General features: G+C 46.0%; 1 protein-coding gene across 1 annotated transcript; it reads right to left on the bottom strand.

Annotated features, from left to right (window-relative positions):
• Window positions 1-8,891: 8,891 nt before the first annotated feature.
• Window positions 8,892-56,633, bottom strand: LOC128105031 (run domain Beclin-1-interacting and cysteine-rich domain-containing protein-like). Its single transcript, XM_052729842.1, has 14 exons — window positions 56,582-56,633; window positions 51,574-51,870; window positions 32,843-32,958; window positions 30,780-30,990; window positions 30,263-30,364; window positions 17,404-17,461; window positions 16,741-16,873; window positions 15,985-16,130; window positions 15,319-15,383; window positions 14,665-14,903; window positions 14,051-14,112; window positions 13,491-13,644; window positions 12,140-12,233; window positions 8,892-11,460 (listed from the first exon to the last, which is right to left on the bottom strand). Exons 1-14 carry the CDS (start codon window positions 56,631-56,633, stop codon window positions 11,282-11,284), a joined length of 1,908 nt encoding a protein of 635 aa, XP_052585802.1. The 3' UTR covers window positions 8,892-11,281.
• Between the last annotated feature and the right edge of the window lie 4,444 nt (window positions 56,634-61,077).

Below are 61,077 nucleotides of genomic sequence, written 5' to 3'. Positions count from 1 at the left end.
CTGTTGTTTGGGTTTTTTCAAGACAGAGTTTCTCTGTGTAGCCTGGGCTGTCCCTGGAACTCACTCTGCAGACCAGGGTTATCCCCCCGACACCCCCCTTTTTGAGACAGGGTTTCACTATGTAGCTCTGACTGTCCTGGAACTCTATGTACACCAGACACCAGGCTAGTCTTGAACCCACAGAGATCAGCCTGGGTCTACCTCTGGAGGATCTAATGCCCTCTTCTGTACCACCAGGCTCAACTCCCTCCTACTCTAGGGACCTCTGTAGCTTCCACACCTCCCCTCCCCCGTCCTCATGCCCCTCCCCCCACTTCGGTTTCCATCAATTACACCTACTCCACTCCAGCACCCCCTCCCCACCCACACCTCCTGTTGTCCAATCTTTACTGTTTCTGATTGTCCCAAGTCAAGCCTTTTTTCTGGGGCACACCCAGCCCATCCTTTCTCTTTCCTCTCATTTATCTTCTAAAGCCTGAAAAATTTAGCTAAGTGCCTCTTCAGAGGCGCTCTACAAACTCAGGGTGGATCAAAGACCCAATTACTGTAAAATGACCAACCATTCAAAATCCCATTTGGACCAAATAGGGTATGAGTAAATAAAAATGCAGAGCCGACTGTGTTATACCCGTTTCTCAAAACCCCCAGAGACCACCAAGGAGCCGGTTTCCGATGCAAGCACATAAGGGTCCTTTCGTTGTCAGGTTCGAACCTGGGCCACTGCCCGGCAGGTGGAGGGAAATGCAGCAGCAGCAGCTGCGAGCCCAGGGATAGACAGTTTTTATAGGGAAAAAACTGAAAGCCAGGAATTACATGCTTTGGCAATTTGGGATTGGGTAGAAGGGATATGGGGCAAAGTGATTTTTTGAAACTATTGATCTAAACTATTTTGAAACTATTGATCTTTTGGAGTGAAACCACATTTGAAGCTATTGAACTGGACTTTTGGCAGGGAACCACAACTTGCTGAGCAGGATTACCTGGTCTGCTCAGCAGGATTATCTAGATATCTTCAAGGGCCATACACCTCAGATAGGATGTCTGCAGGAGCATACTGCCCTGTGTCTGTTCGAGTTGTCATGGCACATTCCTGAGGTCCTTCCTGGAACTGAGTACAGCAGGTGGTCAGAGATGGTGACTCTTCTCTAAGATGACGTCGGTGTTGCCTTCACAACTGTACAGGTACATGCACACACATTCTACCTCATTCTTTTAAAACATACATTACAAGAAAGAGAGGGCTGACAAGATGGCTCAGTGGGTAAAGGGGACTTGCAGTTCAAGACTGACAGTGACGGAAGTCCCAGGCTCAATGTCGGTGGTGGAGGAAGGAACTGACTCCCAAAAGTGTCCTCTTACCTCCACACACGCAGTGTGTCATGTACACGCCTGTACACCCATGTGCGCACACACAGACACATAGACACAATATTTTTTTAAGCTAAAGAAAGATGACCAGAGACATCAACCAGCCTCAAGAACGAACCTTTATTAATTATTTTATTAGTTGATTAGTAATTCCTCAAGGAGGAGTGAGGCTTCATGAGCCAACCCCTCCTCGCTCCACGGCGGAATGATAGCCTGATTTTGTGCAGGTGATCACATTTGCTGGGAGTTCGAAAGTACAAGGGCTATGCCATGCCAGCCAGCCAGCACTGTAGAACACTCCACCCCCTGCCCCGTGATATCCCCCAAGCTGTGGAGGGGTTGCTATAGACGTGTGCCGATCTTCTTACGTGTGTTATAGGAGCCGTAGGAAGAAGGAATTGGGGGCCAGACATTAGCTTCTGTTTGGACTGGGCCAGGCTGGTCTGTGATGTCAGCCCTCAGATGGCAGAGACCAGAGGATTGTGAGTTCAAGGCACATGATTTCCCCAGATGCTTCAAGCTCCCGCCTGCCTTGATGTCCCTCGCCATGGTTGGCTGTACCTTCAAGTGTGAGGCAGAATAAGCCCCCCCTCCCCCTCGAATTGCTTTTGTGTTTTATAACAGCAACAGGAAAAGGAACAACTATAGAGAATTGGTGCTGAGAAGTGGGGGCCATTGCTGTGACGAGCCTGACCACGTGGTTCTTTGGAACCGATTTTGGGGAGGCTAGATCTCTACAAACGTGGAAAGGACGTGGAGATGCTTGTGTCCCATGTGAATTCTGATTAGAGGGCGATGCAGCAGAGGAAGAGTTCAGTAACCATGTGGACAGGATGAGCCATCCTACTGCTAGTGTCAGCCCCTTTCCCTGGCCATCCCTGTCACTGCCCGCGTGAGCCCAGGGATCATCAAAACGGCCATGGTGGTAGACATGGAGGTTCTGCATGGTCTCTCATAACTTCCTCTCACCAAGGCTGACCTGGCTCCAGCTGAGCCCGGCTAAAGACTGAGCAGCTGATAGGGCATCATTCCCCAGAGTGAGCATCCAGCGATCTGGTAACAGATGGAGTACATTGGGCCACTTTTGTCGTGGAAGGGCAACACTTTCTCCTCACTGGAGTAGATACTTGCTCTGGCTATGGATTGGCCGTTCCTGCTTGTACTACTTCTGTGCTAACTACTGTCCCTGGACTTACAGAACGCCTCGTCCACTCTCATGCATTGCTTTGGACCAAAGAACTCACTTCACAGCCGAAGAGGAGCCCCAGTGGACCCATGCTCATGGAACGCACTGGTCTTGCCATGTACCCCCACCATCTTGAAGCAGCTGGTCTGATAGAACAATGGAATGGTCTTTTTTTTTTTTTTATGGCCCAGGCCCTCTACAAATGAAAGTAGGGGTCACCCACCTCTCCGGATAAAGAACCAAGACCCACTGCGGTGCTTGCTGAGGGTGGAGGAAATACAGAAAGGATAGTAGGAAAAGGTGGTTATAAATACCAGCTAAGGCCACGTGACCAGTTCCAAAAAGGAGGGCTATAATTGACATTATGCTCTCTTAAGGTTATGCTTGTCATATAGTCACACAGAGTAAGCAGGCACTTGAGTTCTCTTTCCTATGTTTATCAAGCAATGTAACAACAATTAAGATAATATCCGGAGTTGAGTGTTGTAAACCTATATTATTATATTTCACTTCTGGGACACTAAAAGACTACACATTTCTTGAGAGACTTTACCACCTATTCTGAAGGGGGAAATCGTGTGTGTGTGGTTGTATGTGGGATAGTTGTATCATGTGGGGGAGGGGTATGAATTGAAATCGTGTGTGTGTGTGTGTGTGTGTGTGTGTGTGTGTGTGTGTGTGTGTGTGTGTGTGGTTGTATGTGGGATGGTTGTATCACATGGGGGAGGCGTATGACTTTGATGCTGTTTTCATGTGGAAATTGATCATGACAGAAGGAGATGTTATGGGGTATCAAGTTGGCAAGGGGTGGACTCATGAGGGTGTTAAAAGCACTGGAAGAAACTGAGAGACAAGCTGATGGGCACACTCATAAGGGGATTTCTTGACCACGTTATTTGAAGTGGGAATACCCATATTAAATGTGGGCGGCATCTCCCAGTGACAGTCCAGAAAAGTGGAGTCCAAGGAGAAAGCTTCACCTCTCTGTCTCTCTGGCACGTCAGTCGCCTCATGGCCACCGTCACTCTACATTCCACTCATTATCAGAACACAGTCTCTTCAGACCTCCACTGTGGTCCAAGGAACCCTCCAGGCTTCAGTACCAGACTGGAAGGCCTCCAGCCCTTTGTACTGATGGATACTGGGTTCTCGCCTCTCCACTATGAAGACAGCCATTGATGTCAGACACCCTAGTGACCCCCCTTTAATATCTACCCATTCTATCAGGTCTGATCTTCTGGAGAATCCTGGCTAATCTGCCATCTAAATCCCACAAAGTCTGAGGAATCAGCCCTGGCACAGGACTTCCCCTGTCTTGCGTGACCGCACTCACTGCCCGTTTCTCTGGCTTTTGGAACTTGGTCTTTTCACTCATCTTGGCATAACACAGTGGTTAAGAGTGGAGTTTTGGAGCCAGGCCATGTGTGTGTGGATCCAGGCTCCACTAACGCTAGCTGGGATGTGGTAAGCACGTCACTTAAACTCTCTGTACCTTGCTTACTTGTGTACAGCAGAAATGATAATTCTGTCTACTTCAAAGGGTATTTGGGAGGGTTAGTAAGTCATCCATATATAAATAATTTAGAGTAGTGCCCAGGACACAGAGATCTCTCCATGTCTAATACTTTTACTTATGTGTTCCTATCTTAATAACTAAATAGTAAATTCCTAAAAGGCAGGAACTTCAGCCAGGCACTCAGTTACGAACACATACATGAAAGGTCATACACAGGTTTGGATCACTTTAAGTTGGATAAGCAAAGTCAATATTTTTGAAATTTGTGGCTGATTTCGGATACTACCTTTACTTTTGCCCTCTCCCGGTGTGTGCCAGGGCTCTCTTGCCTCTCCCGGTGCATGCCAGGGCTCCCTTGGCATGTGCACAAGAATGACTGTGCCCTCTCATTGTATGTACCAGGGCTCTTCATTTCCAGTAATAGAGCAGACTCCACATAACACAACTTGAGTGGAAAAAATCCGAAGGGAAGCCCCTGACATCGTGAATTGGAGGGACAGTCTGGAGACGGAGGCTAGGACATAGCACTCCCAGAGTCTAGCTGGCATGGTGGTCTCATTGCCAAGCTAGAATAACCACCATTTGGGCCATTGCTTTGTTCCAAATTTCATCCTCAGCTGTGGGAGCCCACAGAGGTTTCCTAGTGAGAACTTACTCAGGGTCAGAGAATCTAAGCTTGCTTTACCCAGCAGGGCTGCGTAAGGAGATGATTTGGTCATGGGCGTGTTTACCAGGTGTTTGGAAGGGTCTACACTTGGCTGTGCCGTGTGCTTTGATCTTGCAAGGGGGAGGTCTTTTGTCTCCCTCCTTGGCATGTTATAAGAAGGCTTTTGAATAAATCTTTGAGACCATTGGGTATTGATCCAGGCCCTCCCGAAGCTATCCTGTGTTTCTGTCTTTCTTCTGGATGGCTAGGTCTCTCTTTCTATCTAATATTTTCTTATCCCTCTCTCCTCCTCCTCCTAAGAACACTTCAAAAAGTGGGAGCTGGACTCCCACACTCAGCACCACACAAGCTGGACAGGTGAGGTCCACCTGATACCCCAGTACGTGAAAGGTGTGGAGGCAGGAGGATCAGAAACTCAAGGTCACCTCCAGCTCCACAGTAAAGCAGGCTTAGGGTACATTAGACCTTGCTCACCCACCACTGCCTTACCCTCAAAAACTGTATTTACACGATTATAATCATGTAAAAATAGGCTGAGAATGAAAAGACACATAAAAGAAGGAAAATGCATTAAAAATGAGTGTAGTTTTACTAGTGATAGATTTATTAATTTTAAGGTATACATTCGTAATTAAAAATAATTGCACAGATACACAGCTGGGAGGAAAACTAGCTAATCCCCCTGACTATAGGACCCCAGTAACCACACGGGAGAGGGACAGCCAGCCAAAGGGAGAGTGGGCTCTGTCTGCCTGGGCCTCCTTTCCCTCAAGACATCGGCATGGTTTCTTTTGGCTTAACCGGGCAAGGCAGAACTGCAGTGTTCAGCACACCCGAGTCCTCTGTACCCCTTGCTTGTGTTGGGTAGATTGTTTCCTTCCTAGCCACCCTCATCTTTGCTGCCAAGAACTTCAAACTCATGAGGTGGGCAAGATGTGAGCCACATGGCGGCTTCTATCACCTTAAAAGTGAGCAGTCTGATGTCCTGGGCAGGGGTAGAGCAGGGATCTGCAGTTGATCAGGGCGCAAGAGCAGTAATCATTATTTGTGTATATTCTAAACCAAAAGTTCCAAGGGAAAGGAAGTCGGGTTGGCTCTTACCTCAGCCTGGAGGCTGTACTGATCAGCCGCTCTCTCTGGCCTTAACAGATCCGGCGCACCTACACACAGTGGAGGCCAGAGGGACACACAAGTAGCATGGCCAATGCTGCCGTGGATGGCTGCTCGGGTCAGTTCCCTTTCTTTTGGGGTGTCCCCGTTTCTCGGGGGTGAGTCTTCAGTACAGCTGAAGGCTCAAGTGAAAGTCTGTGAACCACGAGTCTCGGGCTTCCTTGGTCCCCGCCCTTCCCGAGTCGTCCCCGACTCCCCTGAGGTTCTGTCCTTTGCCCTGTCTTTTGAAATATGCTCTTCCCAGCCTTCTGCTCTCTGACTAAACATGCTAAGACACACCTGAGCAGAACAGACCGGCTCTGTCTTCGTATAGGGTCATAGTGATGAGGTGGTAATGGCACTCAATACATTAGTCCAGTTCAACACAACCTCCTCTGAGCTCACTAGAGCCCTCTCCCCAGGAGAACATCCCGCTGTCTGCCTTTTCTCTGCAGAGGATGATGACACTTTGACCAGTCACTCACTTCTTTGAATAAAACTCTTCAGTGGCCTTCCCATTGGCTTAGACTGAGCTGCTATTTAAACAATGCCATAAACTGGGTGGCTAACATGATCAAGATTTCTCTCAATGTTCTGGAGGTTGAAGTCTGAGATCAGGATGCCAACAGGGTTGGGTCTTGGTGACTATGGACACTCTTTTCTGGTTTACAGTTCTTTGTGCTGTGCCCTCACAGGATGGAAAGCATAGGGTAAAAGGTCTGAGCTCACTTCTGGGGTTTGAAATCCCATCAATCCCCACCCTGGAAAACGCTGCGTCCCTCGAGGAACCCTTTATAAACCTTGCCATTCACTCAGTTCTTCGCTGCCTCTCGCCCTCTCGTGTCTTTCCCAATTCATCTCTTGTGTGAGGTTTGTTGTGTGAGGTGACTTTGTAGTATCCCTTGGCTCCCAGCTGCCAGGCCAGCTTTCCCTTCAGAGCTGTAACACTTGCACTGGGGATACCTTTCCCCTCGGGGCTGTAACACCTACAGAAAGAGCTACCCAGCCTCCTGGCATTCTTCCTAAGGCGCATCATGGGGCTTTACTCTAATGATCCCATTTGCCTCCCAAAGGCCCTATAGGAAGATTGCGTTGGGATAAAGCCTTCAATGTGAATTTTAGGGGTAACACAAACATTTTGTCTACTGCACTGATTCTCAATACAAATCCTAAAATTGCTGGGAAGAGAGGCATATCCCAGTGAGTCCAGCACTTGGAAGATGGAGATACAAACGGATCAGGAGTTAGTCATTCTCCGCTATCCAGCAAGTTTGAAAGCAGCCTGGGTGATGTGAGACCTTATCTTTAAAAAACGGAGGGGTGGGGGTGATAGGGAAATTACTCAGCAAGTAATAGCAATAGCTTCCAAAGCCTGACGGCCCAAGCTCAGTCCTTGGAAACCATGCTTCAAACTCAAGTTTGATCCCCAGAACCCATGGAAAGAGCTGGACGTGGCGGCGTGCATTATCTGTAGCCAGCACTCCTACACCAAGATGGGAGGCAGAGACAGGAAATTTACCCAGAGCCTGAGGGCCTTCTAGCCTGGGGTCTGCAGCACGACAAACTACAGGGACCCCAGCTCAACAAAGGAGGATGACTCACCCCCCGAGGTTGTCATCTGACCTATACAGGTGCCGTGAGTGCACACGCCTGCGTCCACAATCACGCTTACACACGACTCCCTTTTAAATCTAAAACTGTAATTGATTGTGACGGTGCACATTCGTAAACCCAGCACTCTGGAGGCTGTGGCAGGAGAACTCCCAAGTTGGAGGCCAGTGTGAGCTACAAAAAAAAAAATAAAAATACGAACCAACAAGTCCTTTCCGGTTCTAGCCCCCCGTTCCTCTCTGAGGCTAACCACACATGCCAGCTCCTGCCTAGAGATGTCCTCGTCCTCTGAGCCGCATTCTTGGGGAAAAAGAGCTGCAGAATCACTCTTGGGGGCTTCCCCTTTCTCTGGCCTCAATTTGGTGTCCTGGTTTTGTTTTAAAGAGCATTTGCTCTTTTCCTTTGCAGCCATCCCCAGAGCTTTGGGGGACTGGGTGTAGGGCTCCCAAGATCCACCAATGCTCAAGTCTTTCATATAAAATGGCCTAGTATTTGCATGTAATCTATTCATATCACTTGTATATTTTAAACAATCTATATAGCTCATGATATCTAATATAATGGAAATAATTACTACAGTGTGTTCTTAAATTTGTGATAGCTTTTACTGTATTTTTTTTCTCAATACTTTGGCTTTTTAAGCCCTCAAGTGCTAGGACTACAGGTATACGTCACCATATCCAGCATTTTAATCGACTGCTCTCAAGACCTGCAGGCACACATGGCTGACTATACACACACTGGTGATTTTATGCAATTTATACCACACAAGTGTTTCATTTCCTTATGGGCAGGGGTCTGTCTCCACTCTGCTCTCTGCTATAGCCCCACAGGCTACCACAGAAATTGGTATATAGTGGGTACCTGATACTTGATGAAAGTGAACGAACAAGAAACCGACGTGACCCCAGACCACTGAGAGAAGCTGCACTTGTGTGGGAGGGGGGAGACGGAATGAGATCCATTTAAAGAAAAGGACAGGTGGTGGGGAGGGGGTAATGCCTGACTAGCCAGACACGGGACCCGATTCAGAGGAAGTCAAAGCCAACTAGTTTTCCAATCTGAGTCACTAATGGTTAGGTTTGCAGAGATAAATGTTGGTTTTAGACAGTGGTGGGAGATCGGAATGAGACATCTAAAGAGCCAGTGTACTGCAGTGTGTACCCATCATCCCTGCACTAGGAAGGCAGAGGCAGGGGGATTCCAAGTTTGAGACCAGTCTGGGCTACATGGTGAGACCCTGTCTTTAAAAACCAACCGTAACAACAATAATGAAACAACTAACACACACAGTCACGTGGAGGAGACGCCACAGAACCACGCGGGTAATTTTCAGACACGGTTGCTTTTCAGTAGAGACATAATGGCATTCCACAGTCATCAAGGCAGGTAAATACAGGGCAAGACTTAATTTCCTTAGTTTATTAAAGATGGCCATGTTAGGATGCGCACGAATTACAGCAGGTGAAAATCCAGTTCAAAACACAAGTTGTACACAAACAGAGGTTTTTATTTAGACCTTGCTCCTTTTCTGTTAGTTCAGCAAAAGCTCTCAACCCTCGGCAGAGGGAGCTGGTAAGAGCCTCCTAAGGGCAGAGTGTGGGGCTTCCACCTCAGGAGTAAATGCTTCCCTTTGTACAGAGAGGATGCTCCCTCCGCCTCACCTCACCTCCGAGCAAGCCCTCTTCAGTGCATTCCGAATCCCCACCGCAGGGGACTCTCAGATACTGTTAAGTGACAAAGTGCTTGTACAACACCCCTCTGCCCCTCTCCTCGACTCCCGAATAAATAAAGACGCACTTGGACGGTGATGACAGCAGCCTCGGGGTCACTAGAAGATATGTGATCTACAGGGGTGGGGGTGGGGAAACTGAAGAGTCAGTGAGATTGCTGAGGTCAGCTGCAGCCTGTGCTGACAGGGAGTGCGGGCAGCAGTCTCCTCCAGTGTGGTGACTTGGAGTGAGCAGCTGGACGGGAAGTCAGCCACAGACTGGAACTGGAGTCAGAGTCTGAATCCGAGGTCTGACTCAGTGACACTTGAGTTTGAAGGGATCATTCCTAAATCTCCTTGAAGGAAGGGGAGTTTCTAGCCAGCCCTTCAAAACTGCCCCTGGCCTCAGCTTTTGGTGTGACCGCCAACTGAGAGAACAGTCCTGGTCATCTGGCCCAGTGTCAGCTCCCAAATGTGAGGCGGAGGAACCGCACCACGGGCCAGTTCTGACATGTTCCTCTTGCTCTGCTGGAGCTCAGTGTGGCTGCTACACCAACGTCCCTTCTGTCTCTCTGGGACACCCCTGTTCCCTCCAGCTCAGAACCTGTCAGCGTCCACCAACCCACGTGCAATTGTGTTTGGCTTCTGGGGGCAGTGCCAGGGCCAATTACTTTACTAGCAACCAAGTACAAGGAGACAGGGAGACAGGCGGGCGGAAGAAGTCAGTTCCGGAACAAAAGCACTGTGGACATCAGTTCACACAACTGCCAGGCTCTGAGATGCAACCCTGACCAGTGTTCACACGGAGGTTAGGCGCTGCAGCAATTCCAACGCTGCCACAGCAAACGTGTGTCTGGCTTAGTCTAGGAAACGCCATAGAATGCACATTGAGTGATGATGGAGGAGTCTGTTAAAATTAGTAATAGGAAACAGATGAGCCAACACACATCCCCGGGGCTGAGGAGTTAGGTGCATAAACAGCAGAAAGGCAAACAGAAACATTCACAAACTGTTGAGGTCGCTAATGCTCCTAAGTGGGCAGGCGGCTTCTCCCAACTCTGAGAAAAGAAACTAAGGCAAGAGATCAGCCAACGGGAGGGCCCCAGCTCTGGGGGGAGGGACGGAGAGGGGAGTTGGGTCATACCTTTACTCAGAACCAGAGTGGTCACACAGTCATACAGCGCAGTCAGGGGCCCACCATTAAGGTGGTGGGTGGAGTTTCTACCCTTGCCTCAGCTTGGCATGAGGGACTTGCCTGAGCTTGGAGTGCACCTGCACTCAAGCTAGTCAGCTGAGAGTCTCAACACCCAAGAGGCGGCCATCATCCTGTATCTGAACAACATCTCCTCAGGCACCAGCTGCAGCCCCACTGTTGTGTGGTGCTGGCTACAAATGGGCCTGGCCTAGGACCCAGTTCTGTTCTTTGCTTCAGGCCCCTCAGAGGACACAAGCCAGCTCGTGTCCACCTATGCCTGGAATACCTGAAACAGGGAAGTCATGCTCGCCTCCCGAGGTCTCTGAGGAGTCTAGAACAATAATGATTCCGTTCTTACCTGCCCCCAAATGCCTAATAAGTCGGACAGAATGACCACCGTGCAGCCCCATTCTCTTCCCTGCCTCAGGGCGCAGTCTTACTCTTTCAGGACTGGGACAGGGAAAGTTCCATTCTCCTGTTTCAGCAGCAAAGGTGAAGATCTTTGACTGAGAAAGGCCTGGCTCAGAAGCTGTGGAACTAAGTCAAGAGTGGAATGATCCTTGAGCCGAGGCTGTCACCAGATCTGAGCCTTGTGGAACAGGCCAAGCATGTCAGAAGAGCTGGGTCTCGCTGTCCGTTCCCCTGACGAGAGGCAGTCCAAGTGGCAGTCCTGACGGAAACACCCAATGCTCACAGCTATCTGTCACAACAGACTGGACCCATCAACCAAGAAAGGTTGTCTACACCTGGACAGCAGACAAGTCATAAACAATGACGATATATTTTAAAAAGGCCCCACACCTTCCTCGAAGGTGTGGCTCAGTTCTCTATCGTTTGCCTCTAGCCAGCCCCTCAGACAAAGGGCTGAGGTGCATTCCTCAGGTGGTCTCCAGGATGGTGGCCTCTACAGCCAAGGCTTCCGTGGGCTCCTCTTCATAGTCAGACAGGTAGGACTCCAGGCTCTGCTTGGCCAGTAACTCCCGCCGGGCCTGCAGCCGCTCACACCGGGGGCAGCTTCCAGACTTGAAACAAGCTTTATGGTAACACGCTTTACACTCTATTCAGGTGGAAAAAGAGAGAGAAGAAAATGACTTGTCTTATCCCAGGCTGGAAGCAAGTTACCACCTCAGCCACCTCTCCCCATAGCTCCTGCTCAGGTGGTGGTGGAGTCACTCACCCCATAGTCTTGCTAACAGAGGACTGTCAGGTAATACATTCACTTTGTGTGCAGCCTTGCTTGTCTCAATGCTAGCATCCATCCTCACCTGTAGCTGTAATTCTAAACGGTCTTATTAACTAGGAAATGCAGAGCCAAATAACGAGTTAAAAGCCCAGAGATCGAGCAGTAGCCAAAAGCTAAGACCACCTCATCTTACCACTCACTGCTGTCCTTCCCCTCAGAGAGAGACCTTCTTCCTGTGTCCTGTCTTTTTATTGCCTTTCTGTTCTGCCTTCTCACTAGTTCTAAACCCAACCACATGACTTCCTCGTCACTGCCTGTCTATACAGACCTCCAGGTCTCTATGGTTCGTACTGAGATTAAAAGTTCAGGTCACTGCTTGGCTGTGTCCTTGACCACACAGAGATTCTGCCTGCCATGTGATTGGATTAAGGGCGTGTGCCACCACCGCCGGACTTCTGCTAAATGGCTTGCTCTTAGCTCTGATCCCCAGGCAACTTTATTAACATACAAATAAAATCACATTTCAGCACAAATAAAATATCACCATCCTCACCTTCACAGGTCCGGCACTTATGTAGCTCGAAAGGAAAGATGACGTCATCCTCATTCTGGCAGAACTCACAGATGAAGCCCTTGGCTTGGCACAGCTATGGAGGGAAGTGATGGTAGCAGAGTGAGGGCCTGGCCCAGAAGGGTGGACTCGGTGAGGGAGAAGCAAACCACAGTTAAAACTGAGCAGGATGAAGGGGTCTACTGTCTGTGGGGTACAGCCTAGGGCTGGACCTGTGAGCATGACAGCCGAATGAGGGCTGGGCACCATCACACAAAACTCAAGGACAAGTGAGACACAGGCTCGGGAAGCCCTTGCCACTGGAGCAGCTCTTGGCGAACAGGCAAGGAGGAAGGGGCGGTTCTGAGAAGAGGGGCCTAAAATCTGTCACCCAGCCTGGGCAGTGGTGTTATCTTGAAGCATGTACCACTAGTAATTAATATGAAAGGTAAAGTCAAGGGTGTTTCCTAAAACAATACCCTCCAGGTAGGTTACAGTGCAGTATATCCCCCCCCACAGCCGAACCCCACCCACCCACCCCCCACACGCCCGCACCCCCCACACTCTCACGCCCGCACCCCCACACTCTCACCCCCCCACACACTCTCACCCCCCCACACACTCTCACCCCCCCCACACACCCGCACCCCCACACACACCCGCACCCCCCCCACACCCGCACCCCACACACCCCCGCACCCCACACACCCCCGCACCCCCCACCCCCGCACCCCCCACCCCCTCACCCCACACACCCGCACCCCACCACAGGATCACAGACTGGGCAGTTGAGATGGGCAGATCTAAAAGCATCATTTCCAAGAGAGTTGATCCTACCATGAAGGGTAATAACTTACATTTGTAAATAGAGTTTACAGAAATGCCATCAAACAAGCCATTTCATCAGCCCTCAGCAGCTCAAGAGGAGGGGACAGTTCATCTAAGTGTTACCTTCACTTGGGAAAGAAGAAAACGGGCTTGCACAGCCAGCGAACTGCTTGGAACCTGACTGTAACCAGGTCTAGATTCCGGGCAAAGGTCCTCCCCAGTGTGGTGACCCTCCAGGGAAGGCTGCTCAGTCTTGCCCGGGGGCAACACCAGCATCAGCTCCCGTCCTAACTCTTTCATATTTTTGATTTGACAGTCCTCCTGCCTCAGCGCCCCAGTACTTCCTCCTCTACCCCGGGTTCTTCAGAGGTCCTGCTGCTCACTCACTCGGCCAACAGCACGTCCTCTGGTTTCTCTGTGTCGACACTGGCCCTATCAAGTTTCTGGAGCTCAATGTCAAGAACCCTGGCCCACCACAAAGCCCCAGGCAAAGGCTCAGCTGCATGGCACAGCAAGGCTTCCTCACCATGCATCTCTCGACGTGGCCAGCTCCTGCTCTGGTGAGCTCGGCCAGCCGGGGCCCCAGCTCCCCCTTCTTGGTTGCAATCAGGTCGTTCAGTGAGTACAGGTGGAGGTCCTCCGTCAGGTGGCCTGGAACTATGTCAAAGGAATCCAAAAGCCTACAGGAAATGAGAGGAAGTGGGGGTGGGGGAGTGGTGGAAATAAACATTTCATATGGCACATGACAGTACAAAGATCCTTACTCAGCAGGAGAGAAGCCCATGGGGGTGGGTGACGTTCAGCCAGCCCAGGTATCCCAGGCTACCCCAGCTTCCCCACACCATGGACCTGAAGGACAGAAGTGTTTTCTTTCTAAACCCTGCAGAGTGAGCTTGGAAAGTGGTGTCTGGCCCTGGACAGTCCTCCTCAGAGGGGACACAGATCTAATTCCTGCTACGGCTTCCCATTCACTACTTTGAGACATTGCTGCAAACCCTTCCTCATGGAAAACAGAGCCAACTGTTGGGACACGTTCCTCTCAGAGCCAACAGGAGGCCAGACGACTCCGGCCTCCACGAGACTTACTCTTTGGCCAGTCGGCAGGTCTTAAACATGTTCTTCATGTGGTACAGCTGAACCCGCAGCAGCTGAAGACAAGAGAGGGGTGGAGGGAAGAGAAGGATCTGTTAGAAGGGCCAGCAGGTGCCTATAAACTCTGCGTGGAGTAGCCAGAGCTGGGCTGCCCTCACACCTCTCAGTCAACAACGTCAACTTCAACAACTCACTTCCAGTGACCCTTGGCGAGGGAAGACCCTTCTCCTAGGTCAGTATGCTCACTCAGACACACTGGCAGCCATACAGAACTCGGGGATTCAAATTCCCACTCCTGTGCTCAGTGAGTGTAGAAACGGTTTCCGCTTCCTAGTGCTACCTACGGCCTTAGAGCTGTTGGGAGGTTTGAGACTCTGGCAGGACAAGTACCCGGGAACTGTGCAAGTGCAGCTTGGTGGTAGAGCTCGGGCTTGCTAGTACTACGGGTACCAGTGCTGGGCTCGAACCCCAGCGCTGGAAAACAGACACACAAGGAAGTATACAGAACATGAATGGTGATGTGACGGGAAGTGGGGTCAGTAAGGAAACTGCACCATCAGAGACTAGGAGAGGTGTGAACCTGTGACGTGGCTTGTTCAGGCATTTACCCGGACCTGACTGAGCAGCTTGACCTTCCTATAGAGGGCGCTGTTGATGTCCTGCACATTGAAGAGAGGATCATTCCAGATCTTGAGGAGCAGGTCCTTGGAGAAGTTGCTGATGTAGTACTTGCTGAAGTCCCATTTGCGCAGAATCCGGCTGGGGACGACCATCTGGGCATTCTCGTGGCAGCACTGGCAGAAGTACTTGCCCAGGTACTCACAGTACCGCAGCCACTTGATGTAATCTAGGACACCCGGAAAGCCAAAGGCTGGATGGGACTTTTGCACCCAGAAGCTGGGGACCTGCCTTGTGAAGCAGGGGGGGACCAAGTGGCTCCTAGCCACTTCTGTGTGAATGTCTAATGCTGGAAAAACCCCACATGATGAGGTCTATGGCTCCTGCATCCCACCCTGGAGGCCACCAAGAATCCAAACCTGCCAGAGCTGATGAGATCCTGTCTCTAAGAACGTGGCCGCAGTGAGCCAGTGTCCCCAGGCTGTGGTTCTGGTGGTGAACTGCCCCCTCAGGTAACTCCCCACAACTGCCAACTCCTGCCTAGGCCTCCCCTCCTGCGCCAGGCCCTTCTGTCCTTCTGCCCATATCTGCTGTCACCTCCTCGAGGTTACCTCTGACAGGCACGGGAGAGGACAAAGCTTTACCAGGGTCAGTCCGGATGCCACATCCTGCACAGCGGTAATTCTGCTTGGCCACGGCAATCTTCCTCCTGCAGAAAGAGGAAGGAGAGGGGATTAGCAGACGGCAGCTACCCAGGGCTCAGAGGTGTAAAGGGTGATGATATCAAGACTCTTGTTAGGGAAGGGAGAGCCGAGACTTCACCACCTTTAGAGTTAGACAAAACTCATTTCTACTGGGAGAACTAATGTCAAGTGAGGGCCTGTGAGGTTAGAACTTACAGAGTTGGGCTATGGCAGTGACTGATTATCCTCAATATCTGTGTAAATGCAAGAGACGAGGAGTAATAACCCGGAAAGAACAATGGGAGAGAAAAGCATTTATCTTAAGAACAGAAGAAAACCTAGTAAGCTCACAAAGTACTGGGAGAAAGGCAACAGTCTGGAAAATGCTGATTTAAAAGGTGGGGTTCGGGGTGGGGAATGGGGATCCAGATAGGTATGGGAAAGAAGTGAAGGGCCAAAAGAATTGAAGAACAAAATAAAATGGAGAATCCTCTTTCTATGCTTTTAAACACACAGAACTGCGTGGGAAGTACAATCGGAGGCGGAGACAAGAGGCGAGATGCTAGCTTGCTCTCATGAGAGGGGGAGCCCTTCTGCCAAAGGGCATGGATGGCACTGGCTACTCACGTCGGGGCTGGATGGACATTAAAGATGATCTGAGGCCGGGGCGGAGCCCACTCCAGGTTGCCACGCACACGGATACGCAGCTTGTAGATGTCCGCATGCTGCCCGTCATCCGGTGAGATGGGCAGTGAGTCGGGGATAGGCAGGAGCTGCAGGGAAAAGTGTGTGTGAGCTGGCCTGGACAGTCTGGGGGAGGCATATGGTTAGCCCTTCCGGCCACGATAAAAGCAGAGACAATGAAACACATTTCAGAATTACCACAGCCTGAGCATTCAAGGAACCCTGATTTAAAAACAAACTAGTAGGTACCAGGCTACTAGAAGCAAGGACCTTGAGTTCCAAGAAGCAAATAGAAACATCATTCCAGGGAGCTGGCACCCATTGCTGATGCTGCCCCTATACTTCCCAGGGCCTTTACTATGCCAGCGTGCCTCACGCCTTAAAAGATTCAACTACAGAGCAAAGAAGAGTTCGAATGAGTCGCTTTCACACAGTGTCTAAAAGCTGGCCACAAAACACGAGTTTTTCTTCTATGGAAGAGGACGGTGAAGGAGCAACTTCTAGGAAAATCCTAGGCAAGCAAGCATTCACTCATTCACTCATTCATTCACTCACTCAACACACTTTCACAAACGGTGTCCACAAATAAGGACAGACGCACAGGTTCATTCTAGACTGAGGCCATGTGAGAAAGGAACACAGGACCAGAGAGTCCCAGGCTCCTGGGCTCCCAGGGAAGAGTGAGTGGGAGGAGCCTACCTTCTGTGGGGCATCGTGCTCTGGAACCAGCCACTCCAGCTCCGAGGCAGCTGGAAGCTGCATGCCCTCAAACTGCTTCAGGAGCCCCATGGCCACTGCCTCAGCAGATGTGGAGTGCAGGAAGCAATGGGAGCTGGGAAGGAGAGAACGGAGGGGAGCTGAGGGCACGAAGTCGGAAGACAGGCGCTTCCTTTCAGGGCCTGAGACCACACGCCTGAACTTGAGAGCTCAGGGAACACTAGCTGCACCCAGAGTCTGCTGCGTTTCTTCACTCAGTGCCTGACACACATGCACTGTGAAAAAAATACTGTTGTTCTTCTTCACTGTCCTGAGACTACAGACAAGGCCCTATCTCACCTACCAGCATCAGGTGGCACTGCAGTTAAGAGTTCTGTATTTTCCTTTCTCTCAAGCTCAGTTTCTTTCACTGAAGAGCGGACACTCTGCCTGTTTCTAACGTAGGTCAGTCAAACTGCTACTGCACCTCTCAGAGACGAGGTCTTTCTCCCCTTGCACGGACACCACCAGGCGGGGCCATCATTGAACCTTGCCTCTTCTTGAAACGGGATGGCTTTCTCCGTGACCTTTCTCAACCACGGGCCGTGACCCGAGTTCGTTTCTCCATGTACCCCAAGGTTATGAAAATGAATGAAAAACACTCACAAGTTCTGGGAGATGGATGCTTTGCCATTTGAGACCGCACTCCTCCTGATATCAGCATCTGCATGGAAACCAGAGATAAGGGGAGCAGGAAGTGGAAAGGAAGAGGAGGTACGGGGACCATCACAGGGTACTGCAGCTAAGCACTAAGGTGGCAGCTAGGTGCTACGCTCTAGGCAGGGTACGGACAGGTGAGGCTCTACACACTACTCCAGTCCATCTCCATCCACATCACAACCAGCTGAATTAGTGACATCATGTGAGCACTGAGGTCAAAGTGGTCACTAGTCGAGGGGGAAACACAAATTCAGGTTTGGTGTAAAACAGTGAGAAAGAGAGATCTGCAGGCACACGGGGACACACTCACTGCAGGCACACAGGGACACACTCACTGCAGGCACACGGGGACACACTCACTGCAGGCACACGGGGACACACTCACTGCAGGCACACAAGGACACACTCACTGCAGGCACACGGGGACACACTCACTGCAGGCACACAAGGACACACTCACTGCAGGCACACGGGGACACACTCACTGCAGGCACACAAGGACACACTCACTACAGGCACACAAGGACACACTTACTACAGGCACACGGGGATACACTCGATACAGGCACACATACAAGGATGACTAAGTCTCCCCTTCAAATAAATCTCAAGCTTCCTAAATGATATCCTCACAAAACTGATGTGGTAGGTAGCCTGTAATTTCAGCACTGGAGAGGCTGAGGCAGGAGGATTATGTGTTGAAAGCACCTAACAGGTAAGGGCTCTGTCTGGCTTTTTTAAGGAAAGAATCATCACCCAACACAAAACTCGGATCATAGACATTACCTATTAAATGTCTGCGGAGTTGGAAGCTTGTCTAACTGCTCATCATTACCCCTGAATATTCGATGCTTTCTCTATCTTTAAAGTTTCGTGGGAAGGTTTCATTCCTGTCTGGTGGCTGAGGGAGGAGGAAGAGCACTTCCCCATGGCTTGAGACTCCCTGGAGAAGCCTGGTAACCAGCTTTCCACAGGACCTGTCAGCATGATCGTTACTATAGAAATCTACTGTATAATGACAGAAAAATGAGGCTTTCCAAAGCACAGCTCCAAAGACAGGCCTGAGTCCCCAGAGACCTCACTGGCCCACATGCCACAGAAGTCATATTCTAGGAAGCTATCAGGGCCTAGCCAAGTCATGGAAAGGCTTTTCAATAATCTCATTTCTTACTTCCTTTGATGGCCAGCAGGAGGGCCTTTTTTCCTTAACTAGTCCCGACAGTGACCAATCTCCTGTGTCTGAGGCCCTCAGCAGAGCACAGGGTTTACGTGACCTCACTCTGCACTTGGCCATGAGTAGTTCAACTGTGCCTCATGCTTTTAACTGCACATAGATTCTTTTGTTTCTACAACTGGATTACAAAACCTCTCATGAGGAAACGAGATTAGGTCTAAGTCAATGAGCTTTACAGCATTTAATACATAGTTCTGGATACAAGCATAACTCAAATAATATTGCTCACACACTAATGGCTTCCAAGCTTCATGCAGCTTTCATATGCTACTTGTTTGGGGAAGTGCTGGAGATCAAACCCGGGGCCTGACTGTGATAGGCAAGCACTCAATTGCTTTTAATATGCTTTTTTTTTTTTTTTTTAAATAAACAAGACATCGGGTTAGAGAGTTGGCTCTGTTGGTAAAGCACCTGCCTTCCAAGCATGAGGACCTGAGTTCAGTCCCCCAGAACCCATGTAAAAAGCTGGGGATGCTACGGACATAATGGAGCACTCTTGTAATTCCAGTGCTTGTGAAATGGAAGGCAGAGACAGGCGGATCGCTGGAGCTCCCTGGCTGGTTAGTCTGGCTACTTGGCAAAGTTCGAGGCCAGTAAGGGACCCTCTCTCAAAAGATGGAAGGTACCTGAGGAATCACACACACACACACACACACACACACACACACACACACACACACAATTTTCAACACCAAAAAAAAAAAAAAACAAGACATCAACCATTTTTTTGCTAGTAATTATAAAAAGGCTATTTTATTTGACAAATAAGTGCTCATTTCTGTCTGAACTTGATTCCAAAGCAGTGCCAGCTGCCTAGCCTACTGCCTCTAGTGTTGGTGGGGAAGAGGATAAAAAATGTCACACAACTGTTTGGTCTGCATCCTTGATTTGGGGATCATAAATACTGCTAGGGTTGAACATGAATCTTGTCTTGTCAAATACATAAAAGTTTTCAAGAGAGTAGTTCCAGAATAAGTAACTGCCTAAAAGCAATTAAAATTTTTTTTGCAAATTTCATCTTGCTTGGGAGTGACAGGGAGAAATGAAAGAAAATCCTAGAGAGACATCCCTGAATAAGGAACTAAGCAATTTTGATAATACAGGTCCAGGTTATAAAAGAAAGTGTTACACATTACAGAAGAGGTAGTCTTCTTAATCTTTTGAACAAACACAAATGTATTTTAAAAGCAAATACATTTTCCCAAGAGAATTTATTTGAAGTGCTTTTGATGCTTTCCATAGAATAAGGGAATTATTATCGACTGGGGAAAGTTATAAAATATAAAACAGGGGTTGGCAAGATGGCCTGCTGCCAGCCATGAGGACTTGAGCTCAAACCCCAGGACCCACATGGTTGCCCTCAGACATCCACATGCATGCTGTGGCATGTACCCGCTCTCACATACAGAACAAAATAAAAACATAAAGACAAACAAACAATAAAACAATGTCACATGAGGGGAAAGGTGCTCTACTGGGTGGGTGGGCTGATCGGGGAAGAAATGACTATACTCTGGCATCTCAGCAAAATCTACACACTTTTAAACAGAGGAAGTGAAACCTAGGAAGTGAGCTTCAGAATTGACTTGGCTATATTGATAATGGTTCCCATTCACTTTCCTTTTAGCAGGTAAAGTGATCTCCAACACATCCGGGGACCCAGTGAATTTTCTGTAATTGCTAACTCAAAGAGGAGAACTGTAAAGTGGAGAACTACTATTATTGTGAAAAACTGATTTAAAAGAATAGGAGAAACGATTGCTCACTCTGAACTTTATCCTAGTTAGGGTTACTTTACGACTGCTGTGATGAAACATCACGAGGGAAGCAACCGGGGAGGACAGGGTCTACTGGGCCTCCACTTCCACACCAAAGCCCATCACTGAGGGAAGTCAGGGCAGGAACTCAAGCAGGGCAGGAACCTGGAGGCAGGAGCTGATGCAGAGGCCATGGAGGGGTGCTGCTTACTGGCTTGCTCCCTGTGGTTTGCTTGGCCTGCTTTCTTAGAGAACCCAGGACCACCAGGCAGGGATGGCATCACCCACAAAAGGCTGTGCCCTCCCCCATCAATCACTAATTAAGAAAATGCCCTACAGCTGGACCATAGGAAGCATTTTTCTCAATTGAGATTTCCTCCTTTCAGATAACTCCAGCTTGTGTCAAGCTGACATAAAACCAGCCAGCTCAAACTTCACACAGATTTTACTTATCAGAAAATATATTTCCTGAATAACCTTTTGCATATATTATATTAGGTTTCAATTTATTGCCTTAGACCCCCCAATCTGCCGTGCTTCAGACACATCTCCTGGGGGAAGTTAAGTGCCACTAGAGGGCACTGGGAGGATGCTGGGGAGGACGGAGTTTGTTGTGCAGTTGGCTGTGCTCCTCTCTAGGCGGACGGCTCAGTGCATGGACAGTGACGGGAAGCGTGCCGCAGCAGAGCCACAGCAGAGTGCGCTCAGCAGCTCCTCTCACAAACATGTCCCGCAGCACATCTGGGAGAGCTGTATGGGAAGTGTCGGGCTTAGCCCTTCCACCCCTGCCTGGGTTCTGAGGTAAGGCACTTGCCTGGCACTGAGAATAGCTTCCCAGTGGAGGCTGCTGGCATGGCCTCTCCCTACGGACAGCATCCACAATGCGACCCAAGGCAGTTCTGTGACTTCAGAAGCTCCTCTGCCAGGCAGCCTGGATCTCAGACCTGGGATCCAGCCTGGTGCTGCTCTATCACAGCCCGCGGGAGAGTGGCTGCCATCTGCATCCTGCGTTCTCTGTGATTCTCTTCACTCCTTAGGAGCTGCTCTCCCATGACCTCGACTCCCTGATAGAGTTTAAAACTCTTACCATCCAACGTTCTCTGTTCAAACTGCCCTGCTATTTCCTGTCTCCTAATTGAACCTGAAAATACATCTACGCAGAGGACTGAAACGCTAGAAAAATCTACAGAGGAAGGACTGAGGAAGCTACACCACCTGAGAACCAAGGGGTGGAGGATAAGAACAACAGAATCTTAAGCCCCAAAGTGAAAACACTAGCCAGAATTGGAAGTTTATGCAATCAATTTGGCAGACACCAAATATCAAACCAATTCGTCAGACACCACAACCAAAAATAGACAAAGAGAAAGAAGCAGGGACGGGAGATCATACGTCACATCCTGTATGATTCCATTTCAATGAAAGGTCCAGAGAGGGCACATCTACAGCATGCATGCGTTAGTGCAATGAAAGGTCCAGAGAGGTCACATCTACAGCATGCATGCGTTAGTGCAATGAAAGGTCCAGAGAGGGCACATCTATAGCATGCATGCGTTAGTGCAATGAAAGGTCCAGAGGGTACATCTACAGCATGCATGCGTTAGTGCAATGTAAGGTCCAGAGAGGGCACATCTACAGCATGCATGCGTTAGTGCAATGAAAGGTCCAGAGAGGGCACATCCACAGCATGCATGCGTTAGTGCAATGAAAGGTCCAGAGAGGGCACATCCATAGCATGCATGCATTAGTGGTCAACTGAGGCTGGGGGTGGGACCCCTGGGAAACTGTGCTGCACTAACACAGGAGATCTTCCTGAAGGGAGGGCAGTGCTCCCAAACTAGATGATGCCGAAGGCTGCACCACTCAGCAACTTGGTCAGAGATCACTGACTGAGCTGTGCACTCGTAGTGGTCACATTTTGTTGGGTAACTTACACCACAACAGATCGGTTTTTTAAACTAATACATGGGAATGGGCACAAGTATGTTTATGAATAGATTCTCTGCAGTCTCTAGGTTTATATTTGTTATTGCTGGAAGAGGTGTCTCTGAAGTCCATTTTCTTTATTAATACTCTGATTTATATAGTCTAATTAGTGAGACATACTCTGAGGAAAGTGATTCTATTAATCAGTTTGATGCAATATGCAGATTATTTATCTACTTATCATAATCAATATCCATGTGACACTTTAATACCTTACTTGAAGGTGTTATAAATTCTGATAGCCCTCTTAATCAAGGTATCTGTGGTGGTTTGAATAGGAGTGGTCCCCATAGGTTCATACGTTAGAATGCTTAGTCACCAGGGAGTGGCACTATTTGAAAGGATCAGAAGGATTAGGAGATGTGGGCTTGTTGGAGGAAGTGTGTCACTGGGGGTAGGCTTTGAGGCTTCAAAAGCCATGCCAGGCCCAGTGTCTCTCTCTTTGCCTACAGATCAGGATGTAGAAGTCTCAGCTCCTTCTCCAGCACCATGTCTGCCTGCATGCTACCATGCTCCCTGCCATGATGATAATGGACTAAACCTTTGAAACTATAAGCCAGCCCAATTAAATGCTTTCTTTCATAAGAGCTGCCTCGGTCATGCTGTCTCTTCACAGCAACCGACAGTATCCCAAAAGAATCTTCAATAGTATGAAATTATTTAAGGGGATTGAAAGGAAGCATGCCTCAGCACCCCTGGACATCATCAGGGAGATCGCTCCTGAGAGGTATGGTACTTTTCCAGAAAGATTCTGACATAAGAACAATTAAAGACCAAAACAGATGACGAAGAACCAAAACCAAAAAGAAAGCTAGAGAAATACATTTAGGTTATGTTTTCATAATTAGGAACTTACGTGTGGCAAGAACACAAAACTTAAAGCATTACTTTAAAAAGATTTATTTTTAATTGTGAGTATGTATGTATGTGTGTCTGTGTGGGGGAAAGTGCACGTGGGCCCTGGGAAGACAGGATGGACCCCGGCAGCTGGAGTGACAGGTAAAGGTTCTGGGAACCAAGTTTAAGTCCTCTGGAGGAGCAGCAAGTGCTTTTTACCACTGGATCATCTCTCTAGCCCAAATCATTACTTCTGAGAGACATCGGATTAGGCTCCTCTTCCCTTCCCTGCCCCAAACCACTGTGCTGTCAGTGGAGGTCACAAAATAAAATGTAGGTGAGTTTCCCTTTTTAATTCTTCTTTGAAGGTCTGATCAAATTCAGCAGTGGATCTTCCTGGTCCTGTACCTTGAGTTTCTGGGCTCTGATTCAGCCTTGCTGCTTGGTACAGACCTGATGAGTCCTGTAAGGACTTTAGTAGGTCGTACGTGTCGAGGAATGTATCTACTTCTAGATTTTCCATGGTTTTGCTCGGCACAGACCCACTGAGTCCTGTAAGGACTTTGGTAGGTCGTACGTGTCGAGGAATGTATCTACTTCTAGATTTTCCATGGTTTTGCTCGGCACAGACCCACTGAGTCCTGTAAGGACTTTGGTAGGTCGTATGTGTCGAGGAATGTATCTACTTCTAGATTTTCCATGGTTTTGCTCGGCACAGACCCGCTGAGTCCTGTAAGGACTTTGGTAGGTCGTACGTGTCGAGGAATGTATCTACTTCTAGATTTTCCATGGTTTTGCAACTCAAGTTTTCCAAGTATTCCCAAACGATCACCTGGATTTCACTTGTATCTCTTGTAATGTCTCCTTTTTTCCTCTCTAATCTTAATTGGGATCTTCTGCTTAGTTTGGCCCAGGGTTTCTTTTTTTTTTTTTTTTTTTTTTTTTTGGTTTTTCGAGACAGGGTTTCTCTGTGTAGCTTTGCGCCTGTCCTGGAACTCACTTGGTAGCCCAGGCTGGCCTCGAACTCACAGAGATCCGCCTGGCTCTGCCTCCCGAGTGCTGGGATTAAAGGCGTGCGCCACCACCGCCCGGCTGGCCCAGGGTTTCTTAATCTTTCTGAAGAAACAACTCTCCATCTTGGCCCTTGGTGCTGTTCCTTATTCTCTGGCTTGTTCATTTCTACCTTGACCTTTAGCATTTCTTTTGTCTACTAGCTAGGGATTGGCCTGTTCTTTTCTAAGACCTTGGGGTGCATCATTAAGTTATTTTGAGTTCTCTCTGCTTTTCTAATATAAATGATCATCACCATGGACACTCTTAGATCTGCCTTAGATGTGTCCTAAAAGGGTATGTTGTCACCTCCATGCATCATCCAGCGTCTCTTACTATTGATTTCTAGTTTAAATCCATTCTGATAAAAGAAAGGAAAGTCGATTTTCTTTTCCATTTATATTTGTTGCTTTATCTGTACCAGTCATGCTTAACATTCAAAGCCACAGCGTAGCCCAAACCATGATCTACTTTGGATAAAGTTCCATGGACTGCTAAAAAGAATGTATTGTCTTCATATTACACAGAATATTCTATAGACATCTATTAAATCTCTCTGACCTATGGCGAAGTTTAGCTCTTAAATTTCTATTTGATTTCTTTAAAATCTGGATGATCTATTGGCTAGAAGCAGTGCTAAAATCACCCATCATTAGTGTACTTATCCGTCCTGGTCTATCTGTCCCCTTGTGTCCAGTATTGTTTTATTAAATTGGATACATCAATGTTCAGTGTAAAGACAGTTACAATTATCATATTTTCTTGTGTCTTTTATTACTGAGTAGTGACTTTACCTCTTCCAGTTAATTCTGGCTTGTGGTCTACTTTGTCCAGTATGAGCATCGCTACATCTGCCCGTTCTCAGCGACTACTTACTTAGTGAATCATTTCCTCTCCTTTCACTTTCAGTATCTCTGCCAGTGAGGCTTGCACTTGACAACAAACAGTTGGATCTTGTTTTTAATCCCATCAGCCAGCCTGCATGTCAGAATTGGAGAGCTGACGATTTACCTACAGTCATACGCAGCAGCCAATGAGGGCTACTTGATGATTTCTGTGATCTTGTCGATTGTTTACCTGGTTAGTTCAAGTACTGTCTGTTCTTTTCCTTTTCCCCTTTACATATGAGGGGCTTGCTGGGTTGGAAATTCTTCCCTCGCTCTCCTTTGTCCAACAATTCCCTTCATGAACTTTCGTGTCTGGGACTGTCTTCCTCCTGTGCAGGGCTCTAAGTAGCTTCTGTACTGCTGGCTTGGTGGCCATACATTGTTTTAGTTTGTGCTTTTCCTGGAAGTTCTTTTTTCTCTGAGCATTGTTTCTTTGGTGTGTGTGTGTGTGTGTGTGTGTGTGTGTGTGTGTGTGTGTGTGTGATGCATGTCCAAATGTGTATGGATGTCTACATGTGAGGTATGTGTGCACATGTATGTGGAGGCCCCAAGTCGATGCTGGGTGTCTCACTCAATCACTCTCCACTTTACTTACTAGGTAGGGTCTCTTGCTAAATCCAAATCTGGCTATTGGCAATCTAGCCTCTGCCTCCCATCATGTCTGCCTGGCTTTTACATGGGTTTTAAGGACCCAAACTTCGGTCCTGCTCCGTGAACGTTAAATGATAACTTCTCTGGATATGGTAATCTTGGTTGCAGTTACTTACATAGGTCTTGGAATAGTTTTAGATTATCTATTGATGGTCTGGTGTCATCCCATCTGCGTTTGTAAACAATCTGCATACGTTTTCTATACCTCTAGTGAATTTATTTAGAGAGTGTGTGCACTCACGTGTGAGTGCTTGTGTGCCATCGTGTATGGGTGGAGACTGAGAAAAACCTGCAGGAGTTAGTCATCTCCTTTCATCATGTGCGTTCTGGGGATAAAACTCGGGTTTTCAGGCTTGGCAATAAGTACCTTCAGCCAACCAAGCCACTGTGCTGGCCTCATGTGCACTGAACTCTTAAGGCTCCCAAGATTGGGGGAGAAGGATTCTAAGAAAGCCAAGTGACAGTACTTATGCCTTATGATATGCTCTGATGGAAAAGACAGTTCAAAAGCAGAGCAAAGAGAAATTCATTATTTTGTTACCTTTATTTCTCTAAATCTTGGTCTAATCTTATATAATTATTTCAAATTCTAATGGATCACAGTATTAGCAGTAGTAAACAATTCTGTTAATATTACTAAAAGTTCTAATTATGAAACTAAAAGTTTGTAATTAAAATTCCAAGTTTTTGTTTTAAAATTTTTTGAGAAGAAAATTTTTATTCTCTTTCAGTTAATCCTACAGACTATTTTCCTGAATGTCAAACATTATAGCAGTAACTCTTAATTGTGTATGAAGTTCTCTAGAAGAGATTACTTTCTGGGAGTTTGCTTTGAAAATTCAAAACTCGAAAGAGATTTTTAACCTCATACCATCCTGTCCTACGTTTATTGTTTACAGGATGTCAGAAGAGGGTATCAGATCTCCTGAAGCCTGAGTTACAGATGGTTGTGAGCTGCCCAGTGTGCATTCTGGGAACTGAGCTGCCCAGTGTGCATGCTGGGAACTGAGCTCCACTGTGCATGCTGGGAACTGAGCTGCCCAGTGTGCATGCTGGGAACTGAGCTCCAGTCTGGAAGAGCAACAACCCCTCTGAACTGCTGAGTCTTCTGTCCAGCACCTGAACTTAAATTCTTTTTTTCATTTTTCTCTGATACAAGGTCTCACTATGTAGACCAGTTGGTCTCAAACTCACAGGAATCCACCTGCCAAGTGCTGGAATTAAAGGTGTGGGTCACCATACCTAGCTTGAATTTAAATTCCTTTTTCAAACTTATTTTTGTTATTTTTTAATTGTGTGTGTGTGTGTGTGTGTGTGTGTGTGTGTGTGTGTGTGTATGTAAGAGCCCACAGAGGCCAGACATGTTGGAGCCCCTAGAGCTGGAGTTACAGGTGGTTGTGAGACACCTGGCAAGGTTTTTAGTAACTGAACCTGGATCCTCTGGAAGAGAAGTAAGTGTTCTTAACTGCTGAGCCATCTCTCCAGCCCCTGAACTTAAATTCTTCATTTGGCTATTTCTTTGTTTGTTTGTTTGTTTTTTGAGACAGGGTTTTTCTGTGTAGTTTTGCACCTTTCCTGGAACTCACTCTGTAGACCAGGCTGGCCTCAAACTCACAGAGATCTGCATGCCTCTGCCTCCCGAGTTCTGGGATTAAAGGCATGCCCCACCACCACCTGGCTTGGCCGTTTCTTTTTTAATATAACATTTATTATAAAAAAAAAACCCAACTTGCAAATAAACTGGGCAGCGGTGGTGCACATCTTTCATCCCAGCACTCGGGAAGCAGAGACAGGCAGAACTCTGTGAGTTCAAGGACAGTCTGGTCTACAGAGTGAGTTCCAGGACAGCCAGGACTGTCATAGAGAAATCCTGTCTCAAAAAAACAAAACCCAAAAGCAACGCCCCCAAAAAAAGAACAAAAAAAAGCAACCAACCAACCAAACAAAAATTGCAAATAAATACAAGCATCAAAAACTGAAATTAACCAGATCCAAAGTCTACACAATTCAGTGAATTTCTTTTTTTTTTGTTTGTTTGTTTTTTGAGACAGGGTCTCTGTATAGCTTTGGAGTCTTTCCTGTGAATTTCTATACAGTTAGTAGGCATTCAAAAAGTAAGCTGAGGAGCTTCACACTAAATCTTACTCAGTATGAAATACATTTTATGCTCTTATCCACCAATATTCCAGTTTTGACTATTCCTTTCTACACTTTGACCCCATCAGTCACATGACTACCTAATCTAAAATTATCACTGTGAGGGGAGATGGCAAGGACAGCTTGAGTCATATGTAAAATGGCATCTGAATTGTCTAGTGTTTTCTGGTAAGTTCTCTAGTTCACAGAGTTCTCATAACCTTGACAAGTGTCCCAAGATCAAACCTGTACACAAGCTGGTGCAAACATTCACACACATGCAGGTAGAAGCACGTCCACACTTCCAGCATGGCTACCTGAGAACATGGAGGCCACTGACACTGAGAGTCCACTCTTTGACATGTGAGTCAGGTTAGAGCCTTCTCTACCATCTGTGCAATAATAATTATAAAGAGGGTCCTCTAGAGAGGAAGTTGCTGAGACTGACAATTCCACACCACACGTCCTCGGGATCAGGCCGTGACTTCTGTGCAGCTTTTAGGAACCCACATGCATGGTGGGCTTGGAAAACAGCTACTGCTACTTCCCCAAACCAGCCCAGCCTCAAGCACCTCCTAAGAAGCAGCTAAGGGTGACGTTCGGAATATCTGGTCATGCTTTTGACTACTGAGTATGGAGTGGGGGCGCTAATGGCAGTTGGTGTGTAGAGGCTGGAGATAATGGCAAGCATCTCAATCTTCAAGCAGTCCCTCACAACAAAGGATGACAGGGACCTAAAGACTGAGGAATCCCGTCCTACGGTTGTCTCCTTTAAGAATTTCTGTTCTTAGCTGATTGCAAACACCCTTGGGGCCCACAAGTGAAGTAACAGTCTCCAACAGGACTGCACTTGGTGAGAATTATGGTTAGAAAAAAACGCACACAAACTAGGGGGTTGGGAGTTTTAAGTTCCTATTACTGTCAGGAACAGAAATCAAACACATTCAGAACAAAGAGCAAAGTTCCCAGGGGCCTGGAAAAGTTGTGTAAAATCTGAATTTCTGAGTGGAAAGCACTCCGGCTCCTCAGGAGGTCCCTGAAGACTGAAATCATAAAAGTATCTGTTTGTTATCATTTTACAGTGTTATAACGGAGTGGGTGCAGACAACTCAGCTCGGTGAGGAAATCATTCTCAGCTTTACCACGGGGAAGAGTCTCTCTACCTGAATCGTTTTGCTTATGTGCTTGCTAGTTTGTCTCTCTGTGGGGTCCTGAAGAAATCTATGGTTTGCAGAATAGGGCTGCTGTGAAGCGTATCACTCAAGCATGATGGAGCCACTGCCACATTAAGGCAGCTGATCCCCGGCTAAACTCAACGAGACCCTCCCAGATGGAATCTACTGACATTCCTTCATACAAACCGGGATGGAAGATCATCAGACGCTCGTTCACTCTTGCCCACCTTCCCCACCTTCGAGTAATGCCCGTGCCCGCTGCACGTGGGCTCAGGAGGTGCTAGACTACACAGGAAGTGGGAGATTAGGTGAAGGCGGGACTCCATCTACGCAGCTCTTGGGAGGCTGTCACTCATGCTGGTGTGACATTATTATTATTATTATTATTATTATTATTATTATTATTGGTGATGCAGCCTGTCAGCAAACCAGGGGACTCCCTGACTCACCAGGCTGGACCTAAGACTTTCACTGGTCTGCTGTCAGATCCCCTCTGAGGATCTAGTGACGCAGAAGGAACGTAACTGCTTTACTACAAACGCCCTCCAGAGGCAGCCCCTCCCCTCACTGCGCTGGTGCTTCCGACAGAGCCTGCGGCTCTGCCTGAAGGCTGCTAAGACAGGAATTAAAGCTCTTCTTCGTAAACCTGACTGTTTCCCCCTTTTTTGCTTCTTCTTTAATGATTCTTATCCCCCCTCTTCCCGGCAAATTGCAAATTACTATAAAACTCCTTCTTACATCTTTTGGAACCATTTCAACTGTGTTGTGGAGCACAGGGAAGCACCCTAATTCACGTGGTTTGGCTGAGCCCAAAGAGCTAGAGGGGGAGAGAGTGAGGACCCAAGAGAAAGATAAACACAGGAGGACTGAAAATCAGGGTGACTTCAACAGCCCACCACCCTCTTCCTTTCAAGGCTCATGTCGGCGTGAATTTTAACAGGGCTCTGTTTTTATCAGGAGTAGCCATCCTTACAATAACTAACCATGTTCCAAAGTGGGTCATGAAGATCTACTTTGGGGTCACTCTTCCAATATTCCTAATGAAAGGAAACAAGTAACCAAAGCTCCCTGTAACAGACTGCCAATTCTTACCTTGGATTTCAAACTCATCAACATCATCAGCAGAGCCAGAGTCCGAGAACTGTGTAGAATCACGTGAACTGAACTGGGAGCTGCTGGAGGTGACCCGGAAGCCTGTGATATTAAACACCATCATCGTCACAGACAGGATGGAGGGTTTCTCACCCCCTCTCCATGCCACAATAAAGAACCTAGACCTGAACAGAGGAGAGTGAGCAGAACCATGGCTGGGACTGAAGCTGTGAGTGGAACTGGACTTCTTGCTGGTTCACTCTACTTTGGAGAAGTCCATCTGTGACCCCTGGCCTTAGTTCTCACCTCAGAAACCCATTTTGGAAGAACGCTATTTCTGATGTAGGAAACATGGGAAAAACAAGAACAGAACACCCAGAACTACCTTCTGACAGCAGAGGAACCCTTAGCTTAGGCATACCACCTCACACGAAGACCAGAGACCAAAGCCCACATGGCCCTGAGCTTTGTGACGCTGTGAAGAGGCACACACACAGATGCTCACAGGCACACTCACTTCCATGCTCAGTCTCCTGGTATGCAGGGAGCAAGTTTTTGGTGCGGATCTGCTGGCGCCGCAGGCGGATCTTCTGCTTCAGTTCCTGGATCTCCCTGTCGCGATCTTCCTCCTCCACTTCCTCCTCTTCCAGACACTGGCTCATCATGTTGCATTTCATCAGCTCGATGGCGGCAATCAAGGACTCTGAGATGCTGAAGTGGGCATTCTCCTGGAGGAAGGGGGGCACCGAGGAAGCTGCTTGTGAAGGGACTGGACGTACGGAACACCTTGCTGCATGCAATGTGGGGAAGCAGAGCTTCTAAGACCCGGAACCACCAGGGAAAATGCACTGGTCTGCTATGGGGAAAGCAGACAGGCAGACAGACGGCCTGTTCTAGAGTCTCTTTGCTCTTGCTGGTCAGCCCAAGATCACCTCAGTACCAACCTTAGTCCCCTACACAGCCCCATTTCCACTCAATGCAATGAAAGAAATGATGGTTAAAAAAGTCATCACACTGCAAGCACAGGGCACACTGGTGGGAAAGGAGCTGCTTGGAGAAAGCTGTGGTTCAGACCCCCACAGCAGATGATAAAGAGCATTTGTTCCTTAAGAGGGTAGGGGTAAAACATCCCTACACTGAAGTGAGTATTTATACACCACGGAACGCCTTCACAGGCTTGTTGGTGTGTGGCAGCAAACGTTTCTACCATTACAAGCCACCGAGAAAATGCAGATGACAGCACTGCACTGTTGTACCACTAAGACCTGCTGCACGTGGACACTCTGTGCCACTGAGACCTGCCGCACGTGGACATGCTGTGTCACTGAGACCTGCCATGTGGACATGTTGTGTCACTGAAACCTGCCACACGTGGACATGCTGTGTCACTGAAACCTGCTGCACATGGACACTCTGTGCCACTGAGACCTGCTGCACGTGGACATGCTGTGCCACTGAGACCTGCCACGTAGACATGCTGTGTCACTGAGACCTGCTGCACGTGGACATGCTGTGTCACTGAGACCTGCTGCACGTGGACATGCTGTGTCACTGAGACCTGCCGCACGTGGACAGCACCACTGTCACTGAGACCTGCTGCACATGGACACACTATGCCACTGAGACCTGCCACATGTGGACATGTTGTGCCACTGAGACCTGCCACACATGGACACGCTGTGTCACTGAGACCTGCCTCACATGGCCTGACTATCTGAAGCTCTGCCCAGTGTGTAGACTGAAACATCATTAGCTTTGGAGATACTTTTGGATCTCCTAGAGAATTCTGATTACATGACTTCTAAGAATAAAGAAAATTGAACTAAATCAACTTCTAAAGATAAAACTTGAAGTTTTAAAAATTAACTCAGGCCAGGTAGGATGTCCCACACCTGTAATCTCAGCCCCTAGAGGGCAGAGACAGGAGAATCTTAAGATTTGAGGAGGCTAGCCTGGGCTGCATAGTAAAACCCTGCCTCAAAAACAACAACAAAATGTAGTTTACAGACTGGATCAAGTTAAGTGTCCACTATTTTTAAGCCCACTGGACACTGCAGCTCTTTTCACATGTTGCTGATACACAATTCACTCTTTGCTACTAATTAAGCTAATGAAACCAGGCAATCATGTTTGAAACGAGGGAGAGAATATGCCAGGAATTCCAAACAGACTCTTTTCCCAGAGTCACATACCCATACACACAGTAGTAGGGTAAATACGTCCCAGGATAAGAGACCAGTGTACACACAGTAGTCCCAAGATAAGAGACCAGTGTACAGAGGTTATTTATACATACTTGAGCCCAGGAATCAATGGAGAACTTGATTCTGGAAAGAGTAGTTATGTGAGGTCCCAGAGTCAAAGAACAATAACCGCGTGGCTCACATGCAATGTCTCTGCACAGGACAGCACTGACCGATGACAAGCACAGGTTCCCTGAAGAGCTCCCTGGACAGAGATCTCTGTGCTTCACCGCAGCTCACAGGCACTGCCATCGGAACCAGTGAAAACAACGGCAGCACCACCATCGGGCCGGGGCCCTCGCTGCACCAGCTCCTCGTCTGCCCTCTGAGGCCTTACCTTTTCCAGGTCTGCACAGCTGCCAAAGTCTTGCTCGGAGAGGTAACTGATGAGGGACTGTCCTTCTGATGGTCTTCGAAACATGCCTTCTCCCGAACACAGGTACTGACCACCCTCTGTGGGAGATGGAGGGTGGATATAAATCTCTGACTGAAAATGAAAACCTGTAACAACCACACTCCTTCAAGAAGTCTGACGATGTTACTGCTAGAGGTGCTCTCCAGTAACAAGGATCAGAAACTGGACAGAAGACGCCTGTCTATCTTCTAATGGCATTACTTAGGCTCTTACGAGTCGCAGAGCACCAAACCTCTTGGATGGAAAAAGACAGGATAAATGTAGAGATCCTAGAGATCTTTTTACTATCTAAAGTCATAGGTAACAGACCGTCCTTCCTACCCCACTAAACAGGAAAAGGGGAGTAACTCAGTGCTGAGCACTGACAAAGGACAGGGATGCTCTCAACTGTGACCAGGTCCCATGTGGAACTTGTCTTCTAGGAACTACACAAAGGCCCACTGTCAAGGCTTTCGCTCATTCAGGCTACATCTCATATGGTACAACAGTCACACACAGGAGCACCCAGAGCATACGAGAGCGGGAACTCTAAGTCAGTGAGGACCACAGGAAGTGGACTCTTAGTGTGGAAGTGTTGAAGGGCAGGTGAGGGCACACAGTGTCCTCCACAGAGTAAGCTGAGCTCCACGGCTCAGAGCCCAGCAGGCACAAGGAGAAAGCAGAGCAAGACAGAGTTTCAGCCCTTGCCTTCCTGGTGCTCACTCACCATACTCCATGCACAAGGAGCTGGGGGCGCTTGTTGACTAGGCAGCTCTGGCCAGAGGAGGGGAAGGGGCCTCTCAAATTCAACGTGTCATTGCAAGAGTCTAGTGTCAGGGACCACACCAGGAAATAAAAACACACATACGCTCGAACAACAGATACATTCCCAACCCTTAAATTCAGCATTGAATGCTCTCATTTCCAAAGCCTTCCCGAACAGGCAGGAGGAGGCACACCAAAGGCAAACAGTCCAAGAATACAGAACACATGGCAGAATGGGATTTAGTTTACTTTTCTCACCAAATGTTACACAAGTACTAACTAACCACTAATTCTTTGTTTGTTTTTTCAAGACAGGGTTTCTCTGTGTAGCCCTGACTGTCCTAGAACTCTCTCTGTAGACCAGGCTGGCCTTGAACTCACAGAGATCCACCTGCCTCTGCCTCCCAAGTGCTGGGATTAAAGTAACTTATCTACTGATACATATGGTACAATCTTAACTACTTTAAAAGGCTTTTTTATGCCTTTTATATAATAAATATAAGAATTAATATATAAATATATATTTATATGTAATATATAAATATATAATTTAAATATAAGAATTTAAATATAAAGAAAAATAAAAGAAAAAATAATATCCAACAGGATGCTAAATAGTAGATATTATTACTACAGTAGATATTATTACTTGGTATTAAGATTATGGGTGGTATTTTTCTGAGTCTTTTTAACATATGTCAAAGTTTCAACAAATAAGAGTATATTGTGCATATTTTTTAAAGCCCATAGCTTTTTTTATTATTATTACTTTAAAAATCATGGCCAGGCAGTGGTGGCCCATGCCCTTCATCCTAGCACTCAGGAGGTAGAGAGGCAGGTGGATCTCTGAGTTCAAGGCCAGCCTGGTCTACAGATCAAGTTCCAGGTCAGCCAGGGATACACAGAGGAACTCTGTCTCAAAAAACAAACAAACAAACAAACAAAATCAGGCTACCTTGGGGCTGGAGAGACGGCTCTGAGGTTAAGAGCACAGGCTGCTCTTATAGAGGACCTGGGTTTGGTTTCCAGAACCCACATGGCGGCTCACAATTGCCAGAAACTCCAGTTCCAGGGTATCCAAGGCCCTCTTCTGGCTTCCATGGGTACCAGGCATACACATGGTACACATGTATACAACATGTAGACAATATACTCATACATGTTAAAAATAAATCATTAAAAATTTTTATTGTGTCTATATTGCTAAGCACAGTTTCTTCTTGGAGGTAGGGAAGGGATCCTTTTACTCCTACTCAGTTAAGCCATCTCGGGAGCTGTCTCTAGATTTCTAGGCAGCAGAACAGAGAGAGATGGCATTGTTATACCTTGCCTTACAAAAGGAGTAAAAGGTATCCCAGACACAGGCTGACAAAAACGAGATCCCTCTAAGAAATAGTCATGACGTCACAGCTTCCCAGGGGGCCCCGAGTGATTAAGACAAAACACAACTCGGATCCGTACCACATCCTTGTGAAAACAAAGGGGAGACATGACCAACGTGAATCATCGTGTCCCTTCCCCTTTCCAAGGACACAGCACCCAGAATAGCTTGCTGATGACACAGCAGCCTGAAACCTTTGAAAGCACTAAGCTTTTTGAAAGGAAACAACAGGGAGAGAACAATTCTGACACCGACTTGAATTCTTAGACCATAACAAGTCACAGAGCAGCAATAAAACTGACATGGAGCTTGTTTCTGGGTTTTTTCCTATTAGAGCCTCTATGTGCTATGTTCCTCTACATGCTGTGTGTGTCTGTGTGTCAAGTGGTTGTCCCTGCTTCCATTTCCCGGCACTAGCTGGTTTTGTAAGTGGTCACACACATTCTTGAACGTTTTTCATTGTGATGAATGGGTACCTTCACAGACGTTACTGCTTCCTGAGAACTCTGACAAGATATGTTATAGCATTTTGCATTTGCGAGCTTGTTTTATGTGAGAATCTCATCAACATTTCTCCTTTTGTGGTACATACAGATGGTGAAACTATTGTGGAATCTGGTTAGGTTACTATGTGACGATGTAAAATCAGCAACAGGGCCAAGAAAAGACCTTTTGTTATCAAGATGCGACACTTGAACCACTGAATGGTGGCACTGCTTATCGGGCAGCTATTTTGGTCACCAGCCTGGGAAACTGGCACTTTGTTTTTAACAAAACGTTTTGGCACAAATCCCAAATTTCTGAGCAGAACACTGGGTAGTTCAATACTACAAATTAGCATAAAGAACACCAAGATGAAAGGCAATCTCCTGGGAGAAAATATACTTAGCTTCGGCCATGCCTGTTGGGCAGGAGGGAGAGCCAAATGATAATAGAGAGGAGATGGCTGGTCTAGAACTGGGTACGGAGGTCTGAGCTGAGGGTCACAGATGCATGGCTGAGATTGAGACCGCTTCAAGAAAACAGAGTAAGGACACACGAACACACAGTGACTCCATTTCTAAAAATCCATTTTAAAGATCTGTAAGGGGCAAAGGAGGTAAGGTACCTGCCAAGCCTAATGCCCTGAGTTTAATCCCTAGGACCCACGTGGTGGAAGGAGAGAATGGACTCCTGCAAGCTGGCTTCTGATCTTCACATGCATGTACCCCCCAAATAAATAAATGACATTTCATTTTAAAATGTTTAATCCAAGAAGAAGTTCCAGGGGTAGAAACTGAAGACCAATCACATGTAGGACAATGCTTCCGTGCCATCAAGAAATGATGGTGGCCAACAGTACTGAAGTTAGGTAGTCAAAGGAGAATTGGTCCTTGAATTAGATAACATGGATATCATTCTCTTAAACAGCACTGCAAGGTCACCAGTGGTAAAGAATATATTAAGATTTCAGTGAATTAAGTTGTTTTCAAATTTTCAATGTTCTTAATTATATACAGGACAACATGCGATAGGAAACCAATCTATTACTGAATTCTTTTCATGTTTTATTATTAGTTTTGTGTGTTTTGCACACCTGCTGTGGTATCTGTGGAGGGCAGAGGACCACGTGTGGCAGTTAGTTCTCTCCTTCCGTCCAGTGTGTCTCAGGAGTTCAACTCGGGTTGTAAGGCGTGGTGGCATATGCCTTTACCTGCCGACCATCTCACTGGTTATATGCCACAAGCTGTGCCGGACACATTTATATGCCACTTCATTTATTCTATAGATGAGCTTTAAAAGGTAAATGCCGTTCCCCTTATTTCTACAGATGAGAAAGAAGTTAAGCCATGTTCTGTGACAGCTGAGGCTGACAGAAAACTGTGTCTTCTGGTGCTTTACATCAGAATTCTCACAGCAGAGGGGTAGGCAACAGTGTTATCTCATTTCAAAAATGAGAAACAGAAGCTTGTACAAGGGGCTCTGTAACTCACCTAATATTAACCATGTTGAAGTGTGAATAAAATGTGGGCAGTATGAGTCAATATTCATAATTTAAATCACTATGTCACTTTGTTTTCCAAGAACCTGCACACTGAGCCTAGACTTTGATCTAGTTTTTCTGTGATTCTAATGGTGTTTGCCAGTCTATCATATTATTTTGCCTCCAAATTCCTAGACAGATATTTGTTTAAAGTTCTTTAAAGCCTAAGTTTGGGTGGGGGTCTTCAAAGTCCTTTAAGAAATACAGCTTCACCTTCAGAATTATTAAGCCAACTTCTCTAGTGAATTCTAAGACTATTTGAACCAAAGCCGCTGTTCAGAGGTAACAGACCCCTGTTTTCAGAATGGAGGGCAACATAAGTCCTTTGATGCACTTTATTAAAATGAGTTGATCAGATATTTTCCAGTGTGATTGCTAGCAGAAAATAAATTCAGATAAAAAAGAAAAGAGAAACTTAGCTCTGGTGAAAAGGACTTCCTTGTTGTGGAAGACTGAACTAGGCAAAGATGTGTTTACGCTGCAGAATATTTGTTTGATCATGTAAAGATGAGTTACTTTGCCTGCCTAAGGCACCTCATCGGTCTAATAAAAAGCTGAACGGCCAATAGCTAGGCAGTAGAGGGATAGGCAGGGCTGATGGACAGAGAGAATCAGTAGGAAGAGGAATCTAGGCTCTGGAGAGAGAGAAGGAGGGAGAAAGAGAGGAAGATGCCAGGAGCCAGACAGCCAGACAAGGAGGAAACAGGAAGCAGGACATACAGAATGAAAGAAAGGAAAAACTCCCCAGGGCAAAACACAGGTTACGTTATGAGAGCCAGTGGCACAAGCCTATGATAAGGCTGAGCATTCATAACTAATAATAAGTCTCCGTGTCACGATTTAGAAGCTGGTGGAGGTCTGAAAAAGTCTGCTACACTTCCTGGGAAGAATATTAATCCCTGGCATGGGCAGATGAGTATTTAAGGACACTCAATTATGTGTGGACTAGTGAAGTCTGAATTTGTATATGTGCAGGAGGAGCACATAAGTGTGCAGGCATACATGCATGAGGTCAGAAAACAGCCTTGTGTGTCACTCATCAAGTGCTGTCCACCTTATTTTTTGAGACACAGTTTCTCACTGGCCTTGAACTGGTCAAACAGGTTAGGTTGGCTGGCCAGAGACTGGGATTCCCATCATTCCGTAAGTATTTTGTCCAGCTCTGCTTTGGACGTAGGAACTTAAGATAGCTAAAGGCTATCCCTGAAGAAACATCTGTGGATTCTCTGGGCCTAAGGTTCGAGAGAAGTCTGGGCTAGGAGAGTGGAGCTCAGGGTTTCTCCTGGGCTGAGAGCTGAGACACAGTCCTAAACAGGACATCTCTGTCAACATGCTCCTCTCACTGCCCCATGCTGAGAAACACTGACAGAGAGGAGGTAGGAGGATGAAGAACCAGAGGATGGAGAGGCGCGGTGAGGCACTGTGGTCTGGACAGGACGGATGCACTCAGGAGCTCGCTGCAGCGGCAGTGGCCTGCACAGGGTCGGGCCAACAAGACCAGTCAACATCGCAGCAGGCAGCACCAACTGGACCCCATGGGGCATAGAAACAAACTATCAAAGATGGAGAGGACATGAAGATGGGGGGGGGGGGGGGGGTATCCAGATAGAGGGAGATGAGATTGGCAAGTCATTGGTGGATATGATCAAGATACACTGTATATACGGAAAAACTGTCAAAGAACAAATAAAATGTATGCTAAAAACTACGACGAAAATTTTAAATGACAAAAATAACAAAGAAAATAACAAGGTGAGAGCGGCGGCCATCTCCTAGCCTGTGTGTGCACTGCACATACATGCAGGCAACATGCCTGTACACATAAAAAATAATTAAATCTTAAAAAAGAACCCTATCATTCAGAAAAATCACACAGCTGTCTACAAAGTAATGCTCAAAATACATTCTGAAACTTTTCGATTATTTCTCAGATGTGTCCTGGGATGCTTCCAAAGAGGAAATCCAAACAACTCAGTCATCTCCCCTGACACTCACGCCGTCTTCCTGTCTTCACTAGCCCTTCCATAGCTGCGAAAGCTTTCTAGTTATCTCAAGTATGGATTCCTGCTAGCCCTGCCAGGATAGTATACAATTCTTTTACCCTGTTACTAACTTAAAGTAACCACAGAAGTCTAAATTTAAGGAAATCCAGAGTCAGAGGAAGAAAGGATGGTTTTGGCTCAAACAAGAAACATTAACTCTAATTACAGCAAACTCATCAAGCCTAAGTGACTATCTCCACAGCACACACCGGTCTCTGGGCCAAACCTTCCAAGTACAGAATAATTGACCACATGGAGTTTCAGCTTCTTACTCAGAAGAAACATTTCCTGGATGAAAGAGACTGAATGTGTTTTACATTGGCTTAGTCTTCCTTTATGCCACATGGGGGAGGCGGCGCTTGGAGAGAGAGTATGGTTTTTCTGTTTACTGGTTAACTGAGCAAGGGAGTGACTTCAGTTTTGGGGCTTGAACCCGGAGCCCTGCATATGCAGCAATTGTGCTAAAATGAGACTAAAATTAAAGAGAGGAAAATCTTCCTGATTGTGGTTGATGATAAAAATGGTCTTCTAGGGGCTGCAGAGACGGCTCAGTGGTTAAGAGCATTGGTTGCTTTTCCAGAGGACCTGGGTTTAATCCCAGCATCCACATGTTGGCTTGCAAGCATCTGTAACTCCAGTCCCAGGTAATTCAAAGCTCTCCTCTGGTCTTTGAGGGCACCAAGCATGCCTGCAGCATACAGACATACATTCAGGCAAAACACCCATAAATATAAATGTAAATAAAATTTTTAAAAAAAGTTGGGCAGTGGTGATGGCAAATGCCTTTAATTCCAGCACTTAAGAGGCAGAGGCAGGTGGATCTCTGTGAGTTCAAGACCAGCCTGGTCTACAAAGTGAGTTCCAGGACAGACAGAGCTGACTACACAGAGAAACCCTGTCTTGAAAACAAAACAAACAAACAAAAAAAAACAAATGTCTTCTAAGACGCACATATTCAAGGCTCTAGAATGTAGAGAAGGACTTGTGACTGTTACCTTTTATGGCCAAAGGGGCTTTTCAGATGTGACTAATTTAATAATCTTGAGGTGTCTCCTCAAGGGTCATCCAGGTGGGACCCATGTTATTACAAGGGTTCTTTGGGAGAGATTAAACAGAGCTCATAGAAAGGAAACATGATATAAAAGCGGACATAAATTTCAAGACATTATGTTACTGGTTTTTAAAAAGTAGGGACCATCAGCTGAAGAACTTGAGGGGCACAGCCAGAAGCTGAAAAAGACAAGGAGGGACGAAACTTTTAGCCCTTCCTGGAGGACAGCAGCATAGTGGCCACCCTGGTTTGAGCCTAATGAAACTTATTTGAGAATTCTGAACTCAAGGGCTGAAAGATAACCCATCTGTAACTAGCCAGTGAAGTCATCTTTGTTACAGAATCTACAGGAAACAAACCGACCTGACCTCTTGCTGACGTGCAGGTTACTCATTCCTCTGACATCTATGCCATATCAGGCACTAAGTGAGATGATCTGGACGCAAGAGAGAGAGAGAGGGAAGAAAGACAGATGCATGCACACACATGGCCCCGGTTCTATACTCAAGAATTCACACAAACCGGTGGGCTTCCTCTTTTCTCAGCCAACCAACTTAACGCAACTGTTTTCCAAGTGCTCCAGCCAATTAGATGGGGGAAAGTGAATTCTACATACCTGGTCATGGATGAGCCCGTGATACAGAATGCTCTGCATGTCCCTGCAAAGTCGCTCCAGGCCACCATACTTGGACCAGACATTGGGACAGTTGGCTGACACCAAACCCTCCACAGTAGTCTTCAGATTACCCAGCAACTGCCAATGCTCCCTCCTGAAATCATACCAATGGTTAGTTAAGTTTGCTGTACCTGATCCAGACCATCCATGCCAAAACAACAACAACAACAACAACAAAAAAGTCTCTTGCCCTACATCCTGACATTCTCTCCTCTATTAATTTTTCACGTCAACATAAGGCTCCACTCTGAGAGCATTAGAGTTATAAAGACTCAAACCCTCACACTTACATGGCTATTTGTGATTTTAGGAGTGCAACCCATTAAGATCCATTTCTGAGCTGGGTGATGGTGGCATGCACCTTTAAATCCCAGCACTCGGAAGGCAGAGGCAGGTGGATCTCTGAGTTCCAGGTTAGCCTGGTCTACAGAGCTAGTTCCAGGACAGCCAGGAACTACTCAAAAAAAAAAAAAAAAAAAAAAAAAAAGACCCTGTCTCAAAAAACAACAAAAACAAGACAAAAGAACCACTTTTGAATAATGATAATACATAGGCAAAAGATGAGACACCCTTCCACAATCAGAAATCTTTTTCAAAACTTTATTTTCATGTGTATGGATGTTTTGCCTACATGTATGTCTGTGACTGAGTCATGCCTGGTAATGGTGAAGGCCAGAGAGGGCACTGGATCCCCTGAGATTGGAGCTACAGTTGGCTGTGAGCCGCCACGTAGGTGCTGGGAATCAAACCTGGGTCCACTAGAGGAGTAGAAAGTGCCCCTTACCACTGAGCCATCTCCCCTGCCCCAAATCAGAAATCTTTTATGATATAAACCCAGGCCAACCCTGCTTCTTCTTCACTGTATTCCCAAGTACTAAGCAGAGCACAGTGAAGGCCAGAGGGCACTTCAAACATGCACACAAGTGCTACAGGGAAGAACAGAAACTCACTTTGGAGCTGAGCAGAACCGACTTGGGAGCCTCCTGCCACCACCTCCCAAGTGCCGACATTACAGGTGTGTGCTGCCAGCTCTGATTTTATGCAGAGCTAGGGCTCGAACCCAGAGCTTTCTTATGCCAGACAGAAACTCTACCAACTGAGCTACATCCCCAGGCAAACCATGAAATTTTCCCCCTCCGTGATTTGTAAGTGAACGTTAAAACAAAAAAGGTTTTAGGGGTGCACTGAAGTCACTCGTTCTCCTAGACTACTTGACGAACTTCACTGGAAAAGTCAGAAAACTGCTGCCCCATCATCTTCCAGGTCCCTCTTAATCCCTAGCATCTTCTCTCCACAGCTTTGAAGCAATAAAAACTCAAAACCAAGTGCAACTGAATGCAGGCCCTGGATGTACTGGTCAAAGTGGACAAGGAAAACACAAGGAGATGATGTGTCACACTTGACCTCCTGGGCCCCCAATTATTACACATTATCTTCCTTTCCATTATTAGATGATTGCTCTTTCCTCTTTTCATGGCGATCATAGGAAACAGTGAAGATTTCTTCAGGAAACTTTATCATAACTATTTTATATCATGTAAATACTAGCAAAGAATGGATCCTGAATTATAATCCTTTCTATCACTAAAAAACAAATCTTTTGTGCATTTTCTGAGCAATTTTAGAAAAGTAGATGAGTAAAGGCAGACAAGTAAAATCCATAGATAAAATGAGTGATGGGAATAGGGTAGGAGAATCATCCACAGATAAAATGAATGATTGACAGGGAGAGGGTAGGAGAATCATCCATAAAGGGGGGGTCAGGCGCATTGGGCTTTTGCTCTGAAGGCCTTGTAAACAAGAATTTGCTACAACTGGGAGAAATTCAGGTTTTCTTTTCCTTATTAAACATTTGAATCACCAGCTGGGCATGGTGGTTCACATCCATAATCCCAGCACTCAGGAGGCTTCGACAAGAGGATTGCTATAAACTCAAGGCCAGCCTGTATTACAAAGAGGCCAGCATGAGCAACAGAGTGACATTCTGTCTCAAAAACAAAAACAATACATTGAATCACCAACTTCTCTTGTATTTCTATACCAGTCCTGAAATGCCCACAGAACTGAAGCAATCATTTAAAATGCCATTTATTTTTACATTGTGAGAAACTATACCACTCCAGAGGCTGACTACCAATGGGTGCTCACTGACTGTCTCCTCTTAGCAGGGCTAATCAACCTCTGGTCTATTTTGACAGACTCGGTTTTCACATTCCAACAAACTACAATCAAGTCTTACAGGCCTAACAGCTAGTGTGGCTCGGCGAGAGGCTGCATACCTGTGTTCTGACTCATTCTGGGTCAGGACTACTTTAACTTCTTAAAGATTATCACGAAGAAGACATCATTCTTTGCTCCCAAAATTCTACAAAGAACACGGAAGTCCTAGAACCTCTGAGCACTCAGGTCTACCAATAATGTCCTCTGGACAAAGCTCAAGAACCTTCCTTTCCCGCAAGAAAGTGTCCCTGAGATACCAAGTGAAAAAGAAATGTGTCTCTTCTATGGTATCCCAAGCACTCTATGCGTGGTAGATGCTCATTTGGAAGAACGGTAAGCCTTTAACATTTGTACTTACATAGTTAGAGTATGCCTTTTAGTATTCTCTAGCTTAACGATGGAAATATTTTCAGAGAGTTGAGATACTAAATTAACTTGAAGTTAATCCATTAGATGTAAGTAAAGAGACCACCATAGAGAATCAAGTATCTTTTCCTCTGTGTGTGTGTGTGTGTGTGTGTGTGTGTGTGTGTGTGTGTGTGTGTGTGTATTTGCACAGGTACACACAGAGGCCAGAGGTTAACCTCAGCTGTTGCTCTTTAGGAGTCAGACACCTTGTTTTTTGGAAACACGGTCTCTCACTGGGCTCCTGAGGCCTGATGCTCCAGTTAGGCTGACTGACCAGCAAGCCCCGGAGAATCGCTTGTCTCAGTGTCCCAGAGCTGGGATTACAAACTCATGCTACCTACCACACCTGGTTTTGGTGTTTGCTTGCTTGTTTTTAACGTAGGGACTAGGAACAGAATCCGGGGCCTCACACTTGCAGAGCAACCCCTTCATCTACTGAATTACGTCCCAGACCCTAAAAAGAAGCCAAAGGAAACTACTCTAGCATATCCCTTTCCCAAGATGTCATTTATCTAGGATGGATATCATTACTGAGATCACAGTTAGAGGTCAGGCTGTACCAAGTCAAACAATGATTTGATCCCTGAGATGGAGGGTGGGACATGATACCAACATGATAGAATACCAGAAAAGAACTAAATTTTGATCAGAAAGGCTTTCCAAAGCTGTGTGTGTGTGTGTGTGTGTGTGTGTGTGTGTGTGTGTGTGAGAGAGAGAGAGAGAGAGAGAGAGAGAGAGAGAGAGAGAGAGAGAGAGCTGATCTCAATGTAGACATACTAAAAAAACATGTTACCAGTGTTACCTTGGTGATATGAGGGGACTACAAAGGAGAGGAGTTGTTAGGCTTTTTCTGAGATTAGCAACTAGCAAAGGATCCCCAGGGGCTGGGAAGATGGCTCAGTGGTTAAGAGCACTTGCAGAGGACTCGGACTCTGTTCCCATGATTCACATGGTGGCTCACAACTGTCTGTGACTCCAATTCCAGGGGATCTTAACACCCTCTTCTAGCTTCTGAGGGTGCACACACACATAAACACACACACACACACACACACACACACACACACACACACACACACAAGGAATCACTAATATACATAAAATAAAAATAAACAAAATTTTTAAAAGAGCAACAATTTGAACCACATTAGCAAACAAGAACTGGAAAGTACCATAAAAGATTTTTAAATACTCAAATGTCAAAAGGTTTCTCGTGCTGAAAGACTCTGACTAGGCAAGCCCCTGGGACTTTCAAAGCCAGAAAACACTTTCTAGAAAGAACTGGTTCCTCCTCTAGGTACAGAAAGACAGAAAATAAAAGAGAAAGAATTATTGATAACACAGAGATAGCAAAAGACTCCCATACTTAACTTGAGTTTAACATTTCTTCATATCTAGCTATATAATTTGTTTTTAATTATGTAGGATTTAACTTTTAGATTTTGTGATTAAATATTTATGCTGCTTCTTAAATAATATGCTTGTGGAAACATATTTGACTCTATTGTACAGTCTCTCAACTCGGAGGCATGCAGGAGAACCTAGCCATTGGCCGGCCCTGTTCTAGGAAGAAATAAGCATTATCTCTAGACAGCTTTATAAAAATACCTATTCGACAAATGCCTCACCAATGCTACCAAACTTGAACGGTACTGGAATGACTGAATTTCAATGATAAGCAGATTTAAGAAAAGGCAGGGGAACTCCTTACAGTAGAACTATACCCATGGCTGACAAACAAGCTCCTCAGCATGGAGTTCACATATTCGCCATCATTTGGTCAACCTCAATACTAACCTTCCTGCTAGAATTCCTCAATCTAAATACAACCAAGTCCACTTAGTGTGCTCTCTATCACACACACAGAGTCGACTCACTCTGACTTCTGGGACTTTAGTCACCAGATCTCTCCACTTAGAATTCTCTCTTCTCTTGTCACCTTCCTGAGGGATTCAGGTTCAGCTCTAGCTGAGCTTCTTCTCAGAGATATTAAATAATCTGCTTGACTATTGTTCCTTTGCTAGGATTCCCATATCCTATGCTATCAATAGACCATTCTTCCTCATGAAACTTAAAAATCGCTACCTTGATTACTACCTGTGGCTAGTGCCAATCATGTTGTCAAAGCAGGTTCTATCATCAACCAGACAAGTGGATGAAACACTTGTAGGAAATGATTTTAAAAGAGAAGGGTCAGGTGGGTCATGGTGGCGCACGCCTTTAATCCCAGCACTTGAGAGGCAGAGACAGGCGGATCTCTGAGTTTGGGGCCAACCTGGTCTACAGAGCAAGTTGCAGGACAGCCAGGGCTATACAGAAAAACCCTTGCTGTGGGATATTAGTTTAAAACGTGTTACATTCTTCTATGCTGTGGAATATTTGTTTATTGTGAATATTTTTTATATTTTTAAGGTTTATTTATTTATTATGTATACAGAAGAGGGTGCCAGATCTCATTACAGATGGTTATGAGCCACCATGTGGGTGCTGGGAATTGAACTCAGGACCTCTGGAGGAGCAGTCGGTGCTCTTAACCTCTGAGCCATCTCTCCAGCCCCGGAATATTTGTTTAATGATGCAAAAATGTGTTGCACTTGTTTAACTCTGTGAGGCTGTGTTACTTTGCCTGCCTAGAACACCTAATTAGTCTGATAAAGAGTTGAATGGCCAATAGCAAGGCAGGAGAGGGATAGGCGGGGCTGCAAGGCAGACAGAATAAATACAAGGAGAAAAAGAAGAGAAAGTAGAGGAGCAAGAAAGGGAGAAGGAGGGGAGGATACCAGGGGCCAGCCAACCAGCCATGGAGTAAGAAGGAAAGAAACAAGCCAAGCTAAGGCCGGGCATTCATAAGAATAAGTCTCCATGTATTTATTTGGTAGCTGGGTGGTGGACCCTCAAAGAGTAAAGAAAAAAAAAACAACTATAAACCCCACCTTGTAAAACCAAAATAAACTAATTACGTTAATTAAAAGAGAAAGGTGGCAAAGATGAGGAAGAAGAGGAAAAAAAAAAGCCATCTTGTAGAAGAACTGATAAACGGCCACAAAGAGAAACAGCTGTGGGATGAAGACTACCACGAAGCCTTGAGGCATCTAGTACCTGCCATCAGCTGACATCCCTCCCCCTCCTGCATTCTGATGAAAGCACTTTCCTCAAAGCTTCAAGGGTACATCTGCAGGCAGGGGAGTAGGGAAAGGGGCAGGAGTGGCATGCGTTTGATACAAACTGAACTACAGAGTGCAGGATGCTCAAGATTCACACGACCACCTGCTTTACCACCCGTCCCGATGCACTGTCTGATTTATCAAGGTGAAAAAGAAAAGCGTGCAGGGGAAAAACGATGATACATGAAAATGCGCGGAGAGAAAGAGAGGGTTGTGACGGAGAAATGGAAAGAACAGGGCAGGAATGCCGGCTAAAGAGCATCATTTAAAGGATGACTAAGCTCTTCAGGCAAAGGAGGAGAGAGACATTGCAAGGAGCGCTCAGAAGCAAGGCTGAGAAGGCTGAGAAAAGTCTAGGTGACCGACTGTCACGAAGCCCTGACTAGGAACTTCAGGGGGACTCAAACTCAAACTGAATCCTAGTGTAAGGACTTGGGACTGTATTTTCTTTTTTTCTCTTTAATTGCTGAATTCTATATTACAATTTGACATTCTTCCTAATTATAAACTGTTTTCACACAAGTATATACTGTGCTGTGAGCACATGCCCTCACACCCCACTGCGCTCCCCTCTTTCCTCCCTCCCACTGCCCCCTTTGTTCCCCAGTTTCACTTCTACGTCCATGTCGTCAGTACATCTATGACCGTATGGATCTATAAAGAATAAGAAGGAGAGAAAAATAAGAGGCAATGGGATAGTTAACCTTCTGAGACGGACTATATGACTGTCCTCAGGAGCGTCCATTTTCCGACAAACAATGTAACTTCATCACTATGGCTGAAGAAACTCCATTGTATATACACACTACAGGGGGGAGAAATCGCTGAACATCCCTGAGCAAACACTGCAGTGACTTTGTTTCTGAAAAATTGAATAAGCAACTGTATGGAGACCGCATTTAGAGAGGACAATTAGTTAAGCAGTTGCTAGAATAATCTCCACTGTGAGATTATGTCTGCAAATGGCCATATGCACCTGCACCTGCCTGGAACTTAGGACCTGCTGAAAATGGAACCACTTTCCAGAGGGGAACCACCTCTTCACTTATTTTGGTCAATGAAGTTCTACAGAGGCTTCATCCTACCCTAGGATCCATCATTGAAGGCCAACACAGTCCAGGCCCAAGTGAGCAATGTGCTCTACATTCTGACTGTAAGAGCACCAGCCGGTCGGCCCCGGAATGCCCACTTTTGCTGGAGCTGCTGGACTGCATCCTTTCTGTTACTGCTGCTGAGATTGCCAGGTTTGGAGTTGCTAAGGTCTCCCTGGAGAAGGTCTCCTTGAGAAGAAAACCAACAAGCCAGAACCCAGCGTAGAGACAGGGGCAAACACCTAACTTTCAGCACCAAGGTTGGGCTGTGCCTAAAAGCAATTCTATACCTTGGATTTTTTTTTTTAAGAACTATAAACCTTTATATCTGTAAATGTTTTAAAAAAAAAAGAATTGAAGAAAATGTCACAGAAGTGACAGACACTAGTGCCTGCTTGGATAAGGAACAAGGAGAAGAGGGAAGTATCCAATTTTATTGTGAGGTTCTGGCTCAGTTGGCTAAATAGAAAATGCTACAAACTGGGGCTGAGGACATAGAAGGAGGTAGTTTTGGTCCTCTGGGTGTCAGAGTCACTAAAATATGCGCTCCTATTTAATTCTGCCTCTGGGCCACTGCACCAGGAAAACTGAGCCCTGGCTAGAGCAGAATTCCTAGCTCTCAAGTAGCCTGCGTGGCCGAGGGACGTCTAGGATGACAAAGGAACGCTTGAAGGACTACTGTTCTAGCTGACGGTTTCAGGAGACAACTCCCAAACAACCAGCATTTACGGAAACTTTAGGGGAGGATAAATATCATTCTTCTTTTGTTTTTGTTTTTTTGTTTTTCAAGACAGGGTTTCTCTGTGTTACAGCTCCAGCTGTCCTGGAACTCACTTCTGTAGACCAGGCTGGTCTCGAACTCAGAGATCCGCCTGCCTCTGCCTCCTGAGTGCTGGGAGTAAAGACGTGCGCCGCCACCACCACCACCCGGCTGATAAATATCATTCTTAAGCACAGTGGTATTCTGCTATCAGATAGTTAACTACATGGAAAACAATGGGAGAACCTATTATGTAAGTGCACTTCTAGGATGAAGTTAAGAGCTAGGTCAACACCCCAATCTCCCACGAGCTCAACTTAGCTAGAGGAGCCATGGAAATAGGAAGAAAAAAATCACACTGCTGGGAATAATAACCTGTGGACAACACACCTAGCACATGGAAACTGGAGACTGGACAAAGCAAACAACCGTCTGTACTTTAGTACATACCAGGCATTCTGTGAGGAACCTGACCTCATTATCTTATTGAATCCTTATGATCGTCCAGCAGGGAAGAGCACTGCCTTACTCAGGCAGGGCCCAGTAAGATGACCAAGTCAAGCACACAAGCTAGGCTTCTACTATAGCTTTGGATATAAGAAATGAAAAGAGATGTCTGAAATTTCACTGTGAGGCTCTGGCTTGGTTGACTGAGTGGAAAATGCTATTGACTGAGATAAGAACAAAAGAGAAGCTTTGGTGGGTTTAAATTACGCACATTTCACTATCAAGTGCTTTCATTGGAAAACTGTATCTCCTTCATGCTTGAAAACTGCTGCTGTCTCATCGAGATGGCTCTCTGAACTGTGTGTTGTAGTGACCATAAAAAGGTCATGTTTGCAGTGGCCCAGCCACAATGCCTCAATTCTCACACATAAGGCCTGATTTACTAGTGTCTATCTGGAACTAAGGAGGCCATCAGTACCATGAAGCTTCACTGAAAACACAATCTGAACTAATCAGCCACCAATAGAGAGTAGCCTTACAACAAGTTTGAGTGAGTGACTGTGTGGGGCGGGGGGAGCGGTAGGGGGAGCCCATTGCTGAAATTGTTTAAAGTACTCTAGTTAAGAAGCAAGTATAAAAGTGGTAATCGACAGAAAAAATACACCTGCAAAGGAGTTGTCCCACCCACCTAGATGACAGGCACAGAACGGTAAAAATTAAAGCATTATTGTGTACACCTGTCACATTATCATATTGGGCGGCAGCAGAGTAGAGATATTAGAACTGGGTGTGAGTCTCAGTTCCACCAGAGGTCCATGCATAACCACAAGTCACTGATCCCGTCCGTGTCCCTGCTTCCTCATCTGGGAAGTGATAATGGTACAGCAGGTACCTCGCAATTGTTAAGACAGTAAATAAGTTAGCATCCATAATGCTGTCAAGACCGCGTCTGGCGTACAGCAAATGAGTCATGGATAAATAACTAACTAATGAAGCTCCAGCTAAATGGGGAAGAAAAACCCAATTTAAATCTGACCCAGCCTGCTCCACCCGAGATAGCACAGGAAAGTCAAAATAACCTAAAGCCTGTTTGGCAGCTACAAGGTATCTTTTACATAAAATACTTCACAGACATCTGGAGGAAGACTACATAGCCAAATATACAAAAGCAGAAACTAAAATGTAGAAAAAGGAAGTAAAACATTCAGTTTCATTTGGTATACACCATTCATAGACCTCAGGCAAAAACTCCAGGTTCAACCACCTCGTACTCAAGAAATCATAGCGGGGATATCTTCACCCAACCAGTTTTCAATTCCCCCTTGAGAATATGGAGGGAGATTATTTTGTTTCTAGTCTTTCGCCTTCACCTGCTCTGGAAAGCATCACTGTATCTGAACCTATTTCTAAGTGTCAAGAAAGACGCCCTTCTGCCATATTTCTGTGTGTCTCTGCTCCTGCATCCTCCTAAGAGGTTAAGACCTGCTCCTGTTGTTCTCGTGGTGCTAGGGATGGAACCCAGGGCCACCTGCACGTTAGGCCTGTACTCTACCATGAATTACACTCCCAAACCTCAGACCAGTTGTTAGTGAGGCAAATCCCAAACAGGAGACACATCTCTACAAAGTCTAAATGATCACAGAGCTAAAGCAGCTTTTAAATCCTAATTTGGGCTGGTGAAATGGTTCTCTGAGTAAAGTGTTTGCCCCCCAGCCTGACAACCTGATTCTAGTCTCAGAATCCACATGGTGGATGGAGAGAACTGCCTCCTCCAAGCTGTCCTCTAACCTCCGCACGTGTACACACGTACACACCACACACACACACACACACACACACACACACACACACACACACACACACACACACACACATACGTGGGTGTAATTGTTTAAATTAAAAAAGAAAATAAATCTTAAAAGCCCCTATTTCTAGAGGCTAAGACTTTCTGACAATAGTTCCATATAAACTTGAACTTGCTTTTAGTTTGCACTGTGGGGAAGAAAGAAGTGAAGGGGTTGCCGATGAAAAGGAAATGACAGAAGTCCTTTCAGAGCAGCGGGATCTCACTGACAAAGGGCACGCACACAATTTCTGTCCCTTCAGCAAGCCCACACCCAGTGAAATCAGTGGCTTTTTACACACAGGCCGTCCTCTCCTCCTCATCCACGTTCATCCCTTTCTAACCTTCCTGGGCCAATCATAACCTAAAACCTTGGCTCCCAGAAATCCTTACATCACCCTCCTAATATCGGTCTGGGTTGTCACCACAAGTTTTAAGGCAGGGCACCAACCTTGTCCCCTTGCTCTTATCTACAGAGTCTGGCCTATAAAATCTCACTACAGCACCCCAGTCCTTTCTCCCAGACTCAGTACTCCTCGCTCCTCCAGCAGTCTTGGATCTTGGCTTCACTGTCTTCTATTCCCGGCCCTAACGAATCATACCCACCCTCACTCTCCGTCCCTAAACTCTCCTCCCTGTCCTTATACACGCCCTCTTGGAAATTCTTCCCAAACAAGTCACTCGCGGCAGTCGCTCTCAGGTCTGCCGCGCCCCGCACTGCGTGTCACCCCAGCCGTGCCAAGTCTCCCGGTGCTCGCGCGCACCCAGCAGCCCCGACTGACTGCCAGCCGCTCCCAGCCCACCTGCTCTCCTCCGGCAGGCGCTCCCTGCCGCCGCCAAGATCCATTCCCGCGCCCTCCGGACGCATCCGGGACTGCAAGGCCGTCTCCGGGCTGAAGAGAGGCTCCCGGCCGCTTCGGTCGCCAGGGCGCCCGTTGCACCCTCAGGACAGGGGAGGCACCACGGCTGGTGGGCTCGGAACCCTGCACTACACCCTGGCGGCGTCAGCGCCAAGGACTGCTGCTTCAGCTGCGGTTCTAACCCCTGCCACCCCCACTTCCGGCTCCAAAGACTACAATTCCCAATAAGCCCTTCGAAGACTGGCCACTCCCGACATGCACTGCCCTACCCAATCCCAGGCTGAGCTAACCCGGGCACACAGACTCTAGCCGCGTGCTAGGCTAGTTTGGCTAGGCAGGGTACCTGGATTGAAAACTCCAGTTAACGATGGTCAGGAATGCGAGGGTGCACTCCTGTCACACTTTACTCTGGAAATCGGACTCTGTTGGAGGTCAAGATAGACAATAAAACTAATATAATTCAAATTCGATTAACTTCACTTCAGTCCATCCTGATTTAACACCTGTTGGTGTTGGGAGACACCAAGCATTTAAATCAAGAGATCACAAACTGAACCGCAAAAGAACAGAAGAAAGGCTAGGCTTTGTGGGAAGGTCTCCAGCGGGAGTGATGCCAGGGTACAGGTTACTGCTTTATTTTTAAATATTCTTATATGTATATGCGTGGGTCTGAGTGTATGTTCACGTGCGTGTAGGTGCCCGCGAAGGCACCAGGACAAGGACCCGAACCTGGAACCCGGTCCTCTGCAAGAATGCATCGTTCTCAACCGTTGCACCAATTCCCCACCCCGTTTTGGTTTTGTGGCACAGGCTGGCCTTGAATTCAGGATCCTCAGCCTCCCGGGTGCTAATATTGTAAGCATACACCACCAAAGCCAGGCACAGCCAGTTTCTAGGATGTGAGTTAACAAAGGGGTAAAAGGAGAGGTGAGAAAGACAGATTGAACAGCTCTGACAGATACTAAGGAAATATGGTGCTGCTTCTTAGTAATCAAAATTGGGGGAAGGCAAAATGGTTCAGTAAGTAAAGATTCTTGCTACCAAGGCTGACTACTAGAGTTCGAGCCCTGGACCCCCATGGTGGAAGGAGAGAGCCAACTCCTGAAAATTATCCTCCGTCCTCCACATGAGTGTTCCTGTACACACACACACACACGTACACACACACACACACACACACACACACACACACACACACACACACACGCACACACACACACACTAAAATGTAATATAAAAAGTTTTAAAGCAAAGAAGGAGATGAGAAAGAATGATGTGGCATTCTCATGCAAGCGGACCACGGTATGAAATGGCACTTTTTTTTTTTTTTTTGGTTTTTCGAGACAGGGTTTCTCTGTGTAGCTTTGCGCCTTTCCTGGGACTCACTTGGTAGCCCAGGCTGGCCTCGAACTCACAGAGATCCACCTGCCTCTGCCTCCCGAGTGCTGGGATTAAAGGTGCGCGCCCCCACCACCCGGTGGTAATTCAGTTTTTTAAGCTTCTTAGAAACCACTGGTTTCCATGGTGGCTGTGCCAGTTCACACTCCCACCAACAGTGGATTAAGGGTTCTTTCCTCACATTTTCACCAGCATTTGGTAACGTTTGTTTTCTTGATGCTAGCCATTCTGACTAGGTGAAATTGGATCTCAAAGCAGTTTGGGTTTGTTTTCGAGGTGACTACTGGTGTTGAATACTTTTAAATGTTTATTTGCCCCTTTTTTGGGGGGGGGACACTCACTGCTCAGTACCCCACTCCCTTGTTTGGGGTGGTGCTGTTTTTTTACTGTTTAGTTTCTTGAATTCTTTGTATATTCTATATACTAATCCTCTGTTGGATGTATAACTGGCAAAGTTTTTTTTTTTTTTTTTTTTTTTTTACCCATAGGCTGCCTCTTCAGTGGGTTGACAGGATTTTGTTGGTGGTGGTTTTGCTGTACGGAAGCTTTTTATTTTCATGCAATCCTATTTGCTATTGATCTTACTTCCTGCCTGAGTGGTCAGAGTCCTATTCACAAATTCCTTCCCTGTGCCAATATCTTAATGTGTACTCTACCTTTTTCTTGAAGCAGTTTCAGAGTTTCAGCTCTTGTGCTGAGGTTCTTTATCCATTTGGAGTTAAGATAAGGAACTAGTTTCAGTCTGCATTTTGGTCTTCAGTTTTCCCATCATATTTTGTTGAAAATGCTGTCTTTTCTCCACCGTGTGCTTTTGGCATCTTTGTTGAAAATGGAGTTGCTATAGTTGTGTAGACTCTGACGAATCCTCTCTTCTAGTCTATTGACCTCCGTGTCTGAGGTGGTGGTGGTGTTTGCCAGTACCATGCTGCTTTTGTTACTGTGGCTCTTCAGCATAACTTGATATCCATTATGGTTATACCTCCAGCAGTGTTATTTTTGCTCAAGATTACTTTGATCAAGTAGAGTCTTGTTCTTCCTTGTGGGGGGGGGGGGGGTCTCTGCCAACATCAGAGCCAGCAGAGTGCCAATCTGTGTTAGGCAAGAAGGAAGTCTGGTTCAATACTACTCAGTAGCCAGTGTTGCCTCAAACTTGAGAGTCTGACACCAGGCAGTTTGTTTCAGGCATATTTAAGCACAGCATAATTTTGGGGAAAGTTCCCTTGCGATAATTAACTCAATCCCATGTGTACAATAAAACTTAAGACATGATTACATCAAAACTCTTTATAAAGTACAAGTGGCATTTTCCGTAAAGCTAGGTTCTGTAGATTGATTAACTGGGAAAAGCTGGCTCGAGGTAAACAGCTCATGATAAAGGTTTGGGAGAGGACAGCATTATGTAGCACTATAGAGATAAATGTAAGAGTCTGGGGGAGTCAGGTGTGGCCTTGCCATATGGTTGGTGCAGAGGTCACCAGGCTACTAGCCACATCCACTCGCAGCCTTTGGAAACACTTCTTTAAAGAGACAGTCCTGTATGTTTAACATTCTTTTCCCCCTAGTGCTTAACTTCGTGTCTCCTACACTTCTTATGAGTTTTCTTAATGTTGATCTATTTTATAGAAAGTCCCATGGACTGCTGAAAATAATGGATTTGCAATGTTTGGATGGAATGTTCTGTGGGTGTCTCTTAAAGGCCATTTATCTATGATATCGTCTAATTATCGTCTTTATTTTTTTTGTCAAGAAGATCTGCCAATTGAGAGAGTCAGGGGTTTGAAGTTACCCACTACTATTGCTTTAGGGTTGATCTGTGGCTTCACTTCTAATAGTATTTGTTTTCTGAAAGTAGTGCAGCTGTCTTTGGGACACAAACATTTACAGTTTTAATGTCCTCTTGATGTGTGAAATGACTGTCTTTCATTACTTGTTTTGACTTCCAGTCTCTTGTCAGATAGTAAACCACCTGCTTGTTTGTTAGGTCCATTTGCTTGCAGTACCTTTTACCCAGCCTTTCACCCTAAGGTGGTATGTCGGTCTTGTGGTGAGGTACATTTCTTAGAGGCAGCGAATTAATGGTTCTTGCTTTTTTTTTTTTTTTTTTTTCTTTTTCTTTTCTATACTGGGTCTTCAATTTAGGAATTGAGGCCATTAATATTCACTTACCATGGAAGGTTGTGTATTGATTCTTGTCATTTTCTTGATTTTGGGCAGTGCTTTTTTTCTTTTTCCCCCCTCTCACTTAACAGTTATGCAGTTCTTTTGTTTTGTTTTTTATTCATTGCTTGCTACGCAGTTCCCAAATAAATAGACTTATTCTTACTTATGAATGCTCGGCCTTAGCTTGGCTTGTTTCTAGCCAGCTTTTCTAACTTAAATTATCCTGTTTCTCTTTAACTACATTTCCTCTGCGCTTTTTACCTTTCTTTATTCTATAGATCTCTCTTTCTCTTCCATTTTGACTCTGGCTGGCTGGGTGGCTGGCCCCTGGCATCCTTCTCTCACTCCTCCTCTTCTCTCGAGCCTAGATTTCTTCTCCCATTTATTCTCTCTGCCTGGCAGTCCACCTGTTTCTCTCTCCAACTTAGCTATTTATTGGCTGTTCAGCTCTATTAGACCAATCAGGTATTTTAGGCAGGCAAAGTAACACAGCTTCACAGAGTTAAACAAATGCAACATATAAGAATACAACACATCTTTGCATCATTAAACAAATATTTCACAGCATAAATGAATGCAGCACATCTTAAATATTCCACACCATTATGTAGTTTGTTTTATTCTGTAGTGTTATGGATGGATCAGTTTCTCTTCAGTATGAAAAATTCCTTAAAGTATCTTCTATATAGAGCTGGCTTAGTGATCACAAATTTTGTCTATTTTTATCATGGAGAGTTTTTATTTTTCTTTCAGTTATGACAGCTTTGCTGGGTATAGTATTCTGGGTTGGCAGTTATCTCTCAGAACTTGAAAGACATCATTCCAAGTCTTCTGACTCTTAAAATTTTAGTCGCATGACCTGTTCTTCTCCTGATAAGCCTGCCTTGATATATGACTTGTTGGTTTTCCCCCTGCTGCTTTTAATTTACTATTTTAATTGTGCTGTGACCGAGGAGATTCTTTTCTGGTCTTGCCTGTTTGGTCCTCAATGCCTCCTAGAACTTGGTTGGCATCTTTTCCTAACATGAAGAAATCTTGTTAATGTTTCTCTGCCTTTAGAATGAGATTTTTCTCCTGTGCCTATAACCCGTATATTTGGTCTTTATAGAGTGTCACACTTTTTAAAATTCTCGTTGGTAACTTTATTAATTATCTTCTTCTGTGTTGGTTTGTTCTAGTTCCTCCACTTTCTCTCCTCCCCTTGGTCCATTCAGGTGCTGAAACTTTGCAGGGAGATTTTTATTTGACTTGTTTCCGTTCCCAGCATGCAGATTAGTTTTTCTTTAGGAGTTCCGTCTCTCTTTAGAGCCTTGCGTTGCCTTCTCTGTTTCATTCAGTTGCTTATGTCCCCATTCAGCAGCTTATCTTCTTTGATTTCTTCAGGCATGCTTACCTTTTGCATTCTCTGCCGGGGCTTCATATAATTCATTCTTACTAGATGCCATTACTGTAGGATTAGTAATTTTTGGAAGAGTTGTTTTTTCCAATTTCTTACGTTACTTCTTTGGAGTTCACATATCTGGAATTATTTCATTACTAGGAATGTTTCTTTTTTAATAAGATACATTCTTTCAATTGGAGTGCTAATTGTGAGACTTGGATATGGTAGAGTTGAGGGTCAGTTTAGAAAGGAGTTCCTGGTGGTGGGCTCTGTCTATTCCCTGAGAATAGTAACCACAGCTGCTGGACATTATCTTTACGGATGTGGTAACCAGTCTGTTGGAGAATGAACTACCACTGATAATATGGAGTATCCTGGGATTTCGTTACTGAGGTTAGGATTAGGAGGAAAGTTGGGAGGGTGAGGATAAGGATGAGTTCAGCTTTGTAAAAAGAATCAAGGAGAGGGAAGTTGAGATACTGTTAGGGCCTACAGATGGTAGAAATTGTTCAGGCTGTGGAAGGTTATAACTGATAGGTAAAAAGAGGCAGGATTAAGAATGAAAAAGGAGCCGAGCAGTGGTGTCACACGTCTTTAATCCCAGCACTCAGGAGGCAGAGGCAGGTGGATCACTGTGAGTTTGAGGCCAGCCTGGTCTAGAGAGCGAGATCCCCGAAAGGCACAAAGCTACAGAGAAACCCTGTCTCAAAAAACCAACCAACCAACCAAACAAACAAACAAAAAACAATGAAAAAGGAAAAGACATTAAAATAAGGGGTAAAGTATTTGAGATATAGACGAAAGGGATAATTAAAAAAAAAAAAAAAAAAAGCCTTGTAGTAGACTGGATGAAAAAACATACACAACAGTTCCCAAACCTAACAGCAGCAAACAGACAAAAGCAAACCCTCCAGGAAACAGGCACAAATAAAAGAGCATCTCTGCCTGGAACTGAGAGGTGAAGTGCTCAGATCCCTACAGCTCTCAGCTCCGTGTTGGGGGAGGGGGGAGGGGCTGGTGCTCTCTGCAGTCTGGGTCCTGTCCTCCTCACAGCTCTTCAGAATAGAAGGGGAGCCTCTTTTCCTGTTTATCAATCTGGGCCCCCAAACCCATGGGATGGTGGCACCTATGATTAGAATCCTGCATCCTTAGTCAGATCCTTTTTGAAAACGTTCTCACAGAGTAAACAGTGAAGATTCCTTTCAGTAGTGTAGTTTTCTCCATGAGATGTTTTGTACATTTTTGTTAGATGTATTGCAAGACTGTTATATTAAGGGAACAAACACCATTATCCATTTACACTGATTTGGGATACCAAGGCAGGAGGATTGCTTGAGCTTAGGAGTTTGAGGCTACCCTGGGCAACAAAGTGAGACCTTGTCTTTAAAAAAAGAAGATCCAAGAGAAATCCGTAGTACAGACTTTTCCCTATTTTTTTTTTTTTTTTTTTTTTTTTAGCTAACTTCATTTAGGTTATTTCCAGTATCTTGATGTTCTAAGTTATTATAACACAAACAAATGTGTATTATAGGCTAGGGCACAAAAGTGGAATTCCTGGGAGTGTAGTTTTGTCTTTTTTGTTGTTGCTATTGTTTTTTTTTTAAGATTTATATTATTTGTATGTGTGTTTACATGTGGATATGTGTACTTGAGTGCAGGTTTTCCTCAGGCCAGAGGCCTCAGATCCTCTGGAAACCGGAGTTGAGTTTGTGAGTCACTTGATAGTAGGTGCTGGGAACTGACTTTGGGACCTTGGAAGAGCAGCACACGCTTTTAGCCTCTTAGCCATCTCTTCAGTCCCATGTGTGTTTGTTGTTGTTAGTTATTGGTTGGTTTCCCCCCCACCCCCGAGATGATTTCTTTGTGTAACAGCTCTGGCTATCCTGGAACTTGTTGACTCTGTAGATCTGCTTGCTCTGCCTCCTAAGTGCTGGAATTAAAGGCATGCATGGCCACCACCACCACCTAGCTTAGGCCCCCCCCCCCATGTTTTCATTTTTATAAAGATCTGTTGTATGTGTGTTTGTAAGTGTCTACACACATGTATATGTACTGCAGCTTGTCTGGTACCCAAGTAAGCCAGGAAAGGATACCACTGATCCCTTTGGAACTGGTGTTACAGGCATTTGTGAGCCACCATTCTAGTGCTGGGAACTGAACCCAGATCCACTGTAAAAACAGCCAGTACTCTCCTCCACCAAACTGTCTGTCACTCTGGCCCCACAGCGTTTCCTGTTGCCATAACAAAATAGTTGAAGAAAGACAGTTTATGGAGAGAAGAGGGGGTTTTGTTTTGGTCTTTTTGGCTTAAAGTCCTGGAGGTCTGAGAGCACTGCGCCAGCATCATCAATTCAGCTTTTTGTGAGGACTTCCATCTCCTCTCAGGGCCGAAAGGTGGAAAATCAAATTGGCACGTGTAGAGGAGGTCACAGAGTAAGAAGTGTAGTAATAAAGAGCCATGGGGCCCAGTTCACTTTCGAACACCCTGCTCTTGCTATAACTAAATTACCTTAGCAGAAAGTACATTCATCCTTCCTTGGAAATGGAATCCCTGTAAAGTCCTCACTCAAAAAGGCCCCCTTACCCTTAACGCTTATTTGTTTTTTTTTGTTTGTTTGTTTTTCGAGACAGGGTTTCTCTGTGTAGCTTTGCGCCGTTCCTGGATCTCGCTCTGTAGACCAGGCTGGCCTCGAACTCACAAAGATCCGCCTGCCTCTGCCTCCCGAGTGCTGGGATTAAAGGCGTGCGCCACCACCGCCCGGCTACCCTTAACGCTTATATTGGGAACCACATTGCCACAGGAGTTTGGAAGAGTGACAGACCTTACCCATACCACAGGACGTTTTATCTTGAGTCCTCATCAAAACTGCATTACTGAATTTTGAAGAGCAGTGTCTGGGTGTGTTCATGTGTTTCATTGAGAGATTTAGTTAAGCGTTTTAAACACATATTCTGCTCACCTCCATACACTCTGTCACCTAGCATGGCTGATGTAGTGAAACTGCCCTGACCAAGATCATTAACCACCTTAGTAGTTCCATCCAAAGGGTGTGTCTCTTTGAAGTTTTTTCCTGAGCTGTTCTTTAGTTCCTGAAGTATTGAGCCTCATAACCAGGCCAGTGTTTTCAAACATCTTCCACTTAGATTGCGGTGCTTTTTTCCCTCTGGCTTTTCCTGCCTGCCGTGGTCCTCATTCTGGGTCCCCGGTGTGGGTCTGCTCTCTGGTTGTGTCTCTCTCTTCGCTCGGTACTCAGATGATCTCCTTGTAGTCAAGGTTTGCTTGTAGTTGGCATCAGTAAGTTCAAGACTGTTCAGTCTATACCCCAGATGAGCTGTCACTACTGAGCTGTAGACCTGAATTCGAAGTGACAGCCGTTCCCCAAATGGAGCATTTGAAAAAGCTAACTTTGAGGTTGAACGAGCTTGGGATAAGAGTGTTTGCTGGACCCAAGTTCAAATCCCAGAACCCACGTAAAACACTGGATATGGTTGTGTGTGCTTCTAATCCCAGCACCAGGGGCATAAATTGGAGAGTGATAGAACAGGAAACTGACATCCTCCTCTGGCCTCCTGTGTGCACATAAGTGTGTGCATACATCACACATACAGCATCTAGATGCTAAGGCTTAAAGCTAAATGTATTGGCTGGGCCCCAGCACTCAGGAGGCAGAGCCAGGAGGATCTCTGTGAGTTTGAGGCCAGCCTGGTCTACAGAGCAAGATCCAGGACAGGCACCAAAACTACAGAGAGAAACCCTGTCTCGAAAAAAAAAAAAAGCTAAATGTATCGTGTTCTCTTTCCATTTTGCTGGTTCTCTTGATCCCACCTCTTTTTAAAGTGTTTTTGTTTTGTGGCTTCTTTGTTTTGTTTTTACCATTGTTTAGTTTCCCTATTCTGGAGATTCTTCTATCCTTACTTCAGGTTCATTGGCCCTGGTCTGGTTTGGCCTTCTGGCATCTCTTGCCAGTCTCCTCATCTCAAACTTACTGGACCATTAGTGTATTGTTAATGTGAAGTTCATTAGGTCATCTCACGCCTTGGCCTCCTAGTATCTTGCTAACTGAAAGGATCTTTTAGGTTGTAGAGAACAATCAGATTTTAGTTGGATATGATGGCATGTGCTTGGCATGATAAGCTAGCTGCTTGGAGGCTTAAGTAGGTGGAAGTCAGCTTGAGGTTTGGCCAGCATTAAATGAGTGTCGCCTCATGTTTTGAAAAGGTTTCTTTTTAACTATGTGCATGTCTAGAGGAACGTGCATGCTGACTTCAGTGCCTGCAGAGGCCAGACGAGGACATTGAATCCCTTGGAGCTGGAGTTAACAGGTAGTTGTTAGCTAGCAGATCCGGATGCTAGGAACCAGAGTTAGAGCCTTTGGAAGCACATGCTCCTAACCACTGAGCCATTGATCTAACCTCTGCCTCATTTTTGAAAGGCAGATTTTTTATTTTAAAAATACAGACTTGTTAGACATGTATAATACTGTAGATTAGGGCATGGACTTTTGAGT

This window comes from Peromyscus californicus, unplaced genomic scaffold, assembly GCF_007827085.1.
Source record: "Peromyscus californicus insignis strain IS unplaced genomic scaffold, ASM782708v3 Scaffold_93__1_contigs__length_160689, whole genome shotgun sequence".
NCBI lineage: Eukaryota > Metazoa > Chordata > Mammalia > Rodentia > Cricetidae > Peromyscus > Peromyscus californicus.
This window is presented reverse-complemented; position numbering and strand designations above follow the sequence as displayed.

Bases quoted from the DNA above. Each gene is read 5' to 3' on its own strand.
- LOC128105031 (XM_052729842.1), bottom strand. From the start codon at position 56,633: ATGGCATCTAGTAAGAATGAATTATATGAAGCCCCGGCAGAGAATGCA. The intron at 30,365-30,779 runs GTGAGTGTGCCT...TTAATATCACAG, and splicing joins CCAGGAGACTGAGCATGGAA to GCTTCCGGGTCACCTCCAGC. The intron at 17,462-30,262 runs GTAAGAATTGGC...GTTTCCATGCAG, and splicing joins TGATGAGTTTGAAATCCAAG to ATGCTGATATCAGGAGGAGT.